The sequence below is a fragment of the Helianthus annuus genome, chromosome 8, assembly GCF_002127325.2.
Source record: "Helianthus annuus cultivar XRQ/B chromosome 8, HanXRQr2.0-SUNRISE, whole genome shotgun sequence".
Lineage (NCBI taxonomy): Eukaryota > Viridiplantae > Streptophyta > Magnoliopsida > Asterales > Asteraceae > Helianthus > Helianthus annuus.
Window position 1 is genome coordinate 82,734,117 of NC_035440.2, and position 60,948 is coordinate 82,795,064.

A 60,948-nucleotide genomic window follows, 5' to 3' on the forward strand; every position below is an offset into this window, starting at 1 on the left:
GGGAATTGATCCAAGATGTGTTTTTATGCTTAGGAACTCGTAACTCCCGAAAAAAGGTCGAAGAATCCGTTATAACTCGTCAAAACAACCAAGAAATCAAAATTGCGCGATACACAAAACGGAAGCCCGTCGGCGACGCCCTCTACTTTTGCCGATTTTCTGCGACGTCTTATTTCATTGGATACAGAGGTTTCCGGCGACGGGGTTAACTACGGGGCGTCACCGATGGCCCTAGGGGCGTCGCCGACGACCCCTCCAACTCTTGTTTTCCATTTTTCACTTCTTAAGATCCCGTTTGACCCGTAACGCGTCCTGGTTGTCCGTTTTTCATCCCGGTAGCTCATAAAGCTCTCAAAAAGCACCTTAAACTTCATTAAACCTGCAAAGCACAAATCTAATTAAAAGTAGGCTATTCAAGATTAAAAGTCAAGTAAAAACCCAAACTTAAACATACACAAGCACCGTTATTCGACCACGTATCAGTTTGTTATTAGACTCGTTGTGGGTCAAAACGGGTCGGATCAGACTGGATCCGGTAAAAACACAAATATATTTTTTTTTGCGCTCGATCCTTTTATCCCGTTTTCTTTATCTTTTTCTTTTTTTGTTGTTGAAGTTTTGTTATTAACCTAAACAGACTGGTTTCGGTCTGAAAATATGAAGGAACATGATAAATAATAGACAAATAGTAGTGGATAATTGCGATTAGTACCTAGAGTTAACTTCAATGGGACGATCGTTGTAGAGATGTTCATTCGAGTACCTCATGTAGCAATTCAGATTAAAACACCCTTGCTGCTACTCTACAGCTACAACAATCACATATCTCAGTAACTTTACCGTACAAACACTCACTAAAAATTCTAAGATTTCCAGCATTCAAAACAAACCCTAAAAATTAATCCAACTAAAACTAATAGCTGAACCATTAAAATTAGGTTAAAATCAAGGAAAAACTTTACCTTCATTAAACAATAGGAGAGATGTGACAGGAAGAAATAATCGTTTCAACGTAAATCCGAATCAGATAACAAATTGCTATGAGATTTATGTAGCATGCCCATCAAATCGAAATAAAAACATACACAACAATCTAATCTCTGAGTTCAGAAACTAAAATCGAATCATAAAAAATAATATCGCAAGCATCAAGTAACGATTTCATATAGACTACCAAATCAGGATTGCATCTCTGTGTTTGGAAAGTAAAATCGAATTAAAATGAGCGATTTTGAAAACCTACTTGTAGGATCGTTCGTTGACCTGTTTGAGTCGTTCAGAGAAGTTCGTATCCGAATTAAGAGGCGGAAACTAATAATTCGGTGCTATTGAAGCTGTATTCACTTTAATCTTGCTGTTTTATTGATATCGATCACAATTACACGATCAAACAGCACTTCGGCAGAGTACCGGAACAATACACCATCAACTATGTGTTTTAGAACCGCTCATGTGGACCTATATATAGAATTTCTGGTCCGCTCATACGACATGCCGTATGAGTGGTCCTACATAGTGCTGTATAAGCGATCCATCAACATGTCCTATGAGCGATCCTAACAACCCTATGACACATAAGCGATCCTAGATTAAGTACATATAAGCGATCCCTATACAAAACACTATTTCTAGGATTCCATGCCATGTTTGATCTGTTCAGCTTCAAGACTTGATGAAAGACGTAGTCAGCAGACGTAGGTGCACTAACAGACTCCCCCTCGGATGTTGACGGAGTCTTCATAGAGTCTTCGCACATGTCTATCTACAATCTTCATCAGTCGACAATCTGTCTCTGAAATATCTGTCGTTCCAAGAATCCTCGTTCTCTATCTTCATCATCAACAAACTCTTGAATGTTGACTCGGTGTCTTCAGACTCCCCCTCTCACACAGCTGGGATCGTAGTCTGGAATTCAAACTTTCACTGGTTCTAAGATCGTTAACGGGCTCCCATCAGGTTCCAGATCAATACCTGACTCCATTTTCTCTTAGGATAAATGTCTAGCTCAAGTCCTGCACAATCTCTACTGAAACATAAGTTTCTACAAATATTAAAACTTTTCAACAATTTAGAAACTATGTTGAACTAATACAGTAATGTTTTGCCTTCAAGAATTTATAACTGGTTCTTATCAAAACAACTTTACCATCTACACTCAAACATTCCCCAAACCAGTTCTTCAAATTTAGCACTTTGAATTTCGAAAATCAGCATCTCAACACCAGTTGTCGAACATCTTTTTGATTTTTTTTTTCAAAATTTATGCTAAAACACATCAAAAATCTTTTTGGGATTTTCTGAATGAAAGTAAATGCAGAAATGAAATATTTACAAACAATATTTTTGTGAGTTCGTGCAAGAGGATCATATCAGATTTGAGACATATCATCAACACCGTTAAGCTTTAAACATTCTCAGTTCAAAACAATTTACCTAGATTGTCAGTATGTTTGTCCACTTAAATTTTCACACAGATTTCAACTGATTCGAGATACGATATTAATGTTTTAAAGACTTAAACTTAATTGTGTATCACTCCACTTGAATATACTCCCGTATCCAGATCCCAAATATTCAGTCTTACAGGTGAGTATACCACAGATGATATCTGTAAAGGGGTAGATGCGAAACCGTGAGAGCTCAGGTCAGAACTTCCGTTCAGCAAAGAGATGACGGCTCGACTTTTGGTGGGTCCCCTTTAGAGGATCTTTTTTACAACAGCAATGACTATCAATTTTATTGTTTAATAAGATTGCTGAGGGCGACGCTTATGTTTCAAAGCTTTTTGCAGAAAGTATTATTCGGGGACTAGGTCAGTATTTCCATACAGCAGAAGTCCCGGAATAATACCCCAGATATCACTGAGCATAAAGACCTAGTATCTCAGAATACGGGACCTTTCAAACAAGATTTCGGGGGTTACCCATATATCCAAGAATAGTTACCCACAAATTAAGTAAGTTTGATTTAGGTTTATATCTCGTTTCAATTTACTAAATGTGCGAAAATCTACTGACACATCCGCAGTAAGATTGTTTATCACATTTTGTCTTTACAAATCTTTAGCGTGCTATGATAGTTCACTGATGTACTATCATTTCCTCTTTTATGCAACAACAACTCATTTTTCAAATTTATCATGTTTTTGTCTTTTTCAAATTTTCTGATGTTTTTGGATTTTCTAAAAACTTCTTACTCCCCCTAAAATTCAAATACATCTAAAGAAAATTGAAAACAAACTATACAGAACATGACAACTGATATCGAAACACCTCAATTCTCCATTCGTTTGGCTTAAACAATCAGAACTCCCCCTCACAACAAACTATTTTCCCATAATGATTTCAAAACACTTAAGTTTGTTTTAATCAGAATGGATTTTCCGGAAAATAAGTTTAGTTATTTTTACCTTTTGTAAAAATTGGGGCAAAATCATCACATTGTTTACCAATTTCTTGAATAATATTTAAATCAAGTCCAATTCAATGACCTTGATTTAACCACTAGTAAGACCAACTGGTTCTTATTCTGAACCAATTATAACAATCACAAACATACAACCACTTGTAGATTAGCAATTAAGCTTTTCAAACCTGTTTTTCAACCAATTACCATCTGTTGGTTGAATTTTCAAAGTGCCGATTCCTACTCCTCGCTTACAAACCTGGGAGTTCCGGCAAGTCCTGCAAAAACTTCTCAAACAGATTTAGAAAGATGCCGATTCATGATCCGCAATACCATCTTGGGATCTCCGGCAAGTCAGGTTTTTATTCTTGGAAAAATATATCCACCCAAGCCTGACCTTCCTTGGGTGTAACCTCATCGTTTTCATCATTCCTTTCAACCGACTTGTAAACCCATCCTTTGAAAGCATAAAAATCCTTAATGCTTTGGGCCTTACCACTGACCATTTTTCCAAAGATGCGTTTTACATTTCCGTTAAAAGTTTTTTCAACATCAATTTTCTTCTTGTCAGAATAAAACTGATTTGAAATTTCAACTTTTCCGATTTTAGATTTGTAATTTTTAGCACTTAGTGGCGGAAAATTCACATCGTCCACTTTCGGAACTTTCTTTTCAACCTTTTTCTCAACATGTGGCTCCTCTGATTTTATGGAATCAGATTCATCACCAGACTTTTTACCTGAACCTTTTACAACCCATTTCTGATTTGTAGCATTGTCTATTCTTTTGGAAGCACTCTTTGAACATTCTCCTTTTTCATAAGTTGAATTCTCAAAACCTGTGAACTTCCGGGTTGACAGTTCAGTTTTCTCAACAATTTTTTCTTTCATTTTTCTTGAGACTTCTTGTTTTGGTCGAAATGTCTTCGGACAATCTTTCGCAACATGACCCACAGCTTTACACTGAAAACAAGATCTCTTTTCAACCTTCTTCGGGTCTTCCTTCTTCTTCATGTCCTCTTGCTTCTTTGCAAGGAATTCTTGATTTGTCTGATTTCTGAATGATTTTTCTTTTTCAGCTTCTGTTGTTTTTCCTGCAACAAACATTGTTTTTGTTTTATAAACTTTTTCATTTTTATAGTTTTTCTGTGGAATAAAACCAAGACCTTTCTTTTTGTAATTACGATTATGGTTTGGTTTCTTTTGGAAACTATAACCACAATTGTAACCCATTTTCTTGTTGATTCTTTGTTGATCTCTTGAAGTGTATTGTTTAGGTTTTCCATTAAGATTGAAATCTTTTATTTCAGAAATATTAATTTCTGTTATTTTGAAAACCTTTTGAATCATTTCAAGTCTGACACTTCTTATTGGAAAACTTTCATCTGAATATAATTTGTCAGAACCTTTCAAAGTATATGCCACTTTGACCGATTCATCATTCAAATTAGATTTTGAAAGTAAAAATTGTTTATCATAAACCCGTTTGTCCTTTTTATTTGTCGACTTTGACGTATTTGACCCAGACTTTGACTCGGGTTTGGACTCCGATTTTGGCTCCTCATTGTCATCTGTGTCTAACACCTGATCGACCATACTTTTTATCAACTTTGACTCATGATCAGTGTCTGATGACGTATATGTGACATCAATACTTTCTGGTAAGTTATCCGACGACCCAGACTCCCATTTCAAATTGATCGCTTTATTGACTCTTTCTGAATTTGGTTTTCGAGGTGAATATCCATTTTCGACCGGGGGCGGACATCTATTGTAGGATACACTCGGTTTCTTACCAGAATTCTTCAACTTTTCTTCATCTTTTGTCACAGATTTTTCTTCTTCAAATATCTTCATTTCTTCAAATGTCTTCAAATCTTTCACAACTGGATAAATCCTGTCAACAACAAAAGTAGAACATGAGTAACTGTCTAATAATTTCTTAACTTTCTCAGTTTCTATCTTTTGTGTTGCCAATTCAAGCTCTAAATCAGCACACTTTTTGATATGAAAGTTAGCATCATCAAGCTGTCTAAGATATGCTACTTTCAACGTGTTCATCGCCACTGCTTGTTCACCACTCGAATCAGTATATTTGTTAATCTCTCTGTTCATTGTATCATATGATTCTTTCAAATTGTGAATGTTGTGCAACAGCTCATTGTTCTGCTTAATTAGTAAATCACAGTTCATGCATTTATCTTGGACCATGACCGGTTCAACTTCAATCTTTACTTCAAATTCTGGAACTTCTTTCACTGTCCTGCTTGAATTTAAAAATTTAGCTCTTCTCAATTTCTCAGCTTTTGCTTCTTCCTTCAATCTCTCTTCCTCTTCTTCCTCCTCTCTGATCTTTCTTCGTCTCTCTTCAGCAGCTTCCATGACTTTTCTGCATCTTTCTGCACATTTCAAATCATAAGCATTAGCAAAGAAAGCATGAGAATTGTTTTTAGACATCTCTTTTGCCACAAGATTTTGATCTGGACAAAAATCATCCCAGGTAAAACCTTCAGCCATTTTTTCATCATCTTGTTCAGCTAGACACACTTTGCTATCTTTTGGAAGATACTTTTCCCAAGTAAAATTATCATATTTTCCCTGACTAACAACACGTGCTCTTTTCGAATTATCTATCACATCTCTCCCATGAGCTGTTTGTGCCTGCTGCTGTGCTGGTGGTGTGATTTGATGATAGATGGCCTTCTTGTGATAATCATTATTTCCGAAAGGATTCTGGGCACCGGTAGCTTCACGATTTTTGCACTCCCTCTTGAAATGCCCCTTCTCCCTACAACGAAAACATGTAACTTTGGATTTATCAAAACCCAAAGCTGAAACGTTTGCATCACGAAAATCATCACGGCCGGTAATTTGTTTAAACTTTTCAGCACGTCTCATCACACTCGCCATACACCATTTAATGTCCATCAATTCCATTTCCTCAGCATCAATTTGATCGTAATCCTCTTTCGTGAGCATTGGATTTCCGATCTTTCCTGCAACAAAACAACTATAAGACTCTAAAATCATCCCTAACAAAGACATTTGATTTTTAGCAATCTCTTCAGTGTAGTCTTGATCATTTTCAAGGCTTAACACAATGTTACACTGAAGTTTTCTACCATTCTTTGTTACAGAGATGTTAGGATCGAAAGATGAAAATCTTGTGCTGTTGCTTGATCCTTGAGATGCTGTCTTCTCAGAAGAATCTTTAACACTGTAAGCAGTTTCGATCTTAGGAGAATACTTTGTTGAATCAGTAGCACCATGCTTGTAGTACAGACTGATATCTTGTTCTCCATCGTAGTTCTTCATCCTAGCGATCTTTCTCTGCTCCATCTCTTGAGCTTCCAAATGCTTGATAAAATCTCCCAAGGTCATAGTTTTGTAATCTTTTCTGTTAGACCTCAGCATCATCAGAAATGTTCCCCATGTTTCGTATGGAAGCGCATCTGCAAGTTTTTCAATTAACTCATCAGTATCTTTCTTAATACCTAACTTTGTCATATTTCTCACCAAGTTACAATATCTATCAATAATCTGCTTGGTGTTTTCAGATTTTAAACCACGAAACAAATCGAATTCTTTCTTCATGAGAGATTTTTTATTCTTAAGCATATCATCACTTCCAATAAACTTTGCTTCCAACTCTGTCCAAATTGAATATGCAGTTCCGTCATGTTGAAGCAGTATCAAAATATCTTCTTTTATTGCTTGCTGAAGTAGACTCACCATAAGCTTCTCATCCCGATATTTCTTTTTGTCATCTGAACTCATTTCACGAAGTGTTTGTTGCACACCATTCTTAACTGGTCTAACATATTGCTCTTCAGTGTGTTCCCATGCATCAAGATGATAAGCTTCAACCCAATTTCCGAAACGTTCCGACCACACGTTATAATCATCAATATCCATGAGTTTTGGTGGTTTCTGAGACGTTCCGGTTTCATTTTCAATCAAAGCACTCTGAGTAATCGATGTCGGGGTTGCAAAAGCGTTATAAAATTCAGACTCCATTGTTCAAATTGTTCACAAATTCTCAACAATTTCCTAGCTTTTACAAACTGTTCAAATAAGCGGACCAACAAGACAAATCGTATAAGCGAACCGGCAAATGAGCGATCCAATCAAGTTACCAGATAAGCGGACCAGACATCGTCTGTTCGAGCGATTCGTCAAATAAGCGGTCCAATGAATTTAATGAATAAGCGATCCAGACAGTGTTCGTTCGAGCGGACCAGGAGATTGTAATATGAGCGGTCCAGAAACCTGTCAAATGAGCGATTCAAGCTTAAATTTTCGAGCGATCCAGACGTTTTTCATTCGAGCGGTTCAGAAGCTGTTCATTCGAGCGATTCAGAAGTTGTCAATTCGAGCGGTTCAGACATTAATTTGGAGCGGTCCAGATGCTGATGTCACCTTTTGCGCGAATCCGAATGAACGAACCACCTAAAAAACAACTTTCTAGGTCGATTTTAGTTCTGAAAACTTCAAGGGTTTGTTAATTCATGATTCCGAGTGCACTGTGTGATTTTGAGCCGTTTTTACCATGAAAAATTTTGAAAAAGTGAAGAAAGTGTAGAAAATCAGAAGAATTGCAGCTAAAATGGCAAGAACTCCTCCTCCTGAGCTCTGATACCACTTGTAGGATCGTTCGTTGACGTGTTTGAGTCGTTCAGAGAAGTTCGTATCCGAATTAAGAGGCGGAAACTAATAATTCGGTGCTATTGAAGCTGTATTCACTTTAATCTTGCTGTTTTATTGATATCGATCACAATTACACGATCAAACAGCACTTCGGCAGAGTACCGGAACAATACACCATCAACTATGTGTTTTAGAACCGCTCATGTGGACCTATATATAGAATTTCTGGTCCGCTCATACGACATGCCGTATGAGCGGTCCTACATAGTGCCGTATAAGCGATCCATCAACATATCCTATGAGCGATCCTGACAACCCTATGACACATAAGCGATCCTAGATTAAGTACATATAAGCGATCCCTATACAAAACACTATTTCTAGGATTCCATGCCATGTTTGATCTGTTCAGCTTCAAGACTTGATGAAAGACGTAGTCAGCAGACGTAGGTGCACTAACAACCTTGTTTATTGGTCAGTGTGTCGCAACCCCCGTCCCCCTATACAAGACAGGAACGGGCGGCCGCAGTAAGTTTCGGTGGTATCTTGTTATTGTCTAATTTGGCAGCGGAATTTTTCATCAGGACCGTAGTTAGGAAATATGTGATCAGAGTGAAATACCACATTTTCATAATATTAAACACATGGGATAAAACCCAAGTTTTCAGTACACACAATTTCATAGGAATAAATCCTATTTTTATTTGATAAAAACATCCATTTTATTTTAGGTAACTTTATTGCCACTTTTCCAAGCCTTCAATGTTGTCCAGCTGGCTTTTATTTGGCTTTCACATATTGTTACCTAAAACGCGTTTAAAAACATTTTGTCAGTGGGAAATACTGGTGAGTGAATCCCAGTTCAATCAAGTTTTAATAAAAACCATTGTACAGTATTGAGGGCGATCTCGCAATTACATTTGTTTCCATTGTACAACCCTAACGACAACGCACCCTTCATGTCATTCCTAAGGTAATGTGGTGCGGTGTGAATGACATAAACACCACAAAACCACGCCTACACCAGAATCATGATTGCTTATGGTCTTATTACCATCTATCTATATAGTGACATAATTAATTAATAAGATAATATTTTTTGTTATGTAATATAATCAATTAATAATAATATTTTTTTTTTCTAAAACAAAGAACAAAAGTTACTGACCACATAAATTCTCAAAAGTTTTCGGCACCAAAACTTGAATTTCATATTTCCCTCCCTTAAATTTATCTTCATCACCAAAAAAAAAAACACCAAACATCCAAAATTCTAATTCTGGTTCAATCCAATTCATTCATCTCTCTGGTCATTCCAACCAATCCATTTCCACACAACAACCCGATCTCTGGTATCGTTTCCGACGATGCCAGAGGTCGGCCACATCGCAACCGGCATACCACCGCCGCCGGCCAACTCTCTTTTCGGCAAATACGAGCTCGGAAAACTCCTCGGCTGCGGCGCTTTCGCCAAAGTCTACCACGCCCGTGACCTCCTCACCGGCCAAAGCCTCGCCGTTAAAGTATTCAACAAACACAAAATCACCAGCAACACAACCCTCATGAGTAACATCGAGCGCGAAATTGATATCATGCGCCGCTTACGTCATCCAAATATTGTCAAATTGTATGAAGTTTTAGCAACAAAAACGAAAATCTACTTCGTTATAGAGCTCGTGAAAGGCGGTGAATTATTCGCAAAAGTTGCGAAAACGCGATTGAGCGAATCGCAAAGCCGGAAGTATTTTCAACAACTGATTTCCGCGATCGGTTATTGCCACTCTCGCGGCGTGTATCATCGAGATCTAAAGCCAGAAAATCTGTTGATTGATGAAAACGGTAATCTCAAAGTGTCAGATTTCGGTTTGAGTGCGGTTACAGGTCAGATCCGTGACGACGGAATGTTGCACACGCTTTGTGGAACTCCGGCGTACGTGGCGCCGGAGATCTTAACAAAGCGTGGATACAACGGATCTGCAGCAGATATATGGTCGTGTGGCGTAATATTATTCGTGTTAACCGCTGGATACCTACCGTTTAACGATCCAAATCTTATGATGTTGTATAAGAAGATATACAGAGGCGATTATCATTTCGCGAAGTGGATGTCTGCGGATCTACGAAGACTGTTAGCGCGGTTGTTAGATACAAATCCTGCAACGAGAATTACGATCGAAGGAATCACCAGTCACCCATGGTTTAAGAAAGGAAGCAAAGGAACGAAGTTTTACGAGTGTGAGGATGAAGAGTTTTTGGTGAAACCAGAAGAGGATAGTAAAACGACGCCGTTGAATGCGTTTGACATCATTTCGTTTTCGTCTGGATTGAATTTGTCTCCGTTGGTGGATAACTTGCATAACACGTTAGGTGAGAGTGAGAAAGTGGTGGTGGCGGGGACGCCGGAGGAGGTGATGGAGAAGATAAGGGGGATTGTGAAGGAGGAGGGGGTTAAGGTGAAGAGGAGGAAGGATTATGGGGTGGAGTTGGTGTGGCAGAATGGTAAGTTTGTGATCGGAATGGAGATATTCCGGTTGACGGAGCGGGTGGTGGTGGTGGAGGTGCAGAGTAGAGGTGGAGGTTGTTCGGAGTTGTATGATGAGATTTGGAAGAACAGAATTAAGCCGGAGCTGCTCGACAGAAGATGGGAAGCTTAGGTAGTTGACAAGTTTATTAATTTGTCAATAATAACTTTTGTAAATTTGTTTAACAAAAATAAACAATGGAAAGTTAACAAAACATAAACCTAATCCGATACAGAAACTAGAGGTGTGCATGGTTTGGTTCAGTTTTTGGGCAGAGCCAAAACCGAAACCTAAATGCCGGTTTTCAGTCGTTTTTTCGGTTTTTACACCGGTTCAGTTCGGTTTTTCGGAGAAGTTGGTAGAAAACCAAATCGATATGTAAGTTTGTAACCGCTTTGTATACTCCTTTAAAACATTTAATCGAACCAAACCCGATAAATTCAGCAACTAGGCGTCTAGACCGGTTTAAACCGATCCGATTTTTGCCCCTAATAAAACAGTTTCTAAGTGAACTGGTTTGAGTCAACCAAATATGCATTTCTTTGTATGCCCTTAGAAGTGTGAGAACTTCCTCTCTTAAATCTCTACCGAAGGAATCAAAACAATCACTTCCTTCAATGAACATGATCCTTACACCACACCACCACCGTCCAACATGACATATATTAAATACACCTAAGTTTTCATTTTGACCAGTCACTTCAATGAACATAAAAATCATAAACATGTAATTAATTACCAATTACATTCTACTAGGTTACTTGTCGTATAGAAATAGATCTAAGGATAGGGAGTTCTCAGACTACAAGGTATGGTGATAGACTATCTTTGGAGGGTAAAACCTATTCGAATCAATGCCAAGAGCATTGAAGTCAAGAACAATTTGATTGAAAGGATATTAGCTGCACAGCGAGAGGCTGTGTTGGAAGCTAATTATCCTAAGGAAAAGTTAGGAGTAACTGAAGAGCAGTTAACTCTTAGCAAGGATGGAATCCTTAGACTGAACGGACGAATATGGGTTCCGATTTATGGAGGGCTACGAGATGTTATCCTCCAGGAAGCCCATAGTTCCAAGTATTCGGTCCATCCGGGAGCAGATAAAATGTATCAAGACTTAAAAGCAAACTACTGGTGGATAGGCTTGAAAAAGTCTGTAGCCGCCCATGTAGCAAAGTGCTTGACTTGTGCTCAAGTCAAAGCCGAACACCAAAAGCCGTCTGGCTTGCTACAACAGCCTGAACTTCCGAGTGGAAGTGGGAATGCGTAACGATGGACTTCATAACCAAGTTACCCAAAACCAGGAAAGGAAACGATACAATATGGGTCATAGTCGATAGGCTGACTAAATCAGCTTATTTCTTACCCATCAAGGAGACGTATAGCTCCGATATGTTAGCCCAACTTTATGTTGATAAGATTGTAGCTTTACACGGCATACCTGTGACTATTATCTCCGACAGGGATACCAGGTACACGTCTCATTTCTGGAAGAGTTTCCAGCAATCTTTGGGCACGCGTTTGAACTTCAGTACGGCTTACCATCCACAGACGGACGGTCAGAGTGAGCGTACTATCCAAACGCTAGAAGACATGCTTCGTGCATGTGCAATCGATTTAGGTGGTAACTGGGATAAGAATCTACCCCTAATCGAATTCTCCTACAATAATAGCTACCATACCAGCATAAAGGCTGCGCCTTTCGAGGCATTATACGGTAGGAAATGTAGATCGCCTGTTTATTGGGCGGAAGTAGGAGAGGTCCAATTATCAGGACCAGAGATAGTTTTCCAGACAACGGACAAGATTGTCCAGATACGGGAACGTCTCAAGGCTGCCCGCGATAGGCAGAAGAGCTACGCTGACCCGAAGCGTAAGGATTTTCACTTCGAAGTAGGTGAAAAGGTGTTGCTTAAGGTGTCACCCTGGAAGGGGGTGATGCGTTTCGGCAAGAAGGGCAAACTGAGTCCGAGATACATAGGACCTTTTGAGGTCATTGAACGTGTCGGGTCAGTTGCCTATAAGTTGAACTTGCCTGAAGAGCTCAATGGAATTCACAATGTGTTCCACATCTGCAATCTCAAGAAGTGCTTCACTGATGAATCATTGGTGATCCCACACACAGATGTGCATATAGATGAGAGCTTAAAATTTGTAGAGAAACCATTGTCGATTGAAGATCGACAGGTGAAAAAGCTTCGCAGAAAGCACGTACCGATTGTAAAAGTCAAATGGGATGCTCGTAGAGGTCCCGAATATACGTGGGAAGTCGAAGCCACAATGAAAGAAAAATACCCCTATTTATTTGAGTAAATCTCGGGTCGAGATTTATTTTAAGGGGGTGAGGATGTAACACCTCGAATTTTTGTGTCCAATAATGTGTTAACACGTATCATTAGTTACACGTGGCATTGATATTAAATAAAGGACTAATGTTGACAAACCTTGAAAGTATATAAATTTGAGGGTTATAAATGTCAAACAAAGGTAAATATACTGTATAGTAACCCTAAATAATGCTTGTACCTTCAAACAAATAAATCATAGATCGTACGGAAGCAAAACGCGGAAGAAAGTGAGAGATTTCAAGCTACAGGGGTTAACTGTGTCAACATGTTTAATTATACCTTTGAGTGACCCTTTAACGTTCCCGGGGCTTTGTAACAGTATAATACACTCACTAGAATGCAATATATATATTCCGCGAAGTTCCGTTTTAAAACGAGAAAGTTACGATCAAATTCGTATGAGAAGGGTTAAAAGCGCCAATATATAATTTAAGGCTTTCCGGATAATAAATAAATTAACCGGGGGGCTTAACAATGCGGGTAAATAACGCGAGGTCCTTAATTGTAATTAATCGAGGGCCATATCGCAAAGTTACCCCTTCAAACCCGAAAGGTCAGGTAATTAATTACCGAGATTTTCTAATCATTGCTAAAAGATTTAAAAAGATTTATTTTTAACCCCTTATGGACCGTAAAGGGTATGCCTTACGGACCGTAAGGAGGGGGAATGATTGCTGATGATCCGCCTATGGCTTACGGACCGCAAGACCGAAGCCATACGGTCCGTAAGCGATGCCCAGCGACAGAAAGTTGGCTGTTGGCTGATTTAAACGGCAAAACAATCAAGGATGGGTTTCTCAGGGTCATGGGCGCCCCCTACTCGACCCATAACCCTCTAGGACACATGCCATTCATCCATGATCAGTTGTAGAGTGATGTGTGATGATCTTGGACCTTGTCTTTGACTATAAATAGACTCATTGTGTTCATAACTTCATCACAACTCAAACACACTCATCTGGTCATTCCAAAGGCTCTCAAGCATCCTTCTTTGTTCTCTAAGCAAGCCTAAGCTTCTGTAAGTCGTTTACGTCTTTTGTAGTTTGATTTATACTTAGTAAATAGCTAAAAACCAAACCGTCGTAAAAACGGTTTGACTTCAAAATAAATCCGTAATGGCTCAGGCTTATGACGGATCAAAAGTAGTTATGAGTTGGTATTTATGTGGGTAATAAACCTCTAAAAGGGTTCCCTCTGATCACCACTCTAACTAGCTCAAATGTCGAGTCAAACGAATGCTTAAAAAGTCAACAGAAAGCTATTTTTGCGATTCTTACATAATCTGTAATGTATATGCTATGGAACCTGTTTAGACACTCATAAAACATGCTATTAAGTATATAAACTTGATTGCGCTCGTTTGAATCGACCATTTGCTATATTGACCCGGTTCGGAGCCGAATGTCGCAAAAGTTTGACTTTTGCTTTGACTTCAGTTCTGACCCGTTTTAGTGAGGTATAGATATGCCTTAGGACTCTCTTAGGACCAGGTTACATGATGGTTTAACCCTCTGTGACCGGTTCATGATTTGTCCGAGTCTTCTACGCATTTCCGTTAATCGCCTAAAAGTTGACCGTAACGGCCTTTTAAAAATAAAACGAGTATTTCGGACACGTGAACGGACCATAACCTTGCTTACTAAATTATAAGCATGTCCTTAAAGTTTCACGTCAATCCGAGGTCTAGAATGAGAGTTATGCTAAAAAGCGCAATTAAAGTAAACTTTTGTAATAAACGGCGCAATTAGCATAATGCATATCTAAACCAAGATTTCGTCGCCAAAACTCTTACCCACTGTTGTAAAATAATATTTCTGGAATTTTAAAGATTTTTAATAATTTTTACCTTGCTCATAACCTGCGGTTATGGCTACGGTTCGGTAAATACCGAATATGCCCTTTTCGGCCAAAACATGAGTTCTACAAGGTCTTTTGACCCGATTCCAGTTGCTACTGATTTTAAATAATAAATAAAGTATTTTAAACTTTATAAACTGTTCGGAAAACTCAGATTTCCTGTAGAACTCGAAAAGCTCTTTAAAAGTCTTTAAAATGACCGAAAAACCCCTACGGGGCGATATATTAACTAAAGCTCGTTACGGGCATCACGGAAGGTATCCTACTGATACCACAACCTCTTTAAGGCATATTGACTTAGGAAATAAGCGTAGGACTCTCATGGTTAACCGTTTCGCCTATTGCGCGCACGGTTCGGCTTATAAAACTAGTTTTCATAAAATAGCCGATACGGGTTAAATTATATTATTTGGACCCCAAAATCCAGAGTGTGAACCTTAAACCTATATAAAACAAGTCTCTGAACTTGTTGGGTCAGAATCACACTCCATTCTCGGTTCCCGCCTTTTCGCGCGATTAAACCGTATTCACATTTCGGAACCAACCGGTCTAGGCTACGGCCAATAAAAAGACTCGTTAGGATTCTAATAGGTTAATTGAAACCTTCGTTCCAGAATAGGAGCCCCAGTAAAAGCTATCGGTGATTTAATCAAATTAAGGAATATACTTGCAAAGGTAAATACTTTAACTTATTTTCCCCTATACGGGCTTGGGATACGGTATAATATTTACCGCTTGATTGAGCATCATGTCTTCCATCGCTTAGGTGGTTAATTGAATAATATGATCGGCTCATTTAAACAGTTTTGTTTCTTAAAAGCCTTTGGGGGGTTAATGACCGTTGTCCCGGATATCCTTGGCATCATCTTACGAAATGGCCACGACCTCGACATCCCGGTGTAGGCGTACACCCGGTATATTATGTCGACATTATTATTTAAAAAGACGTAGCCGTTAGTTTTTATACTACGGTTTTACGCAATGTGGTGTGTCTATTAATCTTTAACCCGGACAGGATCCGGGCTACTGAACGCATAAAAGGACATGTAATACGTTCACAAGATTTTAATAATTTTCCCAAGTTATAAAAGAATTTCTGCCTTGTGCATTCAAATCAATTTTAAATAAACATTTTCAAATGTGTCAGTTGAACGTATTTACCAGTGTAAACTGACGTATTTTTCCCCAAAAGATTAAGTGCAGTTACTATACGAAATTGGCTGGTAATAGCTTCCTAAGCATCACGAATAGTCTCGCAAACTCGATGTTGTATCTGAATGAACAATATTTTATCTTTATTTTGATCCGCTGTGGATACATTCGACTTCTGTAATATATTTGATATTACAATCCAGAGGTTGAAGTATATATTTATCTTTAAGCTTCCGCTGTGCATTCATATAATTGTGTGGTTTGACTATATTGTTGCCAACTACGTCACGGTAATCCCCCACCGGGCCCACCGGTGATACACGTGGAAATCGGGGTGTGACAGGTTGGTATCAGAGCCAACACTGAGTGAATTAAACACTATCCTAACGTGTTTAATCTCAGTGACACAATTGCACATACTTGAGTCTAGACAAGAACTTAGGACAAATTCGAATTGTTATTCCAATTTTGTCTTTTTCTTTTATTATTGGTATTTAAAGTTTTATTGTCACACCCCGATTTCCACGTGTCACCGGTGGGCCCGGTGTGGGGTACAGTGACGTAGTTGGCATCGTCATAGACAATCAACACAATATAATAATGCACATCGGAAGCAGAATAGATACATTTCAACTTTTAAATAAAGTGCAATAATAATATCACAGTCGTTGAAACGGATCCACAGGCGGATCAATAAAATAAGATAAAAATTGTTCAACAGATATTTTGTCGTCCGAGCTTGCGAGACTATAGTGGACGCTCTTAGGAAAACAGCCAGCCTATTTTCGTATAGTACCTGCACTTAACCTTTTGGGAAAAATACGTCAGTTTACACTGGTAAATACAAATCGACTGACTCATTTTGAAAATGATTAAAAATTGATTTAAATGCACAAGGCATAAATATTTTTATTAACTTGGGATAATTATACAATATAAACTTGTGAACGATTTACATGCACTCGTATCTTTGGTGGCCCGGGATCTGCTGTCCGGGCTAAGAATTAAATGACACACCACATTAAAGAGTTATACACGCCGAGTGTACGCCTACACCCCGTGCTCTGGTCGTGGCCATCTCGTAAGATAATGCCAAGGATATCCGGGACACGGTCAATAACCCCCCAAAGCCTAAAGTAAGACAAGACTGTTTAAACGAAGTCGCACAAGCTATTCAAGACTGTACACCCATAAGGCGCAGGACTTGTGCGCCCGATCAAGCGGTATTTTAGATACCGTACCCCAAGCCCGTATAGGGAAAATAAGTCAAAATGTATTTACCTGAGCAAGTATGTAACACAATCGGTAAGTGTGGTAGCTTTTACTGGGCCTCCTAATCTGGAACAAAGGTTTATAATTAACCTATTAGATTCCTAACGGGTCTTTTATTTAAGCCTAAGCTTTGACCGGTTAGTTTTAAGAATGATACGGTTTACGCACGATTAAGCGAAAGACCGGATAGAATGTGATTTAGACCCGACAAGTTTGAATACTTGTATAATATGGGTATACTAAATACATTCTGGATTTTGAGATAAAAATGATAATGTTTGACCCGTTTCGGTCAATTTACGCAAACTAGTTACGTAAACCGAACCGAACGCAAAAAGGGTGTTACGGGTAGCCAAAAGAGTCAAATGCAAGTTCCCTGAGATAATATGCTTTAAATATGATATAATATCAGTAAGTTATGTTCTATATTGCCCGGAATAATTTTAAACTCAATTTATGCCTTAGAAGGGCATTTTGGTCATTTAAAAGATTATAAAAGAGTCATATTAGAAATCTGAGTTTCGGGTCTGGTTTATACAGTAAATATACTCCATTTAACATATTATATCAGTAGGGTATGACCCATATACCAAACTTAACATTTAAAAATCAAACTATGCACCGTAGGGGTATTTTAGTAATTTCACAAGGGCTAAAACTTGCCAAAACGGGAAATCTGAGTTCACATACTTATACTTACTGTTATTATGTGAAAATATGCTAATTACATCAGTAGGTATAAGTCTCATAGGTTAAAAATGAGTAATACGCTTACTATGCGCTAAAAACGCTTAAAATACGATTTAGAGGCATTTCCGGGTTTTCAAAATAAATCTGGGATTTTTATATTTCCAGAATACTTAAAATAATTTATTTAACATATAAAATCAGTAGGAAAAGGTTTCGGGTCAAAAGAATGCATAAAACTCATTTTATGGCCTAAACGGTCAAAACCGACATAAACCGAAATAACTAAGCGATCTAAGATACGATCAGCCAAAAATTAAATAAAAATCATCTAAAATCCCAAAATATTATATAACATCAGTGGGTAAAAAGTTTTGTATCAAAACGTGGCCAGAAATGGGTTATACGCGAAAAGGGCCGTTTATGTAACTTAAGAATATAGTTTTACGCTAATGGCCATAACTCAAAATCTGGACCACCAACTGATCCGAAATTCTCGGTGCAAGTTTATATATTAAAAATAAAGATTTCTACTCTTTCACTTTTCCAAAAATCACGTTTTATATCAAAAAGGGCAAAATAGTCAACTTTTAAGCATAATCGGAAACATGCAATGGAATCGGCTAAGTAAAGACTTAATCAACAAAAATTCCAGAAAGTTTTACCAAAATAAAAATGGTCAAAAATACTTTCCAATACAGATCTCAAACATGCATGTACGAATCCGAATCGATAGTCTACGAATTAGTCGTTTTACAAGACTTTCGGTTCCGATTCGTGTCTATACTATAGATTGTCGAGTTGATCGTGGTAAAACACATTCTTATATTCATTATAAAGCTATCTATGATAATCAAACAGATTGCATGTCATTTATATTACCATTTAAGCTATTTTTCTCAAAAATCACTTCTGTTGACTTTTTAGAAACACGTTTGACTCGACAATTAGCATGCATATAGTGGGATTCAGATAATACCCTTTAGAGGGTTTGTTTCCCACATAAATACCAATATATATCAGGTTTCAATTCGAGAAATGACTGAGAAATTCTCGTTTAATCAGAAAGTCAAAGTTTATGAACAAACAGTTTGACTTTTAGCAATAATCAAAGCAAGAACGGATTAAGGACTGAATTAGAAGCTTACCAAGGTCCTATTGATGTTAAGCTATCACTAGAAATCGGCCTTGATGTCCAGAAGTGCTCCAGAAGTCTGCCTTGAATGTTCTTGAGAGTTGAGAGCTTTTGTTTACAATTGCAAGTGCCAAGAAATGAGCTCTTTGATCAATATATGGAGGAAATCAGCTGATAAAAGGAGGTTACTGTAGTCCTAGCCATGCAAGAGATTTTATTGGATCAAAAGGAGGTGAAAAACAGCTGGTTACCATTCAAAATCGGACCCAAATCGACCCAATTCGCGAATTCTGTCGCTGGCGCTGGGTCGCGGCCCGCGTAGGACCTCAGGCGGGCGCCTGGGGTCAGCAGTTCCAAAGTTTGCCCATTTGTTGCATGTTTGGTCCCTGTACTTTGGTTGTGATGATTCGGCTACTTATCTTGACCCGTAAACCCCCAAACTTGGTTTCTAAGAACCTTAGGACATCTACCTACATGGTAATGTCCTCGGATAATTTTGCGCTCAACCGAAAAGCCACGAAATTCGACGTTGACGCTTTTAGTCCTTCAAGTACGGTTTTGGCCATAACTTTCTCATACGTTGACGAAACTTCACGAAATTTTAACCACATATTCTAGTGAGTATATTTTAGCTTCTCAAAGCTTCGGGTCTGCCAAAAGTTCACTCAGAGGTATAAATTAAACATGTTGACACTTTTGGCCCCTATAGTTTGCAATTCCTCACTTTTGTGCAATTTCCGCGTCGTATGATCCATGAACCATCCGTTTAAGGTTATAAACATTATGTAGGGTTATCATAGAGTCTATTTATCCATTGCTGACACTTTGGACCCTTACGTTCCATAGTTTTCACTGTTTGTCACTTTTAGTCCCTCTAAAGTTCATTTTCACATACCGGAACCTTATGACACGTGTCAAGACATTATAGGACGAAATTTTTCGAGGTGTTACATCCTCACCCCCTTAAAAGAAATCTCGTCCCCGAGATTTACTGAAACAAATGGGGATATTTTTCTTGCATCGTGGATTCCACTTCCCACGTGTATTCGGGACCTCTACGGGCATCCCATTTGACCTTTACAATAGGCACATGCTTCCTTCGAAGCTTCTTCACCTGTCGATCCTCAATCGACAAAGGTTTTTCTACGAACTTCAGACTTTCGTCTAAGTGTATATCTGTATGCGGTATAACCAGTGATTCGTCAGCGAAACACTTCTTCAAATTACAGATGTGAAACACATTATGAATGGAACTAAGCTCTTCAGGCAAGTTTAACTTATAAGCGACTGACCCGACACGTTCGATAATCTCGAAAGGTCCTATATATCTCGGGCTTAGCTTGCCTTTCTTTCCAAATCGCATCACACCCTTCCAGGGCGATACTTTAAGCAATACCTTATCACCTACTTCGAAGTGAAAGTCTTTGCGCTTAGGATCCGCATAACTTTTCTGCCTATCCCTGGCAGCTTTCAAACGATCGCGTATCTGCACGATCTTGTCCGTCGTTTCAAAATCGATATCTGGTCCTGACAGTTGGACATCTCCAACTTCTGCCCAACAAATGGGCGATCTACACTTTCTACCGTATAGGGCCTCAAAAGGCGCAGCCTTTATGCTGGAATGGTAGCTATTGTTGTAGGAAAATTCAATCAGTGGTAGGTTCTTATCCCAACTACCACCTAAGTCGATCGCACATGCATGAAGCATGTCTTCCAAGGTTTGAATAGTACGCTCACTCTGACCATCAGTCTGAGGATGATAAGCCGTACTAAAATTCAAACGAGTGCCCAACGATTGTTGGAAACTCTTCCAAAAATGCGACGTATATCTAGTATCTCTATCGGAGATAATAGATATAGGTATACCATGTAGCGCTACGATCTTATCGACGTATAATTGGGCTAACATATCTGAGCTATACGTCTCTTTGATGGGTAGAAAATGAGCTGACTTAGTCAGTCTATCTACAATGACCCATATGGTATCATTTCCCTTCTTCGTCTTCGGCAACTTGGTGATGAAATCCATTGTCACCATTTCCCATTTCCACTTGGGAATTTCAGGTTGTTGCAGCAAACCTGACGGCTTCTGATGCTCAGCCTTGACTTGCGCACAAGTCAAGCATTTAGCTACATGCTCAGCTACTGACTTTTTCAAACCAATCCACCAGTAGTTTGCTTTCAAATCCTGGTACATCTTATCAGCTCCAGGATGAACGGAATATTTAGAGCTGTGGGCTTCCTGGAGGATAACATCCCGAAGTCCTCCATAAACTGGAACCCATATTCGTCCGTTTAGTCGTAGCATTCCATCTTTGTCGTAGGATAACTGCTCCTCAGTTACTCCCAACTTTTCTGCAGGATAGTTAGCTTCCAGCACAGCTTCCTTCTGTGCAGCTAACACCCTTTCATTCAAATTATTTCTTATTTCAATGCGCTTGGCATTGATTCTGATCGGTTTCACCCTTTCCTTTCTGCTTAAAGCGTCGGCAACTACATTTGCCTTGCCTGGATGGTATCTTATCTCGCAGTCATAGTCATTGAGGTTTCCATCCATCGCCTTTGACGCATGTTCAATTCCTTCTGATTGAACAAATGCTGAAGACTCTTGTGATCCGAATAAATTATACACTTGGTTCCATACAAGTAATGTCTCCATAGCTTCAATGCAAATACAACCGCACCCAATTCCAAATCGTAGGTGGTGTAATTCTTCTCGTGTACCTTTAGCTGTCGAGAAGCGTAGGCAATGACTTTGCCTTTCTGCATGAGTACGCAACCCATGCCCGTATGTGATGCGTCACAATACACCACAAATTCCTCTATTCCATCAGGCAATGTCAACACTGGCGCATTGCTCAACTTCTTCTTCAAGATATCGAAGGATTCCTGCTGCTTAGGGCCCCAATCAAACTTAATCTTCTTACGGGTCAATGAAGTTAGGGGCGCAGCAATCCTAGAAAAGTTTTCAATAAATCGTCTATAATATCCTGCCAATCCAAGGAAACTGCGAATCTCGGTGGGAGTCTTCGGCTCCTGCCAGTTCATGACTGCTTCTACTTTAGCGGGATCTACTTGGATACCACGCTCGCTTACTACATGTCCAAGGAATTGGACTTCTCGAAGCCAAAATTCACACTTCGAAAATTTGGCATAAAGCTTCTCCTGATTCAGAAGTTTGAGAATACAACGAAGGTGTTTCTCATGGTCAGCTTAGCTCTTCGAGTAGATAAGGATGTCGTCAATAAAGACAATGACGAACTTATCTAAATAAGGCTTGCAGACGCGATTCATGAGATCCATGAACGCGGCTGGTGCGTTAGTGAGCCCAAACGGTATCACTAGGAACTCGTAATGTCCATAACGAGTCCTAAACGCGATCTTGTGTACGTCTTCATCCTTGACCTTCAACTGATGATAACCTGACCTCAGGTCGATCTTGGAGAAATAGCTTGCTCCCTGCAACTGATCGAACAGATCGTCGATCCTGGGTAACGGGTATCTATTCTTGATAGTGACCTTGTTAAGCTCACGATAATCGATGCACAGACGCATCGATCCATCCTTCTTTTTAACGAACAAGATTGGCGCTCCCCAAGGAGATGAGCTAGGTCTAATAAAACCTTTAGCTAATAAATCATCCAACTGTGTCCTCAACTCCTTCATCTCCGTTGGTACCAATCTGTATGGTGCTCTTGCTACAGGCGCAGCGCCTGGAATGATGTCTATCCGAAACTCCACTTGCCTATCCGGTGGCAAACCGGGTAGTTCTTCAGGGAATACCTCAGGATATTCCGAGATAACAGGGATATCCTCAATCTTCGGCTTCGGCTCATCAATGGTAACTTGTGCCATATAAATGACACAACCCTTCTGCAGGCATCTGGATGCCTTGAGCATGGACACTTGCTCCGGCAATCCATGCTGGGTATCTCCTTGAATAGTAAGTGACTCACCAGACGGAGTCTTAACTACTACTTGCTTCTTGTTGCACAGAATCTGGGCCTGGTTACTCGACAACCAATCCATGCCTATCACTATGTCGAATCCAGCTAGCTTAAAGGGAAGCAAGGATAACGGGAAAGAATGATTCCTAATGGATATAACACATCCATCTAGGACAGTCGAGGCGGTTTCTATAGTTCCATCGGCTAATTCCACCTCATATTTCACACTTAAGGTTTTAACAGGAAGGTTCAACAATTTACAAAACTTATCATCTACAAACGACTTATCAGCTCCTGAATCAAACAAGACTCTAGCAAAAACATCATTTACAAGATACGTACCCGTAATGACGTTGTCGTCAAGAACTGCCTCCTTGGCGTCCATTCGGAAGACTCTCGCATTAGTCTTCTTTCCTTCATCTGCCTTCCTCGCATTCTTTGGGCAATTGGGCCGAATGTGCCCTTTCTCGTTGCAACCAAAACAAGTTGCATCCTTCATTTTCTTGCAATCCACAGCTTTATGATCTGTGGACTTGCAGATCCCACAATGTTTCTCGAAAGACTGGGATTTAGACTCCTGCCTGCATCTCCCAAAGTGATGCCTCCTACAAACCTTGCATTTGGGTTTTTCACCCGACTGATCTCCTTTCTTGAACCCCGACCCTTTCCTATGGTCGTTGTTTCCCTTGTGTCGTTTCTCAGATCTTCGTGAGGTGTCATCCTCACGTTTCCTTTTGTTTTCCTCCGAGCTCTTCATAGCTCTAAGTCTGACGACATCTTGAGTGAGGGAGAGGGATAGATCAGCTACTGATCTAAATGTAGTAGGCCTTGAAGCCTTGACACTAGCCTTTATCTCCGGTGCCAGACCCCCAATAAATCGAGCGATCCTACGCGGCTCCGGGGTCACCAGATAAGGCACTAACCGGGATAAGGTGTTGAACGTAGTAAGATACGCTTGACAATCGAGATTCTTCATAACCAGGGATACGAAATCCGATTCTATTCTTTCGACCTCATGCTGCGGACAGAAGTTCTCCTTGATCAGTGCTACAAACTGATCCCATGTCATGCTATATAGAGCGGTCTTTCCAGTAGCTTGTAGAAGCGACTTCCACCATGCTAACGCGTCACCCTTGAACGACTGGGACGCGTACTTCACAACATCCCTATCAGCACACCCGCTGATATCAACCACAGTATCCATCTCATCAATCCACGTCATACAATCGACGGCCCCCTTTTCCCCAGTGAAATCTCTGGGCTTGCAAGATACGAAATACTTGTACGTACAGGACCTGCTGTGCGTATCATGCTTTATCTTAATCTCTTGCTTTGGGACGCTGCTGTGGTTGGAGGAGTGATTATCATCCTCAGCTTTCTTCGGCTCACTCTTTTTAGAAGGTGGCTTACTATGAGCCTTAGAATGAGTCTTGGGCTTTGCGTGCGTTTCTGTTCGGGTCCTACTCCGAGTACCACTAGATTCCCTGAATTGCCTATCCATAGCTTTGGCAACAGCGTTATCTATCAGTGCTTGCAACTCTGCACCGGTGACGTGAATCTTTGCATTATCTGAGTGTTCCCCAGAATGACTGTTGGTCTCCTCCGATTTGGCCATTGTAGCTTTAAGCTACAATAAAGGACAAGGTCTATTTAGAAACCTAACAGTATCATCGTTCTAGACGACTTATTAACCATGGTATCAAGAACCTTAACAGTTAATTTGATAAATTTCATTCAGGCTCTTACTAGCAATCGCGGAATGAAAATATATATATTGGCACCATAGGCCTAGTCACATGGACAATTACTAAATTATAAATTTAGATTTTTATAGGATTATAAATTGTATAATTAAACAAATAATCCTTTACTAGACAGAGAGTCATAAACCACAACTGCCACTATATGACATAGTCATAACCCGTAGGTATCAAGTCATTAATAGACTTGTATACAGATAAAATCTGTAGATAATTTATTAAAAAGGGTGGCTTGTGTGATTCTACCGATCACGCTTAGCCAGGAATGTTAACATGTTTTCAGATGTTAACAGGGAGTTGAATCCTTTCAACCAGGTTTTACCATCATGGCCAGGCCTGTTAATAAGGCATTCAAGCTAGGTTATACCTTACTAAGATTCTTATAAAATGGCAAATCAAATAAAAATTGATATTTTCCATTATTTTAATATTATATTCATGCATATAAATAAAAATGAGAAATTCAAATTAACCATTTCAAATTTTTAAATCAAGTACTAGTACATCTTTGCCCTAAACGGGACTTTTAATTCAAATAACATGAATAACATGCCCGCGCAGGGGCTAAACAACTAACAACAACAACAAATCAATAAAACAAACCCACGCAGGGGTTAACAGAACAACATACCCACGCAGGGGTAGAATACAGGAATAGATGTCCACGCAGGGACATGAGTAATGAGATAACAATCAAAGGATTCAATGATCCTTCTTACTCTTACCCTTGAGTAAGTCAAACACCTTCTTGAACATGCCATTGTTGCGTCGGCGATCAGCTCGCATCTCGTGTTGCAACTCACGTCGCATGCTGTTAATCCCACGCAGGATTTCTTGAACCTGCGGCGGCGACATCATAGGCGCCGGTGGCGGTGGCTGGTACTGCTGCGGCTGCGGTGGCTGTGGCTGCTGGTAACCCGGAGGGTAACCAAAAGTAGACTGCCCAGCAGTCCAAGTGTCTCCAAATGGACCACTAGGTGGGAGCGAGCTGTAGTTCACAGCTTGCCAATAAGGGTCTCCTGTGTAATCGTAACCCTGAGGGAAAATCTGCTCGAACGGGTTAAACTGGGCTGCGCTAGCGTAAGCCGGAATCGGCTCTCCATAGTTCTGCGGCGGCAGAGGCGGGATCGGTACTGAAGTGACCTCCGATACGGGATGCGGAGACTCTCCCGTCTCGGACTCCTCGTGAAGAGGCGTGTAGCGACTGCTACCAACATGTGGAGGGGTGCCTATGCGAATCCCTCCGCGCGTAGACATACGCGCATTCCTCCTTGGCCTCTGAGGCGGAGGAGGTAAAACTGGTGGTGGCGGTGGCGACGGAGTGATCACGTCGTGCCATAGGGCCTCAGATAGGTCCTGCTGTAGAGGCGGCTGCTGCTGAAGCTGCTGCTGCTGAGAGTGGTGCTGCGAGTGCACCGGCGATCCATGGTGAGACTGGAGCATCGGAGAGTTGTGGCGGCTGGGGGGTGTAATACCAATCGTGCTGCCGAAACCTCTCCTGAAAGCTATCAACACCATTGTAGGGTGATCCCCTAAATGGTGACCCATCCGATATCTCGATGGGATGGTTGGGCGTACCTGACGGTGGCAGTGAAGGGTCCGTGTCTTCATCAACTTCCATCTCGTGATCACCAGGAAAGTGGTCCTCCGGTCCTAGTGGGTTATGACCCACTGGCTCATCCACAAAAGCATCAGGGTTATACAGACCCTGGTAAACTGGTGCTGGGTATTGGTGAGGCGACTGATGAAGTGGTATATAAGATCCAAGAGAACCATGGGGCCCATTCTCCGAGTGGGGCCCAAATGATTGGGGTAGTGATGGCGAAGTGCTCATAGACACCGAGTGTCTAGCCGGCTCGGCGAATGATCCCCAAAGATCATTGGCTGCAGTGCGGTGCGTAGCTGACGGAGCTCGTCTGTGTGAGGGTCCTGCCTCATGATCGTGCGATGTAGCGAATCCTCCTCGTCCTCGCATACGTGGCGGCATGATGAACCTGTCAAAATTTAAACAAGTTGCACAACAAATATATAAGACAAAGCTAATAATAAAAATAAAGTAAAATAAACGAAATGTTGAACATTTCCTAAGTTCTTTGTCTAGACTCGAAAATCGAGGATTGTGCAATTGTGTAACTGAGATTAAACACATTAGGATAGTGTTTAATTCACTCAGCGTTGGCTCTGATACCAACCTGTCACACCCCGATTTCCACGTGTCACCGGTGGGCCCAGTGTGGGGTACAGTGACGTAGTTGGCATCGTCATAGACAATCAACACAATATAATAATGCACAGCGGAAGCAGAATAGATACATTTCAACTTTTAAATAAAGTGCAATAATAATATCACAGTCGTTGAAACGGATCCACAGGCGGATCAATAAAATAAGATAAAAATTGTTCAACAGATATTTTGTCGTCCGAGCTTGCGAGACTATAGTGGATGCTCTTAGGAAAACAGCCAGCCTATTTTCGTATAGTACCTGCACTTAACCTTTTGGGAAAAATACGTCAGTTTACACTGGTAAATACAAATCGACTGACTCATTTTGAAAATGATTAAAAATTGATTTAAATGCACAAGGCATAAATATTTTTATTAACTTGGGATAATTATACAATATAAACTTGTGAACGATTTACATGCACTCGTATCTTTGGTGGCCCGGGATCTGCTGTCCGGGCTAAGAATTAAATGACACACCACATTAAAGAGTTATACACGCCGAGTGTACGCCTACACCCCGTGCTCTGGTCGTGGCCATCTCGTAAGATAATGCCAAGGATATCCGGGACACGGTCAATAACCCCCCAAAGCCTAAAGTAAGACAAGACTATTTAAACGAAGTCGCACAAGCTATTCAAGACTGTACACCCATAAGGCGCAGGACTTGTGCGCCCGATCAAGCGGTATTTTAGATACCGTACCCCAAGCCCGTATAGGGAAAATAAGTCAAAATGTATTTACCTGAGCAAGTATGTAACACAATCGGTAAGTGTGGTAGCTTTTACTGGGCCTCCTAATCTGGAACAAAGGTTTATAATTAACCTATTAGATTCCTAACGGGTCTTTTATTTAAGCCTAAACTTTGACCGGTTAGTTTTAAGAATGATACGGTTTACGCACGATTAAGCGAAAGACCGGATAGAATGTGATTTAGACCCGACAAGTTTGAATACTTGTATAATATGGGTATACTAAATACATTCTGGATTTTGAGATAAAAATGATAATGTTTGACCCGTTTCGGTCAATTTACGCAAACTAGTTACGTAAACCGAACCGAACGCAAAAAGGGCGTTACGGGTAGCCAAAAGAGTCAAATGCAAGTTCCCTGAGATAATATGCTTTAAATATGATATAATATCAGTAAGTTATGTTCTATATTGCCCGGAATAATTTTAAACTCAATTTATGCCTTAGAAGGGCATTTTGGTCATTTAAAAGATTATAAAAGAGTCATATTAGAAATCTGAGTTTCGGGTCTGGTTTATACAGTAAATATACTCCATTTAACATATTATATCAGTAGGGTATGACCCATATACCAAACTTAACATTTAAAAATCAAACTATGCACCGTAGGGGTATTTTAGTAATTTCACAAGGGCTAAAACTTGCCAAAACGGGAAATCTGAGTTCATATACTTATACTTACTGTTATTATGTGAAAATATGCTAATTACATCAGTAGGTATAAGTCTCATAGGTTAAAAATGAGTAATACGCTTACTATGCGCTAAAAACGCTTAAAATACGATTTAGAGGCGTTTCCGGGTTTTCAAAATAAATCTGGGATTTTTATATTTCCAGAATACTTAAAATAATTTATTTAACATATAAAATCAGTAGGAAAAGGTTTCGGGTCAAAAGAATGCATAAAACTCATTTTATGGCCTAAACGGTCAAAACCGACATAAACCGAAATAACTAAGCGATCTAAGATACGATCAGCCAAAAATTAAATAAAAATCATCTAAAATCCCAAAATATTATATAACATCAGTGGGTAAAAAGTTTTGTATCAAAACGTGGCCAGAAATGGGTTATACGCGAAAAGGGCCGTTTATGTAACTTAAGAATATAGTTTTACGCTAATGGCCATAACTCAAAATCTGGACCACCAACTGATCCGAAATTCTCGGTGCAAGTTTATATATTAAAAATAAAGATTTCTACTCTTTCACTTTTCCAAAAATCACGTTTTATATCAAAAAGGGCAAAATAGTCAACTTTTAAGCATAATCGGAAACATGCAATGGAATCGGCTAAGTAAAGACTTAATCAACAAAAATTCCAGAAAGTTTTACCAAAATAAAAATGGTCAAAAATACTTTCCAATACAGATCTCAAACATGCATGTACGAATCCGAATCGATAGTCTACGAATTAGTCGTTTTACAAGACTTTCGGTTCCGATTCGTGTCTATACTATAGATTGTCGAGTTGATCGTGGTAAAACACATTCTTATATTCATTATAAAGCTATCTATGATAATCAAACAGATTGCATGTCATTTATATTACCATTTAAGCTATTTTTCTCAAAAATCACTTCTGTTGACTTTTTAGAAACACGTTTGACTCGACAATTAGCATGCATATAGTGGGATTCAGATAATACCCTTTAGAGGGTTTGTTTCCCACATAAATACCAATATATATCAGGTTTCAATTCGAGAAATGACTGAGAAATTCTCGTTTAATCAGAAAGTCAAAGTTTATGAACAAACAGTTTGACTTTTAGCAATAATCAAAGCAAGAACGGATTAAGGACTGAATTAGAAGCTTACCAAGGTCCTATTGATGTTAAGCTATCACTAGAAATCGGCCTTGATGTCCAGAAGTGCTCCAGAAGTCTGCCTTGAATGTTCTTGAGAGTTGAGAGCTTTTGTTTACAATTGCAAGTGCCAAGAAATGAGCTCTTTGATCAATATATGGAGGAAATCAGCTGATAAAAGGAGGTTACTGTAGTCCTAGCCATGCAAGAGATTTTATTGGATCAAAAGGAGGTGAAAAACAGCTGGTTACCATTCAAAATCGGACCCAAATCGACCCAATTCGCGAATTCTGTCGCTGGCGCTGGGTCGCGGCCCGCGTAGGACCTCAGGCGGGCGCCTGGGGTCAGCAGTTCCAAAGTTTGCCCATTTGTTGCATGTTTGGTCCCTGTACTTTGGTTGTGATGATTCGGCTACTTATCTTGACCCGTAAACCCCCAAACTTGGTTTCTAAGAACCTTAGGACATCTACCTACATGGTAATGTCCTCGGATAATTTTGCGCTCAACCGAAAAGCCACGAAATTCGACGTTGACGCTTTTAGTCCTTCAAGTACGGTTTTGGCCATAACTTTCTCATACGTTGACGAAACTTCACGAAATTTTAACCACATATTCTAGTGAGTATATTTTAGCTTCTCAAAGCTTCCGGTCTGCCAAAAGTTCACTCAGAGGTATAAATTAAACATGTTGACACTTTTGGCCCCTATAGTTTGCAATTCCTCACTTTTGTGCAATTTCCGCGTCGTATGATCCATGAACCATCCGTTTAAGGTTATAAACATTATGTAGGGTTATCATAGAGTCTATTTATCCATTGCTGACACTTTGGACCCTTACGTTCCATAGTTTTCACTGTTTGTCACTTTTAGTCCCTCTAAAGTTCATTTTCACATACCGGAACCTTATGACACGTGTCAAGACATTATAGGACGAAATTTTTCGAGGTGTTACATTTATAAAGCAGGAAACATGCCGCCAGTGATATTCCGAGGAAGAGGAAGGGGAAGAAGAGGCAGAGGAGAGATCGTTACTCATCACGATCACGAGGCCGGACCTTCTGGTACGCGAGCTCCTTCGACTACAAGGAGTGAAGAACCACAGAGGCGAAGAGACCTTTACGAACCTGCAAGGCATTCCACCTCGCACAGCTCGACGCCATCATACCGGCTCTCATTCGGGCCAAATTCAGAGAATGATCCCAACAACCCACAACCTTCCTTCATACCACTACAACGTTCGGTATCGCACCGAAATTATGACGACCCTACTCCATACTTCATAGGTCAGTTTAATCCAGCTGACTATATCCAGGAACCTTCAGGCTTTGTTCCTTTAGGGCCACAAGATCACTTCTCCGAAGATCATATGGACGAAGATACGGATCCGACAGAACCTGCTCGTGGTACGCCCACGCATCCGATAGAAGTCTCTGATGGGTCATCCTTCCATGGCACACCCTATCAGGGACCAGATAGTTTCCAAGCGATGTTTGACCGACATGAGTGGTACTATACACCACCTCAGCAGACATCACAACAACCGCGACATCCACAGGATCCCTCTGAGGATTCACGCTTTGTGGCAGTTACGCCACCACCTCCGCCACCGGCACAACCAGTAATGCCTGACCCGCCAAGGCGTAGGAGGACAAATGCTCGTATGTCCACACGAGGAGGAGGGGGTATCCACTTCAGCACCCCTCGACACTCTAGTAGTAGCCACTATCCGCCACTACAAGAAGAAGGACCTTCAAGTCCTATACAGGAGGCGAACTCCGCACCAGCTGCACCAAATTCGCCACCATTTGGGTACGACCAACCCATACCTACTTACACGGGTCCAACGGCTTACAACCCGTTCGAACCGTCGCAAGCACATTACAACTACAATTATGAGCGCGACCCATATGTGGTGTCGGCTAGATATAATGCACGCTATCCTGACGGAGCTCATGGGAACATGGGAGCACCGGACTACTCAGCTCATGGGTATCCAATACCTCCCAGACCTCCAGTTCCGCAACAAGCGCCACAACCACGTTTTCTCCTCCTGAACAGGAAGAGATACTCCACCGACTAGATCGTGTGGAGAGAGAGTTCGAGGAAGAGAAAAAGAGCCACCGAGGATTTCTCAAAGGCTTAGCGAACCTATTAAAGGGCAAAAAGAAGAAACGTGACCACTAGCCCTTAATAGTTGTACTAGTGTAATTTCTACTTTAAAATAAGTCCCTGCGTGGACATTTATCGTATTTCAGTCCCTAAGTGGACTTATCTTTTAGTCCTTGCATGGACACTTATTTTATGTTAGTCCCTGCGTGGACTTGTCACTTATTTTAAACCTCTATGGAGGTATGTACTATTTGAAAGACCCATTTAGGGCAATACGTAATAGTATTTGAGATTTTGGAATGTATGATTTGAGTTTTGTTTTAATATATATGAAATAAATCAAAACCATTCCTTTTAAATTGATCTGCCAATATAAAGAATCTTAGGGTGAAACCTAGCCAGGTGTCTTTTAAGATCCGGCCAAGATGGTACGACCAAATTAAAAGATTCAGATTCCCTGTTAACCTCTGCAAGCATGTTGACGATCATGACAGATGTGATTCGTTAAAAATCACACAAGTCATTCTTATGCAATAATCCTTTAGAGGATTTTAAAGACCCAACTAAATGATTTATAAATCTGGGGCAAAAATCATCAATAAAGATGATCATTTATAAAACATCCGTTAGTGATGTAGTGCCTACGGGCCAACCTTATTAAAACATCCATTAGTGATGTAGTGCCTACGGGCCAACCTTATTAAAACATCCATTAGTGATGTAGTGCCTACGGGCCAACCTTATTAAAACATCCATTAGTGATGTAGTGCCTACGGGCCAACCTTATTAAAACATCCATTAGTGATGTAGTGCCTACGGGCCAACCTTATTAAAACATCCACTAGAGATGTAGTGCCTACGAGCCAACCATATTAAAACATCCATTAATGATGTAATGCCTATGGGCCGTGATAATTGTCTTATAAGGACAGAAGACAGTGGTGGTCTATGACTCCCTGTCAGAGAGAGATAAAAAGAACTACGGTTCAAATCTCTATGCCTTTGATTCTCTGAAATCTCGGCTAATATTATAAAACATCCTCGTGATTAGGCTTTATGCCGCCAATATTATTGATATAGCTAAAATAGGATATATTCAAATCCTAAGATTTAATGAGTAATAAGTTAACCAAATATGGTCTCTAAATATGGTCTCTGTTACCATGGTTGACAAATTGTCATAAAAGACAATTATATAATAATCTCCTGAATAAAATTTTGTTATCTTCTGTAACAGATTCAAGTTACAATGGCGGATCCCAATGGAGAGAATAGCCATACAAATGAAGATGACTACGACAATGCGCCAGTGCATTTGACAGGCGCACAGTTAAAGGCTCTGATTGACAACGCTGTTCAGGCAGCTCTGGATCGTCAATATACTGAGTCTCAAGGCAGAACCGTATCAAAACCACCCTCCAAACCAAAGTCACAATCCAAACCACTCTCCAAACCCAAGAAAGATGACGATAATCACTCGTCCGCTGAGAATAGTATTCGTCGTGAACGAGAATATACTGATGCGTCCGGTGCCAAGGGTTGCACCTACAAGTACTTCGTGTCTTGTAAGCCCCGGGAATTCACAGGGGAGAAGGGTGCTGTGGATTGTATCACCTGGCTGGATGAGATGGACACTATTTTGGACATCAGTGGGTGTGCGGAGAAGGATGTGGTGAAATTTGTGTCACAATCATTTAAGGGCGAGGCCCTAGCATGGTGGAGAGCGTTGGTACAGGCATCCGGTAAGTCTGCTCTATACAAGATGACATGGGAGGAGTTTATTGCTCTCATTAAGGAAAACTACTGTCCTCAGCATGAGGTAGAGAAGATCGAGTCTGACTTTGTGTCACTGGTAATGACAAACCTGGACTGCCAGGCCTATTTGACGAGCTTCAATACGATGTCTCGCCTGGTCCCGTACCTTGTGACACCAGAGTCCAGACGAATCGCCCATTTCATTGGGGGCTTAGAGCCTGCGATAAAGGCGAGTGTAAAGGCCTCTCGGCCGACGACCTTCAGGTCAGTAACTGACCTCTCCTTGTCTCTCACTTTAGATGCTGTCCGTCTGAGGACGCTAAGGAGCAAGGAGGCGGAAAAGAGGAAACGTGAGGATGATACCTCACGAAGGTCAGGAAAGAAACACCGTGGAAACGGTGATGGCAAAAGAGGGGCGGAAGCAAAGAAAGATGGCCAAGCTGGAGAAAGGCCCAAATGCAAAGTTTGCCAGAAACCCCATTCTGGAAAATGTAGTTTTGGGTCAAATTCACAGTCCCAGCCAAAGTCTTTTGCCTGTGGACTATGCAAGTCCAAGGACCATAAGACAGTGGACTGTAAAAAGATCAAGGATGCAACATGCTACGGTTGCAATGAAAAAGGGCATATCAAGAGTAACTGCCCTAAGAATGCCAGGAAACCAGAAGAGAACAAGAAGACAAATGCGAGAGTCTTCCGTATGGATGCAAAGGAGGCTGTGCTGAACGACAACGTACTTACAGGTACTTTTCTCGTAAATAATATATTTGCAAGAGTACTTTTCGATTCAGGCGCTGATAAGTCCTTTGTAGACCAAAATTTTTGCGAACTATTGAATATACCTATCAAGACCCTAGACGTAAAATACGAGGTAGAGTTAGCGGACGGCACGATAGAAACCGTCTCCACTGTTCTAGAGGGATGTGAAATGTCCATTAAGAACCATTCTTTTCCTCTATCTCTACTTCCTTTCAAACTAGCGGGTTTCGACATTGTTCTAGGCATGGACTGGTTATCCCGTAATCAGGCCCAAATCGTTTGCAACAAAAGGCTTATAGTGCTAAAGACTCCGAGTGGTGAATCGCTCACCATTCGAGGAGACACGCAGTATGGATTACCCAAGGACGTATCTATGCTCAAAGCTTCTAGATGTTTGAACAGAGGCTGTGTCATTTACATGGCTCAGGTGATAATTGAAGAACCCAAGCCGAAGATAGAGGATCTTCCTGTCATTTCTGAATATCCCGAGGTCTTCCCCGAAGAACTACCTGGTTTACCACCAGATAGACAAGTGGAATTCAGAATAGATATCATACCAGGAGCAGCTCCTATAGCTAGAGTGCCCTACAGGCTAGCTCCGACGGAAATGAAGGAACTAAGGACCCAGTTGGATGAGCTGTTGGCAAAAGGTTTTATCAGACCAAGTTCGTCTCCCTAGGGAGCACCTGTCCTATTTGTAAAGAAGAAGGACGGATCGATGCGGTTGTGCATCGATTACCGTGAGCTGAACAAAGTTACCATAAAGAATAGATATCCTTTGCCAAGGATCGACGATCTGTTCGATCAGCTGCAAGGAGCGAGCTACTTTTCAAAGATCGACTTAAGGTCGGGCTATCATCAGCTAAAGGTCAGAGATGAAGATGTGCATAAGACAGCATTTAGGACTCGCTACGGTCATTACGAGTTCCTAGTGATGCCTTTTGGGCTCACAAATGCACCGGCTGCGTTCATGGATCTCATGAATCGCGTCTGCAAGCCGTACTTGGACAAATTTGTCATAGTCTTCATCAACGACATCCTTATATATTCCAAGAACCAAGCTGACCACGAGAAACACCTCCGTTGTATTCTCGAGTTGCTACAACGTGAGAAACTCTACGCCAAATTCTCTAAATGCGAATTTTGGCTACGAGAGGTTCAGTTTTTGGGTCACGTTGTAAGTGAGCGTGGTATCCAGGTGGATCCCGCTAAGGTAGAGGCAGTCATGAACTGGCAAGAGCCGAGGACGCCTACCGAAATTCGTAGTTTCCTGGGGTTAGCAGGATATTACAGGAGGTTTATTGAGAATTTTTCGAGGATTGCTGCGCCCTTGACTTCCCTAACCAAGAAGAAAGAAAAGTTCATTTGGGGCCCAAAGCAGCAAGAATCCTTCGAAATCCTGAAGCAAAAGCTGAGCAACGCACCTGTGTTGACCTTACCTGAGGGTACAGAAGAATTCGTAGTTCACTGCGATGCATCACACACAGGCATGGGGTGTGTGCTTATGCAGAAGGGCAATGTTATTGCATACGCTTAACGACAATTAAAGGTGCACGAAAAGAATTACACCACCCATGATTTGGAGTTGGGTGTCGTTGTATTTGCACTGAAATTGTGGAGGCATTACCTCTATGGTATTAAATTTGTGATTTATTCTGATCACAAAAGTCTTCAACATCTGTTCAACCAGAAAGAGTTGAACATGAGACAATGCCGTTGGATGGAAACATTGAATGATTATGATTGTGAGATCAGGTACCATCTCGGCAAAGCGAATGTAGTCGCTGATGCCTTGAGCAGGAAAGAAAGGGTAAAACCTATTCGAATCAATGCCAAGAGCATTGAAGTCAAGAACAATTTGATTGAAAGGATATTAGCTGCACAGCGAGAGGCTGTGTTGGAAGCTAATTATCCTAAGGAAAAGTTAGGAGTAACTGAAGAGCAGTTAACTCTTAGCAAGGATGGAATCCTTAGACTGAACGGACGAATATGGGTTCCGATTTATGGAGGGCTACGAGATGTTATCCTCCAGGAAGCCCATAGTTCCAAGTATTCGGTCCATCCGGGAGCAGATAAAATGTATCAAGACTTAAAAGCAAACTACTGGTGGATAGGCTTGAAAAAGTCTGTAGCCGCCCATGTAGCAAAGTGCTTGACTTGTGCTCAAGTCAAAGCCGAACACCAAAAGCCGTCTGGCTTGCTACAACAGCCTGAACTTCCGAGTGGAAGTGGGAATGCGTAACGATGGACTTCATAACCAAGTTACCCAAAACCAGGAAAGGAAACGATACAATATGGGTCATAGTCGATAGGCTGACTAAATCAGCTTATTTCTTACCCATCAAGGAGACGTATAGCTCCGATATGTTAGCCCAACTTTATGTTGATAAGATTGTAGCTTTACACGGCATACCTGTGACTATTATCTCCGACAGGGATACCAGGTACACGTCTCATTTCTGGAAGAGTTTCCAGCAATCTTTGGGCACGCGTTTGAACTTCAGTACGGCTTACCATCCACAGACGGACGGTCAGAGTGAGCGTACTATCCAAACGCTAGAAGACATGCTTCGTGCATGTGCAATCGATTTAGGTGGTAACTGGGATAAGAATCTACCCCTAATCGAATTCTCCTACAATAATAGCTACCATACCAGCATAAAGGCTGCGCCTTTCGAGGCATTATACGGTAGGAAATGTAGATCGCCTGTTTATTGGGCGGAAGTAGGAGAGGTCCAATTATCAGGACCAGAGATAGTTTTCCAGACAACGGACAAGATTGTCCAGATACGGGAACGTCTCAAGGCTGCCCGCGATAGGCAGAAGAGCTACGCTGACCCGAAGCGTAAGGATTTTCACTTCGAAGTAGGTGAAAAGGTGTTGCTTAAGGTGTCACCCTGGAAGGGGGTGATGCGTTTCGGCAAGAAGGGCAAACTGAGTCCGAGATACATAGGACCTTTTGAGGTCATTGAACGTGTCGGGTCAGTTGCCTATAAGTTGAACTTGCCTGAAGAGCTCAATGGAATTCACAATGTGTTCCACATCTGCAATCTCAAGAAGTGCTTCACTGATGAATCATTGGTGATCCCACACACAGATGTGCATATAGATGAGAGCTTAAAATTTGTAGAGAAACCATTGTCGATTGAAGATCGACAGGTGAAAAAGCTTCGCAGAAAGCACGTACCGATTGTAAAAGTCAAATGGGATGCTCGTAGAGGTCCCGAATATACGTGGGAAGTCGAAGCCACAATGAAAGAAAAATACCCCTATTTATTTGAGTAAATCTCGGGTCGAGATTTATTTTAAGGGGGTGAGGATGTAACACCTCGAATTTTTGTGTCCAATAATGTGTTAACACGTATCATTAGTTACACGTGGCATTGATATTAAATAAAGGACTAATGTTGACAAACCTTGAAAGTATATAAATTCGAGGGTTATAAATGTCAAACAAAGGTAAATATACTGTATAGTAACCCTAAATAATGCTTGTACCTTCAAACAAATAAATCATAGATCGTACGGAAGCAAAACGCGGAAGAAAGTGAGAGATTTCAAGCTACAGGGGTTAACTGTGTCAACATGTTTAATTATACCTCTGAGTGACCCTTTAACGTTCCCGGGGCTTTGTAACAGTATAATACACTCACTAGAATGCAATATATATATTCCGCGAAGTTCCGTTTTAAAACGAGAAAGTTACGATCAAATTCGTATGAGAAGGGTTAAAAGCGCCAATAATATAATTTAAGGCTTTCCGGATAATAAATAAATTAACCGGGGGGCTTAACAATGCGGGTAAATAACGCGAGGTCCTTAATTGTAATTAATCGAGGGCCATATCGCAAAGTTACCCCTTCAAACCCGAAAGGTCGGGTAATTAATTACCGAGATTTTCTAATCATTGCTAAAAGATTTAAAAAGATTTATTTTTAACCCCTTATGGACCGTAAAGGGTATGCCTTACGGACCGTAAGGAGGGGGAATGATTGCTGATGATCCGCCTATGGCTTACGGACCGCAAGACCGAAGCCATACGGTCCGTAAGCGATGCCCAGCGACAGAAAGTTGGCTGTTGGCTGATTTAAACGGCAAAACAATCAAGGATGGGTTTCTCAGGGTCATGGGCGCCCCCTACTCGACCCATAACCCTCTAGGACACATGCCATTCATCCATGATCAGTTGTAGAGTGATGTGTGATGATCTTGGACCTTGTCTTTGACTATAAATAGACTCATTGTGTTCATAACTTCATCACAACTCAAACACACTCATCTGGTCATTCCAAAGGCTCTCAAGCATCCTTCTTTGTTCTCTAAGCAAGCCTAAGCTTCTGTAAGTCGTTTACGTCTTTTGTAGTTTGATTTATACTTAGTAAATAGCTAAAAACCAAACCGTCGTAAAAACGGTTTGACTTCAAAATAAATCCGTAATGGCTCAGGCTTATGACGGATCAAAAGTAGTTATGAGTTGGTATTTATGTGGGTAATAAACCTCTAAAAGGGTTCCCTCTGATCACCACTCTAACTAGCTCAAATGTCGAGTCAAACGAATGCTTAAAAAGTCAACAGAAAGCTATTTTTGCGATTCTTACATAATCTGTAATGTATATGCTATGGAACCTGTTTAGACACTCATAAAACATGATATTAAGTATATAAACTTGATTGCGCTCGTTTGAATCGACCATTTGCTATATTGACCCGGTTCGGAGCCGAATGTCGCAAAAGTTTGACTTTTGCTTTGACTTCAGTTCTGACCCGTTTTAGTGAGGTATAGATATGCCTTAGGACTCTCTTAGGACCAGGTTACATGATGGTTTAACCCTCTGTGACCGGTTCATGATTTGTCCGAGTCTTCTACGCATTTCCGTTAATCGCCTAAAAGTTGACCGTAACGGCCTTTTAAAAATAAAACGAGTATTTCGGACACGTGAACGGACCATAACCTTGCTTACTAAATTATAAGCATGTCCTTAAAGTTTCACGTCAATCCGAGGTCTAGAATGAGAGTTATGCTAAAAAGCGCAATTAAAGTAAACTTTTGTAATAAACGGCGCAATTAGCATAATGCATATCTAAACCAAGATTTCGTCGCCAAAACTCTTACCCACTGTTGTAAAATAATATTTCTGGAATTTTAAAGATTTTTAATAATTTTTACCTTGCTCATAACCTGCGGTTATGGCTACGGTTCGGTAAATACCGAATATGCCCTTTTCGGCCAAAACATGAGTTCTACAAGGTCTTTTGACCCGATTCCAGTTGCTACTGATTTTAAATAATAAATAAAGTATTTTAAACTTTATAAACTGTTCGGGAAACTCAGATTTCCTGTAGAACTCGAAAAGCTCTTTAAAAGTCTTTAAAATGACCGAAAAACCCCTACGGGGCGATATATTAACTAAAGCTCGTTACGGGCATCACGGAAGGTATCCTACTGATACCACAACCTCTTTAAGGCATATTGACTTAGGAAATAAGCGTAGGACTCTCATGGTTAACCGTTTCGCCTATTGCGCGCACGGTTCGGCTTATGAAACTAGTTTTCATAAAATAGCCGATACGGGTTAAATTATATTATTTGGACCCCAAAATCCAGAGTGTGAACCTTAAACCTATATAAAACAAGTCTCTGAACTTGTTGGGTCAGAATCACACTCCATTCTCGGTTCCCGCCTTTTCGCGCGATTAAACCGTATTCACATTTCGGAACCAACCGGTCTAGGCTACGGCCAATATAAAGACTCGTTAGGATTCTAATAGGTTAATTGAAACCTTCGTTCCAGAATAGGAGCCCCAGTAAAAGCTATCGGTGATTTAATCAAATTAAGGAATATACTTGCAAAGGTAAATACTTTAACTTATTTTCCCCTATACGGGCTTGGGATACGGTATAATATTTACCGCTTGATTGAGCATCATGTCTTCCATCGCTTAGGTGGTTAATTGAATAATATGATCGGCTCATTTAAACAGTTTTGTTTCTTAAAAGCCTTTGGGGGGTTAATGACCGTTGTCCCGGATATCCTTGGCATCATCTTACGAAATGGCCACGACCTCGACATCCCGGTGTAGGCGTACACCCGGTATATTATGTCGACATTATTATTTAAAAAGACGTAGCCGTTGGTTTTTATACTACGGTTTTACGCAATGTGGTGTGTCTATTAATCTTTAACCCGGACAGGATCCGGGCTACTGAACGCATAAAAGGACATGTAATACGTTCACAAGATTTTAATAATTTTCCCAAGTTATAAAAGAATTTGTGCCTTGTGCATTCAAATCAATTTTAAATAAACATTTTTAAATGTGTCAGTTGAACGTATTTACCAGTGTAAACTGACGTATTTTTCCCCAAAAGATTAAGTGCAGGTACTATACGAAATTGGCTGGTAATAGCTTCCTAAGCATCACGAATAGTCTCGCAAACTCGATGCTGTATCTGAATGAACAATATTTTATCTTTATTTTGATCCGCTGTGGATACATTCGACTTCTGTAATATATTTGATATTACAATCCAGAGGTTGAAGTATATATTTATCTTTAAGCTTCCGCTGTGCATTCATACAATTGTGTGGTTTGACTATATTGTTGCCAACTACGTCACGGTAATCCCCCACCGGGCCCACCGGTGATACACGTGGAAATCGGGGTGTGACAGCATGGTATGATGGTCCTAGTCATAGTCCTCCACCACTTTTTATGTTTTTTTTTATTTTTTTTAGTATTCTATTTTTTTTTAACATTTAACAAATATACTAACAAAATATTTTCATTAATATTAAACCCACATTACATAAACATAAAAAAAAAACATAAACTTAAAAAAAAAAACGAAAGACTTAATGAAAATAAACATAGAGTTAAATAATTTGATGTTTTTTCATGATGTCGTGTTGTAATTTTTTCAACATCGAACGTTTCGGCTCGGGTTCGTCCTCGACATTCATCGATATTATTTCCCATTCCTTGAGCCGAATTTTTTCATCGGAAATTCGGATTTTCTCATTCGCCAATCGGACCTTCTCACGTAACTTTTCTTCCGATGCACGACTTTTTTCTTCGACGCCCCGCTCCTTCGCCTTCGTCTTTTGGGCCGTGACGTCATTGTACATTTTTAGGCGTTCCATAAACTCAACCATGTTCGGGTCCACCTTTTCCTTTTCTTTTCCCTTGGCCCGCTCCTTCTTTGATTTGTCTCGGCCCGTTGGACGCTCCGGTTCACGTACGTTGTACTCCTCTTCGTCAAAGTCGGCGTCATCATTTAAGTTTATGTGACACCTCGAGTCCGATCCACCGGCACTAAAACTACCCGTTTCCGATGTTTTTTGGCGTTTCGCCATCGCCACCTCGTTGGGAATAGGCCTATATTTTGGTTCGTCTTTTACAACCATCCACGCGCGAACGTGAGGAAAGTTGGTATTACCATTCTTGTCCTTATACTTTTCCAACGCCATTTTGAACACATCCTCGTCGTTCCACCCGCTACGACGGTCACTTGTATATAATTTATTAAATTCCTCGCAAAACCTATTGATGGACGAGTTCATTTTCCGCCACTTTAAGGAGACCGAGTCGACATCTCGATACGGGCCTTGGTCCATAAAGACGAGAAACTTGGCCAATACCTTGGACCAAAACCCCTCACCCGATTGGTTATTACCTATAAAAAACAAACAAAATATATAAAGTGTTAACATAATAATAAACAAAAGTAAAAAACCTACTGTTAAAAAATAAAACTTAAAGTAAAAACCTACTGTTAAAAAAAAATAAAACCTACTAATAAAGTAAAAAACCTACCGGTGTAGCAAAAAAAAAAAAAAAAACTTAAACTAAAAAACCTACTGTTAACAAAAAAAATTAAAACTTTAAAACTAATAAACACAAAAACCAACTGTTAACCAAAAAAAAAAAAAAAAAAACAAACTGTCGGGTAAGAAAAAAAAATTTAAACTTTAAAAAATTTAAACTTTAAAAAATTTAAACTTAAAAAAAATACGAACCTTTTGCCGGGTTGTCAGAAGTGCCAATGAAAGCCTTGGCTAAGGCTTCTTCTTCGATTGGTGTCCACTTGGTCGCCTTCGGTTTCGACGGTTGATCACCCACCACTTGCTTGCCTTTGTTTAGTTTTCCTTTCCCTTTAGGCGGTTGGGTTTCAGGAACAATCTCCACATCGTCTTTGGGTTCGGATTGGGTCGGGATCGGTTGAGGTTGAACGGGTGGTGTGGGGATCGGTTGAGGTTGAACGGGTGGGAAGTTCCAAGCACCCCGCATCATCATTTGTTGAAGGGCTTGATTTTGGGAGATTTGAGCGAATTGGTTTGGCGAGTGTTGGAATGAAGCAAACGCGTTCGATGAATATTCCGAGAATTGATTCGGTTCTAGCGTCGGATAATATCCCGGAACCGAGAAAACATTAGGTTGGGTCGGATTGTTGGGAGTATTCGGGTTGTTCAGAGTGTTCGGGTTGTCCGGGTTGTTGAACGGATCCATGAAAAAGTGTAAAAAGGTTTATAGTGGAAGAAGGTTTATAAAATAGTGGAAGAAGGTTTATAAAAATTATGTGAGAAAGAGATGAAATTTTGGGGTTAATTTGGTGATTGAAAGTGAAAATGGAAGATAAATATATATATTTAAAAATTCTGACCGTTTGGAATTATTCAAAATATGGATTTTTTTTTTATTTTAACGGTCGAATTATTTAATGAGGGCCCCACTTTTTTGGACTGTCTCCAACGGCGAAGAACAGACGGAGAGGCCGGGACGCGGGGGGCGGCATGGTGTAGCGATCGTCGCCGGTGTGGGGACGTCCCCCATACCGTGTAGCCTCATGGGAGAATTGGATCTCGTTTTCTTTTTTGTAATCGGTTTTGCTTTGGTTGTGGCTGCTCTTGTTTTTTGGGATGTGTCGTTGTGAATAATAGTTACCTTTAAAAAAAAATCAGTCATCACAGCATCCTTCACATAAAAATCATAAACCGCAACTAAGAGCATTCACATCCAATCCATCAAATTATACATACATTCCACTAAAAAACAACTCCTATATCAATATATTTCCACTAAAAACAAATACTTTTTCTCTCTCCTTTCAATTAAATAATATTATCATTACATTTTTCTCTAACTTCCACTCACAACCACTTTCAAAATATATTAAAAAATTATAACGGGTGGAACAGTGTCCCCCCAAATATACAGATGAACAGTAACATTTTCTCTCTCCTCTACTCACAACCACTTTTTATACCATTTAGGGGATGCGGAGTGGTGGGCGGCAAAAGGCCATCACCGATCGGCAAGAGCACGGCAAACCATTGCCAACTTGTTTGCCGCGTGAGTGTTTGATGAAATGGGGGGTAAATCGGTGATGGAACACCGCTGCGGCAAAGGGAAGAAGAGGAGAGAGACAGGGGTGTGGGGTGGGGTCCATTCCAATCTCAACCAATCACATCTTTTTTCCTTTTTTTTTATTTAAAAAGTTTACCACTACACCAAATGTTTAAACCATTGCCAACATTTTTCACCAAAGTTTAAACACTTTTGCCTAATTGACATGGCGCGCTCTCATTGGTCGGTTTTTTGGTTTGCCACTTTAAAGTGTTTAACCACTCCTTATACCCTTATAATATAAAAACCCCTCCTCACATAATTTGATGGTTTGGATGTGAATGCTCTAACACATACCTGACTAGGAATCTGCCTCTTATAGAAAACCGAAGAGTTTAAAACATCAAGCTCAAACCCAGGATTCGAAAGAACATAAACCGAATACTTAATTCCCATAGCCCATAGGGACTAAATTTACAACTTAATCACAAATAAAGGGTCGAATATGAACTTCACATCAAGTGGTCGACACTAACCCCACACCACCAAATCTTTGTACCTAGGGTTTAACACCACCATTTCTACCGTTTCTCTACCACCACCACCACCACCACCGCCATGACAACAGTAACTCGCTTCCTCCTCCGCTCCCTCCGCCGCCTCTCCCCCCTCCAAACCGCCACACTTTCCCCCACCTTCACCCTAAAACCCTCATACCAGCCCCAAACGCACGTCATCCCCACCCGCACCTTCGCTTTCTCTTCCGCCGAAGAAGCCGCCGCCGAACGCCGCCGTCGCAAACGCCGCCTCCGCATCGAGCCGCCACTACACGCCCTCCAACGCGATCCCAACTCCCCACGGCCTAAACGCGACCCTAACCAACCCGACACCACCTCCGCCCTCGTCGGCCCCCGCCTCAGCCTCCACAACCGCGTCCAATCCCTGATCCGCGCCGGCGATCTCGACAACGCCTCTGTCGTCGCTCGCCAATCAGTATTCTCCACCACTCGCCCCACCGTGTTCACTTGCAACGCCATTATCGGCTCCATGTATCGCACAAAACGGTATTCGGATGCCATCGCCCTGTTTACCTACTTTTTTAAGCAGTGTAATATCGTCCCGAATGTTGTTTCGTATAATTTTTTAATTGTTTCGTATTGTGAGAGTGGAGAGGTGGATAAAGGATTAGAAGTGTATCAACATATCAAGGAGAATGCGCCTTTTAGCCCGTCCGCAGTTACGTTTCGTCATTTAACGAAAGGTTTGGTTGACGCTGGGCGGATTGACTTGTTGTGGAAAATGGTAGGGGATGGGCACGGGGCGGATTCACACGGGGTTTTTGAATTTGGGGAATTTGGAAAAGGCGAATGAGTTTTTTGATGAGTTGAAGAGCAGGTGTATGGTTTACGACGGGATTGTTAATGCTACGTTTATGGAGTGGTTTTTCAGTCAAGGTAGGGTGAGAGAGGCGATGGAGTCGTATAAGTCGTTGTTGGATAAGGAGTTTAAGATGGTTCCGGCTACGTGTAATGTGCTTTTGGAGGTTTTGCTTAAATGGGGAAGGAAAGTTGAAGCAGAGGCTTTGTTTGATAGTATGTTGGATAGGCATACGCCGCCTGTTGTTCAGGCGGTGAATTCGGATACGTTTAACTTGATGGTGAATGAGTGTTTTAAGGAGGAGGAGGGCAGAGAGTTGGAGGCTTACAGTAGTGTGTTTAAGAAGGCGGGTAAAGCGCCAAAGTCGAAGCCTTTTGCGATGGGTTTAATAACATGATTATGAGGTATTGTGAGAAAGATATGGTGGATGATGCTGAGAAAATGTATGTGGAGTTGTGTGGTAAATCTTTATCGCCTGATGTCAACACATATAGGACATTGATTGATGCTTATTTAAAATTAGGAAGAATCGACGAGGCTATGGACAAGTATACGAAGATGGTGGAGGCTGGCTTGAGAGTGATTCCTACTTACGCTAACAAATGGTTTTCTGAACTAATTGAAAACGGAAAGATTGTTGAGTGTGTACCGATTTTGACTAAAATGGGTGAAAAGGATCCAAAACCGGATGCTACTACTTATGATATTGTGATCAGGGCAGTCTCTAATTATGACACAAGTTTGTCTTTGTTACAACAAATGGTCAGTTATGGTCCTGTACTTAAGGAGCACGTGTTGGATGTTTTCGATAAGGTTGGGCGCAGGGACGATATTGATCGGCTTCTAAATGCAAGATGGTCAGCACAGCGGCATGGTGGTGCAAATCCGAATGGAAGCGGATCGCACTATGGAAATTGGCAGCGGAATGGCGGTGATCAGCAAGTAGTAAATGGGGAGCAAGGATATGAGCAGCCTCAAACTGGCTCTGTTGCACTTTGATTACTTTTAGAAGTAGGGTATAAGGTATTTATTTAATATTTCTGTTTTTGAGATAGTTGCCAAGAAATTCTTGATTGTCATCCTCTGCAGTGTGCAATCATAAGCGATATTTTCCCTAACTTTTGCTCTGGAGCCTACGTGTATGTTATTTACCGAAATGCCATTTAGTTGTTTTTTATTTATTTGCAAGACAGAAAATTGAGGTCATAATGATAAAGTATATTTAAGTTTATATGAAACAAAACATACTTTGAATGGGTGATGATTGTTCATGAGTAGAATGCATAATTATGGTTTCGTCAGAGTCAAATGAAGTGTGTAGCAAAGAAGATCGTAAAACAATTGCACCAGAGCATGTACTCAAGGAATTACAGGTTTGTTCTATATTAAGTTCATGACCCTTGTCATCTGTTTTCGTTATTCTTAGTCCTTACGTGACTCGGAATCCTATACGAGATGGTGAGAAAAGTTGCTCTTCTATTTATACTTGCCAGTTAGTAGAGGTCTACAAATTGTTTTTTTTTAAAGGTCCAGTTTTTTAACCGGTTTCGGTTGTTTTTGGCACAAAAAACCGGTTTTAACAACCTTGTTTGATACGAGGAGAACCCGACCTGGTACTAACTGGTTCGGTTTGGTTTTAAAACTGGTTTTTTAAAATCGGTTCAGTTCTTAAACTGGTTACAAATGTCGCGAAGAGAACCGGTCTATAACCGCCGGGTCGGGTTGAGCCCGGACCGTTTTTTAAAAACCGGTTTCGATTTTTTCTGGTTTTGATCCTAAAGCCGGTTTTTTACCAGTTAGGGGGGGGGGGGGGTGAGTTTTTTACATGGAAAAAACATGACACCATTATTAAACTACGGGTTTGGGTTTAGTCTAAATGGGTCGGTCAACCTGGTGTTGACTCTTCTAACCTTATTTATATTTATAAACTTAAAAGTTTTTTTTTTTTCTTCAGGTTCTCGGTTTTGGGGAATTACATATACGAACAACACAAACTCGAAACAATGGTACTTGTTTTCAAACCTAAGATGTATGCTATAATTAAGATGTTGATTATTAGGCTATTTGGGTGGTAATCAGTTTTTTTATAAACGAGCAGGACCCCGTGAGAGGTGGAAAGTGCGCGAATGTAAGAGAGATGACGGAAGAAGAAGCGGCGGCAGAGCAGCAGCGGATGTTTGCAGAAGAAGCACGAGCTAGAATGAATGGCGTTGCCCCTACCGTATCCGTAACCAAAGTGAGTGTTTGCAAAGTCTCTCTAATCTCAGACACAAACATTGAGCCTCAGATGCATACATTAAGTCTCAGACGTAAACTCTACCTTAGGCGCAAAAGTTGCGTTGGTCAAAGGTCATTTTGGTGATTTTCCCTTTATTTATTAAGTACTTGAGTTCATTGGTGAATTTGATGATTATTTTGCACTTTAGTTATGTTTTCTGATTAAAATGTGCTCGATAAGTTCAAATTATTTGCTGAATTCACGTCATAGTTATTTTGTTATTTTTCCGCAGGGGCAAAATGATCATTTCTTTTTTATAAATAAATACCATATTTATATGACTTGATTTGCCCCTGAGGAAAATGACAAAATTGCAGGATTTTATAAGACAAGTATGACCTGATTTCATTTTTGGACCAAAATGGCAATAAAACTGAAACCACAGATGCAAAAGGTTTGAGTTTTGGACTAAAGTGGCAAAAGTAACCAAACCTCAGGGACGAAAATGGCAGTTTACTCGCTTTTCTTTTTGTAAATACTTTTGACACGCCCCAGCTCAAAAAGTGCATTTTTTCCCAAACGTATATTTAGATAGAGTATATTATACTCCAATTGTTTTATACTAACATCTTTTCGGCGGACCAGGTGGAGGCAGTTTTGCGCATGTTGTGGAGGTTTGCTTCTGAGACTTTTTGGGTCAGAGAGGCGGTATTGCTGGGACAACAGTCTTTTGCTGTTGTTGAGGCTTTTTTCGGGCCTGGAATGTAATTTTTTTGCCTGCAGGTGTTTTGTGTGGTGCTGATGGCGCTGTTAGAGGGTTTGTTGGGCTTTTTAGTTGGCGTTATGTGTTGTTTTGGGTTGCAGTTTAGTTGGTGTTGCAACTACTTTTTGTTTTGTTGGTTAGGTCTGGGGGCTTCAGCCTTTGTAGAGACCATCTTCCTAGCTTTAGCATCTTATATAAACTATTTCAATAATTAATCTTATATTAACTGTTTCATTAAATTTTAAGTGTTTTAATACAATGTAAGTTTATTCTTTCGCCTTTGAATACAAGTGCTCTTTGAAAAAGGCCTTGGCTTTTTTGGAAACCAACGTTTTAACATGAACGCTTCTAAATTAAAGGAGGTCTCCTTTTAGTTTTTTTTTATTACAACTTGCGCTTCCTACGTTTAATGTAAACTAAAAACCCTCTAGACCATTTTTTGGTGCTAGAATGTATATAGAATGAAGCATACATCATTTAACTATCCCATGTAGCCGTTAAAAACTTGCATTGCCATGAAGTGCGGAGGCTTTTACACACGTACACACCTTATATAGTAATCTCTTGAAGGCTTGATTTATTTTTCCACCCTTATTGTCAATCCCGCGGCAACGCGTGGGTCTCCCACTAGTAAACTAAAACATAGAATTTTTTTTATGATTTTGTTATCATAATTATTACCACTTAAGAGTTTGCCTCCATTACAAGATTGTTACTAATTTGTTTCCAAATGATAGCGTAATGTTGTTACTTATGATGAACGGCAACATCCTAACCTTGAGAAATGTGTTCTTAAAGATGCCTTATTCGAATTTTCACCGGTGTGTTCTCGAACTCTCTTTCTTGACACACATACGAACAAGCCATTAACCTTTTTCATGAAGGCATCAACCACTAAAATTCTTAATAAGATGAAATAAACGAGCCCTCCAAAAACTGAATTCTAAAAACTTATATTAGAGCTACCAAGTCAGATTAAACCACAAATCTTCTATTTTCTTATATACATTTTAGTAGTACTTTTTTTTATCACTTTGTGGTTGTTTTACACTTGGTATTCACCTTTTTTGTTAGCTTACACAGTTGTGCACTTGTGCTATTATTCGACACCCGTCCACCGGATGGGTATTAAACTAGTTATTTATAGTATTGTACTCGTATTCTAAGTTGTTGTTCATGATACTAGCATATTTTGAGTTGCTCTTGTATATTTTGATAGCTAACATTCCACACTCATGTTTATAACACCGGCTAAGCTTTCTTCCAAGGTACAAGATAAGCTCTTTAGGCATCTCGCTTCTTATTCTAGACAAGTTAGGTAATATCAGGCTTCAATGTGTGCGTTATTGATTAACATTGTGCGAATTTGGATTCAATTAGGTATCTCGCTCCTTTTTATGTATAGCTGTTATGTGCTCAAAATTCTTACCAAGTAGTTTGAGTCTTCATCCTAAGTTGATTGTACGTCTAGTAAGTTTAAATTTATTCTGTTGTGTGGATTTGGATGCATTTATATCACAGGGATTGTTTGTGTTATGTATCAGCTTACTTGTTTATGTTGTGTTAGCTTTGTGCCAATCATTTTAATGATTTTTTTTCCACAATTAGCATACATAGGCTTGAAAATGATTGGCACAAAGCTAACATAACATAAACAAGAAAATTGTACATAAACAATTCCATTGAATAAATGGATCCAAATCTACACAACAAAATGAATTTGTAAGAGTGCTCGCTTCTCTTTGTTCCACCTCACTTCACGGACACCTTGAAGGGTGGATGGTCTTTAAGGAATAAATAAACATTGTCCACTATTAAATGTCATCGTTATTAAAGGCGCGAGGCGTACTCATGGCGATTTGTTGGGTCCGGGGCTTTATTTGCGCTAGGCGCGCCTGGGCGCTCGCTTTAATAACTATGACATGAACCATAGTTATTAAAGGCGCGAGGCGCACTTAGGGCGATTTGTTGAGCCTAGGGCTTTATTTGCGTCTGGGCGCTCGCTTTAATAACTATCTTAAATGTACTAATTTGAAAGTGGCCATGGTGCATAAATTCGGAAGAGTGACCAATTTGATGACTGTCCACTTTTCGAAATATATGGGAAACCCTTGATATGCATAAGATAAAAATAATTATGGGATACAAAAATTGGTGGCTTTTAGCCCAAACTTTAAAGTAGGCCTTATTCATGCTCAAGTAAAACAAAAACCTAGAGATAATGTGTGTATAGATCTGGCAGCGGGTCGATTTAGAAAAAAAAAATGTTATTTTGGTTCGGGTTAGACCTATAACTATGAGATTTTGCTACTTTTATGTTCACTTGCGTTCATGCTTGAGCAGTTATGCTACTCGAGTACTCTTGCCCTTGTTTTGCTGAATGAAACGGAAAATCAAGCCTAAATGCTTCCTAATTTTCATTCCACACATGTCTTTGTAATTGCTATCTGTTAGATCCCATTGTGTCACATGATTTCTATAACTAGTAAATTCTTAGAAAAAAAATAGTCTTATCGACCTTCGAATCCCATGGTTCCAGCTCCAATTTACAACAATTGAACCAAGATGCAACAGTTCACGTACATTTCACTTCGTAATTAAAAACAATAACCATGTCATTTGGAACCCTAATTGAAGAAATTTTTTAAACACAATTGAAGACCTAGAGACTGGATTGGAGAACCTCGAACTTGTACCCAATTGTGTTGGGGTCGTAGGAACTTGTACCCAATGGTGTTGGGATCGTGTGTGCTATGATGGACCAAACCGGCCCGTAGTTCTAATTTTAAACTTTTATTTTCTGCTCACTAAAGACCCTTGAATAATAATAATACTTAACCGAAACAACCCAAAATGTTTAAAAGAATGTTCAAAATGATCCAAACCCAAACTTAAGTGTATGGATCAAGATTGCCGGACCTAGTTTATATATAATTGTAATAATAATAATAATAATAATAATAATAATAATAATAATAATAATAATAATAATAATAATAATAATAATAATAATAATAATAAGAGTGAATAGCAAGTTTTGTCCTTTGTTTGTATACCAAATTTCAGGCGGTATGCTTTGAACCAGATTTATTAATTATTTAGCTTTGTATATTAGGGTGGAGGGTATGGTTCAATCACTTTAGGGTGTTTGAGTTATTTTCTAGCCAATAGTATCATGCCATGTCAACTCCCCATTCCACTCCCTACTTTGCACTCAATCAAAGGGTATGGTTCAATCACTTTAGGGTGTTTGAGTTATTTATTTTTTTATTTCTGATTAATGGCTACATTCCTCAATAATCCCACTCAAAACAATCGGTGAGTATACACTGAAAAAGGAGTCACCGAATCACCGAAAAAAGGGGCAGGGTCAATCACCGATCGGTGAAAGCATGTCCCCGAATGCACTCCCCGCACCACTCCGACTACCCTTATAGAATAAAATGAGAGCAGAAACCAAGGGCAAACCGGCGGATGCTACATCCATTGTTTTGAAAACCAAATCAGATTAGTTGATCAAACCAGGAACCAGGCTACTAGTTCACTCTAGACCGGAAATCGCTTCCCAACAAACCAGATGAATTTTGAAAACCGGGTTGTGGCGGGTGCTCTTCGAACCATGTTTATAAATTCTTAGGTAGCTTTGCATTTATATAATACTTATATTAAAGATAAAAGAATACTTAATTTTATGATATAATTTTTTTTCAAAAATAATAAAGTATATAAAAGTTATTTTAGTTTAAAAAACTTGGTGGAGTGGTGGAAATGTGAGTGGTCTCAGGTTCGATCCCCACCTCCATCAAAGGTGAGGCATTGGGGTTATTCCCAACCCAAGGATGGCTAGGACTCCGGTTCAAGCCTGAGGGAACCCGAGTTTTCTATTACGGCGCATTTACTCCAGCGGGTCGCTCTGTCACAACAGGCGGTCGATTCGTGTGGAGGGTGCAACTCCTGTCAAGTGGCAGGGGGTCGGAAATTTTCTCGGGGAAAGCTATGTCCCATTTCTACCGAGGCGTGGGCCCCGTTAAGACAACATAGTCCTTGGGACAGAAATAGGGTGGGCCTGCGTCTTGCGGGTGTGTATTAACCGTCTATTGTGAAGTACACCTTTCAAAAAAAAATTAGTATTTAATGGGAAATGGCTAAATGACTTAAATACCCCTAACTATAGTATTAATTATTAATTATAGAAGTTTTATTTGTAATCAATAACAACCCTTGATTTAAACTATATCTGTTATTAAAGGAACAAAATTTTAGATTTGTTTCGTTAAACAAGTTCTCCGTTGGTAAACTTAAAAACTCCTTTGATAATATATTTATACGAAGCGAACACGCATTTGAAACACACACACTGATTTGCAGATCAAAACCTTAAATGTTACACTTTAACAAAACACCTCAACCCATCGTCACTTTCATCTTACAAACCCTAAACACCAAACTGTTAACCTTAAAACAACTCCAACAAATCCATGCCCAAATCCTCTCAAACACTACTCTCATTTCCACCCCCCTCATCACCACATTCTTACATTCATGTCACCGTTCTCGTAACCTTAATTACGCCTCACATTTCCTATACAACCTCCCACAATCCTGCTCAAAACCCTCATTCTGGAATCCCATGATAAAAACATCTTTAAATTCTAACAACCCACAAAATTTCTTCACTTGTTACAATGCCATGATGCGTTGTAATGTGAACATATTCAATGCCGGCTTTTTTGCTTCGATTTTGAAATTTGGCGCCAAAATTGGGGATACCCAGTTTGGGGAAATGTTTCATTGTGTTGTGGTTAAGATGGGTTTTAATTCTGATGTGGTTTTGGAAACTGGGTTGCTTGATTTTTATGCCAAGATTGGAGATTTGAGTTGTGCACGGAAGGTGTTCGATGAAATGTCTGAAAGAGATGTGGTTGCTTGTAATGTTATGATTTCGGTGCTTGGGAAGCATGGGTTTGTTGAGGACGCAAGGGTGTTGTTTGATGGTATGTTGGAAAAGGATTCGTATACTTGGAATTCGATGGTGTCTTGTTATTTTAAGGTTGGGGATGTCGAGTCTGCGAGGTTTGTTTTTGATAGAAATCCGGTAAAAAATGAGGTATCTTGGAACGTGCTGATTGATGGGTATAGTAAATCGGGTGGTTATTTTGGTAATCCGGATAACTTGGGTGATATAGTAACTCTCTATAGCGAAATGTTGGTTAGTAATGTGAGTCCGAGTCAAAGTGCATTGTCGTTGATTATTCAGTTTTGTGCCAGTTTTTGTGCCGTACAACTTGGGAAAGCACTTCATTGCCAGATACTCAAGTGGAATTTTAATCATGATGTGGTTTTACAAACAGGGTTGCTTGACTTTTACGCAAAGGTTGACGATTTAAGTTCCGCAAAGAGAGTGTTCGATGAAATGCCCCAGAGAGACGTTGTGGCAAATAATGCGATGATTTCAGCACTTAGTAAACACGGGTTTGTAGAAGATGCACAAAATCTGTTCAACAGTATGCAGGAAAAGACTTCGGTTACTTTTAATTCGATGATCACTTGCTATTCCAAGATAGGTGACATCCACTCAGCACGGTTCATCTTTGATTCCAACCCCGCCAAAGATGTGGTCTCGTGGAACGCAATGATAGATTGTTACTGTAAAGCTGGCCTTCTTAGTTACGCCGAAGAATTGTTTAATGGAATCGGTGAAGTAAAAAATTCTGTCACGTGGAACACTATGATTACCGGATTTGTTCAGTGCAAAGAGTTCCAAAGAGCGTTGCAGTTATTCGAGCACATGCAAGCAGAGAGGGTGAAACCGACTGAGGTCACCATGGTTAGTTTATTATCCGCATGTGCTCATCTTGGAGCCTTAGAAATGGGTGAATGGGTTCGTGACTACATAAAACGGAATAAACTTAAAATCGACGTTGTTTTAGGAAACGCGCTTATTGACATGTATTGCAAATGTGGAAGTATATCACACGCTCTAGACGTTTTCGACAAACTTGGTGTGAAAAACATTTTCTGTTGGAATTCCATCATCATAGGATTAGCAATGCATGGTTATGGTAAAGAAGCGATCGATTATTTTTATAAAATGATTCAAGAAGATATAATAAATCCAGATGGAGTTACTTTCGTCGGTCTTTTATGCGCTTGCAGCCACTCGGGGTTAATCTCCCAAGGTAAAATGTATTTTTCTCAAATGCAAAGCGTTTATGGTGTTGAACCAGGGATCGAACACTACGGGTGTATGGTTGACCTTTTGGGTCGGTCGGGTCAACTTAAAGAAGCACTAGAACTCATAACTAGCATGCCATTAAAGCCGAACGCAATAGTATGGGGAAGTTTGCTTCGATCGTGTCATATACATAAAGATACCGAACTTGGAGAGCAAGTTACTCAACGGTTACTAGAACTGGACCCACGTGATGGTGGGAATTACGTGTTTTTGTCAAATCTATACGCGTCATTGAGTCGATGGAAGGATGTAGACAGATGTCGGAAGTTAATGGCAGAAAGCGGGGTCCACAAGGTACCCGGGTGTAGTTCAATTGAGGTGGACAATGTAGTACATGAGTTTGTCGCGGGAGATAGTTCACATCCTCAGTTTTCACAAATAAACGCGTATTTGGTTGAGATTGGAAAGAGACTAAAAGATGAAGGTGGTTATGAGGCGGACACGGGTTCTGTGTTTCATGATATAGATGAGGAGGAAAAAGAAGGGGCGGTTAGTTATCATAGTGAGAGAATCGCGGTTGCTTTTGGACTCATGAGTAGCCCCCGTGTTGGGAAAGTAATCCGAGTGGTTAAGAATTTAAGAACGTGTGACGACTGTCATACTGTTATGAAGCTTATATCGAAGGTGTATAAGAGGGAGATCGTTATGAGGGATCGTAATAGGTTTCATCATTTTAGCAATGGGGTTTGTTCATGTAAGGATTTTTGGTGATTGATGTATGTATGTTTATAACATTTTAGTAACCTTATAATTTATTATACATACATGAAGCCTTGCATATAAAAAAAGATATTGTTTTTCTTTCCTTTCTTATCTATTTATATTTTCTTCAAGTCAAATTACACTTTCATAAAGTTGTGACCAATTAACATTACAAGTCTAGTAATGTGACTTCAAAATTTATAATAACAATACCTATGTAATGAAACGTTTGCAAGCTGAATACTACCCATACTTTTGTTTGATTGTTCTGATTAAAGAAACATGAAAAAGAATGAAGAGTGAAATGTCAAAATGGTCCCGAGTTTAGGTCAGTTGCCACTTCAGTCGAAAAAAGAAACTTTTTTTATACCTGGGTTCCTGAGGTTTCATTTTTGTTTTCATTTCTATCCAATTGGCAAACTGGGTTAAAAATTTTTTGCCCCTTTTGTCGTTTTCTTCATTTAAATGAAGTTCCTTATGGAGTTCAGGCATAAAATGACGATTATACCCTCTTTTTAAATGATGAAAACGACAAAAGTGACCTAAACTCTGGGACATTTTGGCATTTTACTCAAGAATAAAACTAAAGTAAGGAGAAAATTTGTCCTTGGATACTAAACAACATAGATGGAACCATCAAAAGATTAAGATATAGCTTGTCAGAATGTGTACAGGTACTCGATGGCGCCTTTGTCAAAGGTTTCGCATCTCAAATGCATCAACTATCGGACTAGGAAGTCATTAAAAACTTGATCGAAGAACCAACGTTTATTGAAGGAACTATACAATCGATTACAAAAAGAAAGTACTAGTTGTCCGCTACTGGATTTTATATTATACATAAGATAAACACCTAAGGTACCAAATGAAAAAGGGATTAGTTTAGTAATGGTTGGAGCAGCAAACATGGATTTTACGTGGTGAAAGAGTACCACCATGTTGCTACAAAATATGGTTACGTCGTATGACGCTTGAAGCAGTATGTGACATATGGTCTCCATGGACTCAGCTAACGACAACAATGGACTTCTTTTGTGCTCCTTCACTTAGTGGGCAATCAACGAAACCGTCTGCCCAATGCCTTGCTCTAACCACACATGGTTTAAATACTTTTATTCTGAACAACATATCACACTCAACTGTAATGCTTAATCTTTGATGTTTGTATAGCCAAATATTTATGGATGGAAATTTCCACAAATAATATGTTTAAAGAAAATTTCACCTACTTTTTTCATTAATTTTGAATAAAAGAAACGAGTGACAATCAAACTAAAGGAAGGAATGAATCAATCCAAACAGTACGCTTAAACACTTTTTAGCGACAATTATACGTATTCTTTTAACTGTCATACCTTCCCTCTAGCAGATCCCGCATAATAGTAAATGGCAAAAGCATAAGCAACCATTTGTGTGTCGAGTTCATTTGTCAAATTCCCAGAGAACACCATTTCCATCCTCTGCAATGAATAATAAAGTGCATATTAATATTCAAAAGAGTAAACTGCCATTTTGGTCCCTGTGGTTTGGGCACTTTTGCCATTTTAGTCCAAATCTCAAACTTTTTAAATCTGGGTCCCTGTGGTTTCACTTTTATTGCCATTTTAGTCCAAAAACAAAATCAACTCAGATTTTTCAAAAAAAGCCTGCTATTTTGTCCTTTTTCTCAGGGGCAAAATGGTCATTTGTCACATTCTTTATAAACTCTGCTCTCTCTCTATAATCCCCACTACACCACCACCCCTGTCTCCCTCTCCCTCTCTCCTCTCTACCGCCACAAGAACCACCGCCACCTCCTCCCCCTTCTCACCATCGCCACCATCAACATCCACCCCACACCACTCTTCAGTACTCCTTCTTCCCCCTTCCTCTCTCTCTCTCTGTAACAAACACCACCACAGCCATGGCTACCATCGCCATCTGTGACCACTATCGCCTCCGAATAACCACCAAATCTGACCCCACCTTCATCTCCTCTCTCTCGAATACAAATAGCTAACAACCGAAAACGGGACCCAGGTTTGTGTACGGAGCGGGATCTAGATGGTGTGTGAAAACAAATCTCTGAGAAGACCACGATTGGCGATTGTTTTCTTGTTTTGCACAGGTGCGGGTATCGGAGGCTGTCATTGGCGGTGTCTCTGAGAAGACCACGGCCGACGACGGTTCTGATGGTTCTGATTCAGTGGCCGAAGTGTTTAAGGTTTCGGTAGGTTTTTCGTTTCTCTCTGTGCTCGTGGTCAGCTGGTGGTTCTGATTCAGTCGCCAACACTAGCCTTCACCGCCTCCTCCAAACCCGACCACCCCCAAATCGAAACCCTCATGTTATTATTGAGTGGATTCAGGTTATGTGACTAATTTTTTTTTTTGTGTGGCAGCAGCTTCTTCTAAATCCAGAACCTTCATCATCGTCTCTCTATCTTAGTCACAAATATGGATTAGGGTATTTGGTGGAATGTGAAGATATTGGGTGGTCAAACTTTATTAAATTTTATTATTTTAATTAAAATGAGTTATAATAAATCCATAATGACTAATTTACCCCTACATAAAAGCACAAAACATCACTATTTAATTTAAGAAATCTGGCCTAATTTCACTTTTGGACTAAAATGGCAATAAAAGTGAAACCACAGGGACCCAGTTTTAAAAAGTTTGAGATTTGGACTAAAATGGCAAAAGTCCCCAAACCACAGGGACCAAAATGGCAGTTTACTCTATTCAAAACTATTAACACAGGATAAGAATAAGCCATCCATTTTTCTCTCATTTTCTCATCAGGAAAATGCAAATGAGAGCATAATCTATCGAAAACACGAAACTTTGATACTGTATGATCACATTTCTAAAACCATCTTGGTTTATAAACGAAAGATGCGAAAACTAATCTGTGTGGCATGCTCCTTCCCTCAGAATATATGATTTGTGCACATACCGTACAAGTAGAAGTAGACAAAATAATTTATTGTCTTAATACATGAATTTTCACAGACCATTCTTGATATGTTGTTTATATGAACATCGTGTTTTCATCATACATCTACAAAGACCGACTTTTATTTCAGAAACAAAATAATACAGATTTGATGCGAAAATCCTGATTAACGTGTTTACAACAACACTTGGTTCATTAGCAAAACATATTGATTATATAGATTTTCATGACTAAAGTGTGTCATTGTAGTTGATTTTCTATTAAATGTTTCAAAAAGATGCAAATATTGTATAAAAGGTTCAAACTGCTGAATGCTCGATTTTCTTCCAGAAAACTCCAAAGTCAAATGCTCGTTTTATTATTTTATTTTATCTTCAAAGTTTAGTTATTAATATAAAATACTAATAAGTCAACACTTGTAATCAGATGAGTAAATTACGTTTTTGGCCCCTGTGGTTATATCACTTTTACTATATTCGCCCAAAATAAGAATTTTTAACATATCTGCCCCCATGGTTTCTATAACTAACCATTTTGGCCCCTAAGTCTAGAGATTATAGGGGCCAAAATGGTTAGTTATAGAGACCATGGGGGCTAAAATGGTTAGACTTAGGGGCCAAAATGGTTAGTTATAGAGACCATGGGGGCAGACATGTTGAAAATTCTTATTTTGGGCTAATATAGTAAAAATGATATAACCACAGGGGCCAAAAACGTAATTTACTCTCAGATAAATAGTTGATAGAATTGAAAGTAAGTACCTTGTACTTTCTTGTTAATCCAAATTTCCGTTAGCATTCCGGCTCCAATTCCGCCAACAATGCATGAACCATAAATCGCAATGTTAGCAAGCATGGATCTACGCGGAAGAAAATAGTAGTCGGGAATGTGCCTCATCTTCTTTGGAAGCCGCTTTTTCACAACAGGTCCAGCATCGGGCTCGCTTTTTGCCGAGTCGCCTATTGTTTTCCAGTCTAGCGAGTCCTTAGGCCCTTCAGTCCCCATAGTAGATCAACAGGCTGGATCATATAGATTTTGATGATAAGAACATAATAACATAATCATTGAGCCAAACGCTTAAGAATCAAGATAGATTTTGATGATTCAAGATTCTTAACTATACAATTCTCCTAATAGATTATCACGGGCACACTAATGTAGCATGTTTTATAACGGAAGATTCTTTAACTCTTTCAGATTTTGATACGCAAAAATCAAGAGATGTGTAGCTCACCTGCAGCATAAATCATCTACAACCACCCAAGAGTGACTCGACTGTATAAAAAACAAGTTGTAGGCTTTAAGCTTAGCGCACCCACATTTAAGCCAAGGGGCCCCATCTTTCTTGATTATATACTAGAATCATAAATATATCATTTTTCGATTATTTGAATACGGCTTTGCATGTTTTTGTCATGTCAACATACTAGAAAGTGTAGGGATAAAGAACTTTTATCATTTATTTTTGTGAATTTTGTTATTTTTTTTGCATTTCACAAATTGAATTTAAATAACTGATTTAGTGTTACATACCAAACAAGAGAAATCAACCCAAAAGACTAGTCTGGTGGGTGAGAGAGTCCATTTAGTACATTGGTTGCCCATACAACAGATGTGGGACAAGTCCCATACCTTGCAATGGTATTAGTCCATAACATTTAGGGTTTACCATGGCAAAGAAAGGGTTTTCTTTTCACTAAAACTCACTCTAAACCTACTTACTATGTGTGGCTTTGTGCATTTTAGAAATCACATACAAAACATTTAGGATCGTACCCAGATTTTAGAATCCGTTTTAGGCCCAAAAAGGTTGAGTCTACCACACACACACTCACTAGCACAATATATCAAACAGTTGGTGTGCATTTCATTATTTGCTTCAAAAACCAAATTGAAACAAACAGTATATCATTCCAAATTCAAACAGAAACACTAGGATCTTATTATTAGCTTATAGAATCTATTTAGAGTGTCTACAATTCAAAATTCAAATAAAAGTGAGCATATGATACCAATTTCAGGTGCATCAGGTCAATAAACAAAAATCAACAAACAGCATGTCAAAAAAAAACCAAAATCAACAACAAATTAGGGTGTATAGATGCACGATTTCGACAATTTCAGGCTCAATTTGTGTTGGAGTTGAAACCCTATCGATGTGTTAAACAGCACAATAAACCCTATTGATATGTTAAACAGCAGCTAGCGATGGTTTGATGAAAAACATACCTTGAAATGAGGAGAGGGCAGCGATGGTTTGATGAAAAACAACAGCAGCGACGGCAAAAAGAAAGAAGGAGAAGGAGAAGAGGCCAGCCCCGACTGCAGAGGTTTTTTCTGGAGTGTGTTTGTTGCAGGGAAAAAAGAAAAAAAAAAAAAAAAAGGACAAGAGGAGGTTGTAAGTTGTGCTTAGATGGTTGTACCTTAATCAAATAATAATGGTTTCATTACCTTACCAAATTTAATATATTTTGTATGCATGTATGGTTGTAAATTGTGTTTATGTGGTTGTACCCTAATCAAATAATGGTTTCATTATCTATCATATTCAATCGGTTTCATCCATTCAAAGTTGTGTTATTTTATTTGTAAATTATCATTATTATTTGGGTAAATTACTTTTTGAGTCCCTGTGTTTTAGTGGTTTTAACCACTTGAATCCAAAATCAAAATGTTTAACGCCCTGAGTCCCTATAGCCATTTTTCTTAACCATTTGAGTCCAAATTTCTAACACAGTTACAATTTTGTTGTTAAGTTTTTTTAAATGACCAAATTACCCCTATAATTAAAAATAAAAAAACTAATATATTTAGATGTGTTTCACTGTTTTGTCTACTATGAAAAATATAATCTCCAAATCTGTAACTTTCGTTCAAATAAATATATCTCTCTGAGCTCCACCACAGAACGATAATGGAAGCTCTTGTTGGAGGCCCGAGACATCAGTATCACTTGCATATGTATTTGGATTTGCAGCGGAATTGAATACGTAACTTGCAGGCATGATTAACAAGTGTGTAGAATAAGAAAGAATGAACGATAAAGAGTACAAGATGGACACTTTCTGAATTGGAGGGAAAATGTCTTGATACCGGAATGGATTGCCGGTGATACCGTATATATACATATTATGTGTGGCGGTTAATTATGGCGGTAAACTGCCATAAGACAGTTTGAATTACCCGCTTTGGTTTATGATCCACACATATTTGACCCATACTTAATACATGATAATTGTAACTTA

At 39.8% G+C, this 60,948-nt stretch overlaps 4 protein-coding genes and 1 pseudogene across 4 annotated transcripts; 3 read left to right on the forward strand and 2 right to left on the reverse strand.

The window, feature by feature from the left end:
* The first annotated feature begins 9,264 nt into the window (after positions 1 to 9,264).
* On the forward strand, positions 9,265 to 10,822 carry LOC110873195 (CBL-interacting serine/threonine-protein kinase 11). The gene has a single exon (XM_022122124.2). The coding sequence runs from the start codon at positions 9,419 to 9,421 to the stop codon at positions 10,703 to 10,705; it is 1,287 nt and encodes a 428-aa protein (XP_021977816.1). The 5' UTR covers positions 9,265 to 9,418; the 3' UTR covers positions 10,706 to 10,822.
* Positions 10,823 to 38,447: 27,625 nt separating this feature from the next.
* Positions 38,448 to 42,636, reverse strand: LOC118480998. Its single transcript, XM_035976062.1, has 3 exons — positions 42,147 to 42,636; positions 41,053 to 41,803; positions 38,448 to 38,514 (listed from the first exon to the last, which is right to left on the reverse strand). Exons 1-3 carry the CDS (start codon positions 42,634 to 42,636, stop codon positions 38,448 to 38,450), a joined length of 1,308 nt encoding a protein of 435 aa, XP_035831955.1.
* Positions 42,637 to 44,002: 1,366 nt separating this feature from the next.
* LOC110870254 lies at positions 44,003 to 48,070 on the forward strand (annotated as a pseudogene).
* Positions 48,071 to 52,170: 4,100 nt separating this feature from the next.
* On the forward strand, positions 52,171 to 54,811 carry LOC110873203 (pentatricopeptide repeat-containing protein At3g62890-like). Its single transcript, XM_035976656.1, has one exon. It carries the CDS (start codon positions 52,213 to 52,215, stop codon positions 54,775 to 54,777), a length of 2,565 nt encoding a protein of 854 aa, XP_035832549.1. The 5' UTR covers positions 52,171 to 52,212; the 3' UTR covers positions 54,778 to 54,811.
* Positions 54,812 to 55,974: 1,163 nt separating this feature from the next.
* On the reverse strand, positions 55,975 to 60,085 carry LOC110873204. Its single transcript, XM_022122139.2, has 3 exons — positions 59,933 to 60,085; positions 58,465 to 58,722; positions 55,975 to 56,228 (listed from the first exon to the last, which is right to left on the reverse strand). The coding sequence occupies exons 2-3, from the start codon at positions 58,706 to 58,708 to the stop codon at positions 56,191 to 56,193; spliced, it is 282 nt and encodes a 93-aa protein (XP_021977831.1). The 5' UTR covers positions 58,709 to 58,722; positions 59,933 to 60,085; the 3' UTR covers positions 55,975 to 56,190.
* Positions 60,086 to 60,948: the final 863 nt, after the last annotated feature.

What these genes read in the sequence shown, in the direction of transcription:
- LOC110873195 (XM_022122124.2), top strand. Translation starts at nt 9,419, where the DNA reads ATGCCAGAGGTCGGCCACATCGCAACCGGCATACCACCGCCGCCGGCC.
- LOC118480998 (XM_035976062.1), bottom strand. Translation starts at nt 42,636, where the DNA reads ATGGATCCGTTCAACAACCCGGACAACCCGAACACTCTGAACAACCCG. An exon ending in TTCTGACAACCCGGCAAAAG is followed by an intron (nt 41,804 to 42,146) that starts GTTCGTATTTTT and finishes TGTTTTTTATAG; the next exon opens with GTAATAACCAATCGGGTGAG. An exon ending in CCCGAGCCGAAACGTTCGAT is followed by an intron (nt 38,515 to 41,052) that starts GTTGAAAAAATT and finishes TTTGGTTTTTAG; the next exon opens with CTATTTACTAAGTATAAATC.
- LOC110873203 (XM_035976656.1), top strand. Translation starts at nt 52,213, where the DNA reads ATGTTACACTTTAACAAAACACCTCAACCCATCGTCACTTTCATCTTA.
- LOC110873204 (XM_022122139.2), bottom strand. Translation starts at nt 58,708, where the DNA reads ATGGGGACTGAAGGGCCTAAGGACTCGCTAGACTGGAAAACAATAGGC. An exon ending in GATTAACAAGAAAGTACAAG is followed by an intron (nt 56,229 to 58,464) that starts GTACTTACTTTC and finishes TATTCATTGCAG; the next exon opens with AGGATGGAAATGGTGTTCTC.